Source organism: Heterodontus francisci, chromosome 9 (assembly GCF_036365525.1).
Source record: "Heterodontus francisci isolate sHetFra1 chromosome 9, sHetFra1.hap1, whole genome shotgun sequence".
NCBI lineage: Eukaryota > Metazoa > Chordata > Chondrichthyes > Heterodontiformes > Heterodontidae > Heterodontus > Heterodontus francisci.
In genome coordinates, this window is record NC_090379.1 from 122,288,654 (window position 1) to 122,358,105 (window position 69,452).

General features: G+C 45.8%; 1 long non-coding RNA gene across 1 annotated transcript; it reads left to right on the plus strand.

Annotated features, from left to right (window-relative positions):
- Positions 1 to 16,510: 16,510 nt before the first annotated feature.
- LOC137373528 (uncharacterized) lies at positions 16,511 to 42,915 on the plus strand. The gene is made up of 3 exons (XR_010975641.1): positions 16,511 to 16,647; positions 40,015 to 40,140; positions 42,476 to 42,915. It is a non-coding gene; the product is annotated as an uncharacterized lncRNA (long non-coding RNA).
- The last annotated feature ends 26,537 nt before the right edge of the window (positions 42,916 to 69,452 follow it).

Sequence of the window (69,452 nt, forward strand, 5' to 3'; positions counted from 1 at the left end):
AACTCCTTGCTCAGCATGATAGAGCCTCCCTCAAATGGCTCGGAACGCATACTGTCCTACCGACTGCTCACCACCTCTGGTCCAGTACACCTACTCAGCATCTATGCGCCAACCCTCTGCTCCCCACCTGAAGCTAAAGACCAGTTCTATGAACAACTCCATAACTTCATTAGCAGCATCCCCAACACCGAACACCTATTCCTGCTGGGGGACTTTAATGCCAGGGTTGGGGCCGACCATGAATCATGGCCCTCCTGCCTTGGGCGCGATGGCGTTGGAAGGATGAATGAGAACGGGCAGAGACTGCTTGAGTTGTGTACCTATCATAACCTCTGCATCACCAACTCGTTCTTTCACACTAAACCCTGTCACCAGGTTTCATGGAGGCACCCAAGATCGCGTTGTTGGCACCAGCTAGACCTCATTGTCACAAGGCGAGCCGCCTTAAACAGTTTTCAAATCACACGCAGCTTCCACTGTGCGGACTGCGACACCGACCACTCCCTGGTATGCAGCAAGGTTAGACTCAGACCAAAGAAGTTGCATCATTCCAAGCAGAAGGGCCACCCGCGCATCAACACGAGCAGAATTTCTCACCCACAGCTGTTACAAAAATTTCTAAATTAACTTGTAACAGCCCTTCAAAACACCCCCACAGAGGATGCTGAGACCAAGTGGGCCCACATCAGAGATGCCATCTATGAGTCAGCTTTGACCACCTACGGCAAAGGTGCGAAGAGAAATGCAGACTGGTTTCAATCTCATAATGAAGAGCTGGAACCTGTCATAGCCGCGAAGCACATTGCACTGTTGAACTACAAGAAAGCCCCCAGCGATTTAACATCCGCAGCACTTAAAGCAGCCAGAAGTACTGCACAAAGAACAGCTAGGCGTTGCGCAAACGACGACTGGCAACACCTATGCAGTCATATTCAGCTGGCCTCAGACACCGGAAACATCAGAGGAATGTATGATGGCATGAAGAGAAGTCTTGGGCCAACCATCAAGAAGATCGCCCCCCTCAAATCTAAATCGGGGGACAAAATCACAGACCAACGCAAACAGATGGACCGCTGGTTTGAGCACTACCTAGAACTGTACTCCAGGGAGAATGCTGTCACTGAGACTGCCCTCGATGCAGGCCAGCCTCTACCAGTCATGGATGAGCTGGACATACAGCCAACCAAATCGGAACTCAGTGATGCCATTGATTCTCTAGCCAGCGGAAAAGCCCCTGGGAAGGACAGCATTACCCCTGAAATAATCAAGAGTGCCAAGCCTGCTATACTCTCAGCACTACATGAACTGCTATGCCTGTGCAGGGACGAGGGAGCAGTACCCCAATACATGCGCAATGCCAATATCATCACCCTCTATAAAAATAAAGGTGACCGCGGTGACTGCAACAACAACTACCGTGGAATCTCCCTGCTCAGCATAGTGGGGAAAGTCTTTGCTCGAGTCACTCTGAACAGGCTCCAGAAGCAGGCCGAGCGCGTCTACCCTGAGGCACAGTGTGGCTTTCGTGCAGAGAGATCGACCATTGACATGCTGTTCTCCCTTCGTCAGATACAGGAGAAATGCCGTGAACAACAGATGCCCCTCTACATTGCTTTCATTGATCTCACCAAAGCCTTTGACCTCGTCAGCAGACGTGGTCTCTTCAGACTACCAGAAAAGATCGGATGTCCACCAAAGCTACTAAGTATCATCACCTCATTCCATGACAATATGAAAGGCACAATTCAACATGGTGGCTCCTCATCAGAGCCCTTTCCTATCCTGAGTGGTGTGAAACAGGGCTGTGTTCTCGCACCCACACTTTTTGGGATTTTCTTCTCCCTGCTGCTTTCACATGCATTCAAATCCTCTGAAGAAGGAATTTTCCTCTACACAAGATCAGGGACAGGTTGTTCAACCTTGCCCATCTAAGAGCGAAGTCCAAAGTACGGAAAGTCCTCATCAGAGAACTCCTCTTTGCTGACGATGCAGCTTTAACATCTCACACTGAAGAGTGCCTGCAGAGTCTCATCGACAGGTTTGCCGCTGCCTGCAATGAATTTGGCCTAACCATCAGCCTCAAGAAAACGAACATCATGGGGCAGGACGTCAGAAATGCTCCATCCATCAATATTGGAAATGGTTCAAGAGTTCACCTACCTAGGCTCAACTATCACCAGTAACCTGTCTCTAGATGCAGAAATCAACAAGCGCATGGGTAAGGCTTCCACTGCTATGTCCAGACTGGCCAAGAGAGTGTGGGAAAATGGCGCACTGACACGGAACACAAAAGTCCGAGTGTATCAGGCCTGTGTCCTCAGTACCTTGGTCTACGGCAGAGAGGCCTGGACAACGTATGCCAGCCAAGAGCGACGTCTCAATTCATTCCATCTTCGCTGCCTTCGGAGAATACTTGGCATCAGGTGGCAGGACTATATCTCCAACACAGAAGTCCTTGAAGCGGCCAACACCCCCAGCTTATACACACTACTGATTCAGCGGCGCTTGAGATGGCTTGGCCATGTGAGCCGCATGGAAGATGGCAGGATCCCCAAAGACACATTGTACAGCGAGCTCGCCACTGGTATCAGACCCACCGGCCGTCCATGTCTCCGCTATTAAGACGTCTGCAAATGCGACATGAAATCGTGTGACATTGATCAAAAGTCGTGGGAGTCAGTTGCCAGCATTCGCCAGAGCTGGCGGGCAGCCATAAAGACAGGGCTAAATTGTGGCGAGTCGAAGAGACTTAGTAGTTGGCAGGAAAAAAGACAGAGGCGCAAGGGGAGAGCCAACTGTGCAACAGCCCCGACAGACAAATTTCTCTGCAGCACCTGTGGAAGAGCCTGTCACTCCAGAATTGGCCTTTATAGCCACTCCAGGCGCTGCTTCACAAACCACTGACCACCTCCAGGCGCGTATCCATTGTCTCTCGAGATAAGGAGGCCCCAAGAAGTATAAATGGGTGGTTGATGTTCGGCACAGACTCGGTGGGCCGAAGGGCCTGTTTCATTGCTGTATCTCTAATCTAATCTAATCTAAAAGGTGTCGCTATGGGTACCCGCATGGGTCCTAGTTATGCCTGTCTTTTTGTGGGATATGTCGAGCATTCTTTGTTTCAGTCCTCCTCAGGCCCCCTCCCCCAACTCTTTTTCTGGTACATTGATGACTGTATCGGTGCCGTTTCCTGCTCCCGCCCCGAACTGGAAAACTTTATCAACTTTGCTTCCAATTTCCACCCTTCTCTCACCTTTACATGGTCTATCTCTGACACTTCCCTTCCCTTCCTTGACTTCTCTGTCTCCATCTCTGGGGATAGGTTGTCTACTAATATCCATTATAAGCCCACCGACTCCCACAGCTACCTCAACTACACTTCTTCACACCCTGCCTTCTGTAAGGACTCCATTCCATTCTCCCAGTTTCTCCGTCGCCGACGCATCTGCTCTGATGATGCTACCTTCCATGACGGTGCTTCTGATATGACCTCCTTTTTCCTCAACCGAGGATTTCCCCCCACTGTGGTTGACAGGGCCCTCAACCGTGTCCGACCCATTCCCCCGCACCTCTACCCTCACCCATTCCCCTCCCTCCCAGAACTGTGACAGGGTTGCCCTTGTCCTCACTTTTCACCCCACCAGCCTCCATATCCAAAGGATCAACCTCCACCATTTCCGCCACCTCCAGCGTGATGCCACTACCAGTCGCATCTTCCCCTCACTTCCTCTGTCAGCATTCCGAAGGGATCATTCCCTCCGCGACACCCTGGTCCACTCCTCCATTACCCCCACCACCTCGTCCCCTTCCCATGGCACCTTCCCCTGCAATCGCAGGAGGTGTAATGCCTGCCCATTTACCTCCTCTCTCCTCACTATCCCAGGCCCCAAACAGTCCTTTCAGGTGAAGCAGCGATTTACTTGTACTTCTTTCAATGTAGTATACTGTATTCGCTGCTCACAGTGTGGTCTCCTCTACATTGGGGAGACCAAGCGCAGACTGGGTGACAGCTTTGCGGAACATCTCCACTCAGTGCGCAAGCAGGACCCTGAGCTTGCGGTTGCTTGCCATTTCAACACTCCCCCCTGCTCTCATGCTCACATCTCTGTCCTGGGATTGCTGCAGTGTTCCAGTGAACATCAACGGGTGGCGCAGTGGTTAGCACCGCAGCCTCACAGCTCCAGGGACCCGGGTTCGATTCCGGGTACTGCCTGTGTGGAGTTTGCAAGTTCTCCCTGTGTCTGCGTGGGTTTTCCCCGGGTGCTCTGGTTTCCTTCCACAAGCCAAAAGACTTGCAGGTTGATAGGTAAATTGGCCATTATAAATTGTCACTAGTATAGGTAGGCGGTCGGGAAATATAGGGACAGGTGGGGATGTTTGGTAGGAATATGGGATTAGTGTCGGATTAGTATAAATGGGTGGTTGATGTTCGGCACAGACTCGGTGGGCCGAAGGGCCTGTTTCAGTGCTGTATCTCTAATCATAATCAAACGCAAGCTCAAGGAACAGCATCTCATCTACCGATTAGGCACACTACAGCCTGCTGGACTGAACATTGAGTTCAATAATTTCAGAGCATGACAGCCCCCCATTTTACTTTCATTTTTAGTGATTTTTTTTCTTTCTTTTTACATTCTTTTTTACATCTTTTACAATCTTTTTTTTGCATTTATTTCATTTCATCTTAGTTTGTTCAGTTTGCTTACTCACTGTTTTTTTCAGGTTTGCACTTGCTGCTGTTCAATATTCAGTGTATTAACACCTAATTTGTATGAATGCTTTGTCTTTCAACACACCATTTACATATTGTTTGCCTTTGCTCCGTGACCTTTTGGTCAGCTATGCGGCCTGGTCCAATCTAGACATCCTTTGTTACCTCTTGCCCCACCCCCACCTCACTTGCTTATACCCTGTGACTTTTCTAATATTTGTCAGTTCCGATGAAGGGTCACTGACCCGAAACGTTAACTCTACTTCTCTTTCCACAGATGCTGCCAGATCTGCTGAGTGGTTCCAGCATTTCTTGTTTTTATTTCAGATTTCCAGCATCTGCAGTATTTTGCTTTTATTTTTATGTAAAAATTGGAGATTCAACATTTGATTGGAGCAATGCATCTGTTTGAATGTCTGTCAGTGTTTGATGTGCTGTATTATTTTGGTGGTATGTATCAGATTGAAGGAAATTATTAGTATGAGGTGTTCTTTTAGTTTGTGGTGATGTGTCAGTTTGAAGGACTGTATTAGGTTGAGGTGCTGTATTAGTTTTTTTTGGGGGGGTCATGTATCAGCTTGAAGGTCTGTATTAGTTTCAGTTGTTGTAATAGTTTTGGGGAATGTATGAGCTTGAAGGACTGTATCAATTTGAGGTGATTTATTAGCTTTGGCGGATGTGCGAGGCAAGTTCTTTACACAGAGTGTGGTGAGTGCCTGGAACTTGCTGCCAGGGGAGGTGGTGGAAGCAGATACGATAGCGACGTTTAAGAGACATCTTGACAAATATATGAATACGAAGGGAATAGAGGGATATGGGCCCCGGAAGTGCAGAAGGTGTTAGCTTAGGCAGGCATCAAGATCAGTGCAGGCTTGGAGAAGCAAATGGCCTGTTCCTGTGCTGTACTGTTCTTTGTTCTTTGTTCTTTGATGTATCAGCTTGAAGGGCTTTATTGGTTTGAGGTTGTGTATTCGTTTGGGGCGAAGTATCAGCTCGAAGAACTGTATTAGATGGGGTGTTGTATTAGTTTTTGGGATGTATCAGATAGAAGGACTGTATTAGCTTGAGGTGTTTTATTAATTGTGAGGAATGTTTCAGCTTGACGGACTGTATTAGTTTGCGGTGGTGTATTAGCTTTGATGGGATGTATCAGCTTGAAGGACCGTTTTAGGTGGAGGTGTTTCATTTTAGTTTGGCGGCATGTATCAGCTTGGAGGAATGTCTTAGTTTGAGTTTTATTTTAAACAATTTTGGGTAATCTGTCAGCCTGAAGGAATGTATTAGTCTGAGGATCTGTATTAGTTTGGTGGCATGTATCAGCTTGAAGGACTATATCAGGTTGAGGTGCTGTTTTAGTTTAGAGGGTTGTATCAAGTTGACGAGCTGTATTAGTTTGGGGGGGGGGGGGATGGTTGCAGCTGCTTTAAGAACTGTAATAATTTGAGGTTCTGCTTTCGTTTGGAGGGATGTATCACCTTGAATGTCTGTAATAGTGTGATGTGCTGTATTAGTCTGGGGGATGCTTCAGCTGGAAGGACTGTATTAGTTTGAGGTGTTATTTTAGCTTGGGGGATGTATCAATTTGAAGTCTGTATTAGTTTGAGGTGCTGTATTAGTTTGGAGGATGTATCAGCTTGAAAGGTTATAATAATTTGAGGTGCTTTATTAATTGGTGGGATGCATTAGCTTGAAGGACTGTATAAGTTTGAGGTGTTCTTTTAATTTGCGGGGATTTTCAGCTGAAGTACTGTATTAGTTTAAGGTGCTGTATTAGTTTCGGTGATATATCATCTTGCAGGACTGTATTAGTTTGAAGGGGAGTATTAGTTTGTGGTGAGGTATCAGCTTGAAGACTGTATTACTTCGAAGTTCTGCATTAGTTGTGGCGATATATCAGCTTGAAGCATTGTACTAGTTTGGGGTGTTGCATTAGTTTTGGGGAATGTATTAGTATGAAAGACTGTATTGGTTAAAGGTGCTGTATTAGCTTGGGAGGATGTATCTGCTTGAAGGACTATAATAATTTGAGGTGCTACATTAATTGATGGGATCATCTTGAAGGACTGTATAAGTTAGAGGTGCCCTTTTGTTTTGGGGGATGCCTCAGCTTGAAGTACTGTATTGGTCTGAGGTGCTGCATTAGTTTCATTGATATATCAGCTTGCAGGACTGTATTAGTTTGAGGGGGTGTATTAGTTTGTGGTGATGTATCAGCTTGAAGGACTGTATTTGTTTGAGTTGCTGTATTATTTTGGTGGGATGTATCAGCTTGAACGGCTGCATTACTCTGAGGTGCTGTACTAGTTTGAGGGGATATCCCTACAGTTTGAAGGACTGTATTAGTTTCAGGTGTTGCATTCGTTTTTTTGGAATGTATGAGCTTGAAGGACTGTATTAATTTGAGGTGTTGTTTTAGCTTTGGTGGGGTCTATGAAAGCACTGTAGAGGGGCATCTGTTTTCGCGGCATTTCTCCTGTAGTTGGCGCAGGGAGAACTCCATGTCAATGGTTGATCTCTCTGCTCGAAAGCCGCATTGTGCCTTAGGGTCGACACACTCAACCAGCTTCTGCAGTCTGTTTAAAACGACTCGAGTGAAGACTTTCCCCGTTATGCTGAGCAGTGAGATTCCACAGTAGTTGTTGAAGTCAGCGTGCTCACCTTTGTTCTTGTAGAGGGTGATGATATTGGGATTGTGCATGTCCTGTGGTACTGCTCCCTCATCCCAGCACAGGCAAAGCAGTTCATGGAGTGCTGAGACTACAGCAGGCTTGGCGCTCTTGATTAGTTTAGGGGTAATGCCGTCCTTTCCAGGGTTTTTTTTCACTGGCTAGAGAATCAATGGCATCACTGAGTTCTGATTTTGTTGGCTGTTTGTCCAGCTCATCCATGACGGGCAGAGACTAGGCTGCACTGAGGGCGGTATCAGTGACAACATTTCCCCTGGAGTACAGTTCTAGGTAATGCTCCACCCAGCTGTCCATTTGCTTGGGTTGGTCAGTGATCATTTACCCTGATTTAGACTTGAGTGGGGGCGATCTTCTTGATGGTTGGCCCAAAAGCTCTCTTAATGTCATCATACATTCCACTGATGTTTCTGGTGTTGGAGGCCAGCTGAATACGATTGCATTCAGATACCTGTCTACGTTGTTTTCATAGATCTCATCAAAGCCTTTGATCTCGTTAGCAGAAGTGGTCTCCTCTGACGACTAGCAAAGATCAGATGTCCACCAAAGCTAGTAAGTATCATCACCTCATTCCATGACAATATGAAAGGCACAATTCAGCATAGTGGTGCCTCATCAGATCCCTTACCTATCCTGAGTGGCGTGAAACAGGGCTGTGTTCTCGCACCGCCTCTGTTTGGATCTTCTTCTCACTGCCGCTCTCACATGCGCTCAAGTCTTCAGAAGTAGGAATTTTCCTCCACAGAAAATCAGATGGAAGGTTGTTCAACCTTGCCCGTATTAGAGCGAAGACCAAAGAATGGAAAGTCCTCAAGAGGGAACAGACTTTGCTAACGATGCCTCACTAACATCCCACACAGAAGAGTTTCTGCAGAGACTCATCAACAGGATTGCGGCTGCCTGCAACGAATGTGGCCTAACCATCAGCCTCATGAAAACGAACATCATGGGACAGGCCGTCAGAAATGGTCCATCCATTAATATTGGCGACCACGCTCTGGAAGTGGTTCAAGAATTCACCTACCCAGGCTCAACTATCACCAGGAACCTATCTCTCGATGCAGAAATCAGCAGGTGCATGGGAAATGCGTCCACTGCTATGTCCAGACTGGCCAAGAGGGTGTGGGAAAATGGCGCACTGACACAGAAGACAGAAGTCCGAGTGTCTCAAGCCTGTGTCCTCAGTACCTTGCTCTATGTAGCGAGGCCAAGAGCGACGTCTGAACACATTCCATCTTCGCTGCCTCCAGAGAATCCTTGGCAACAGGTGGCAGGACCATATCTTCAACGCAGAAGTCCTCAAAGCAGCCAAAATCCCCAGTATATACACCCTACTGAGCCATACTTGGCCATATGAGCCGCATGGAAGATGGCAGGATCCTCAAGGATGCATTGTACAGCGAGATCGTCACTGGTATCAAACCTATCGGCTATCCATGTCTCCGCTTTAAAAACGTCTGCAAACGCGACATGAAGTCCTGTGACATTGACCACAAGTCATGGGAATCAGTTCCCAGCGATCGCCAGAGCTGGCGGGCAACCATAAAGGCGGGGCTAAAGAGTGGTGAGTCGAAGAGACATGCTTGTCGGCAGGGAAAAAGACAGAAGGGCAATGAGAGAGCCAACTGTGTAACAGCCCCGACAACAAATTTTACATGCAGCGCCAGTGGAAGACTCGGTAACTCTAGAATTGGCCTTTATAGCCACTCCAGGCGCTGCTCCTCAAACCACTGACCACCTCTAGGCGCTTACACATTCTCTCTGGAGATAAGGAACCCAAAGAAGAAGATGTATTGGCTTTGGCGGACATACAGCTTGAAGGTCTGTATCAGGTTGAGATGCTGTACTAGTTTTGAGGGATGTATCGGGTTGAATTGCTGCTTTAGTATTGGGGGATGTATCAGCTTGAAGGACTGAAATAATTGGAGGTTCTGCATCCATTTGGAGCGATGTATCAGCTTGAAGGTCTGTAATAGTTTGATGTGTTGTATTAGTCTGAGGGATGTATCAGCTTGAAGGACTGTATTAGCTTGAGGTGTTATTTTAATTTGGGGTGATGTATCAGTTTGATGGACTGTATTTGTTTAAGGTGCTGTATTAGGTTTGGGGAATGTATCAGCATGAAGGTCTGTAACGCCCTGCGGTGCTGTATTATTTTTAATTTTTATTTTAGAGATACAGCATTGAAACAGGCCCTTCGGCCCACCGAGTCTGTGCCGACCAACAAGCACCCATTTATACTAACCCTACAGTAATCCCATATTCCCTACCACCTACCTACACGAGGGGCAATTTACAATGGCCAATTTACCTATCACCTGCAAGTCTTTGGCAGTGGAAGGAAACTGGAGCACCCAACGAAAACCCACGTGGTCACAGGGAGAACTTGCAAACTCCACACAGGCAGTACCCAGAATTGAACTCGGGTCCCTGGAGCTGTGAGGCTGTGGTGCGAACCACTGCGCCACTGTGCATTAGCTTGAGCTGCGGTATTAGTTTTTTTGGAATGTATCAGAATGAAGGACTGTATTAATTTGAGTTGCTGCATTAGTTTGCGGGATGTATCAGCTTGAAGGGCTGTATTAGTTTGAGGTGCTGTAGTGGGTTGGGGGGAAGTATCCTCATGATGGACTGTATTAATTTGAGGTATTATTTTCGCTTTGGCGGATGTTATCAGCTTGAAAGTCTGATTTAGTTTGAGGTTATGTATTAGTTTGCGGTGATATATCAGCTTGAAGAACTGTTCTAGTTTGAGGTGGTGTATTATTTTCAGTGCGATGTGTCAGCCTGAAGGACTGTATAAGTTTGAGGTGTTTTTTTTTACTTTGGGGCGGATGTATCAGCTTGAAGGGCTGTATTAGTTTAAGGTGGTGTATTAGTTTGGGGTGATGTAAGAGCTTGAAGGACTATATTAATTTGAGATGATGTCTTAGCTTTGGCGGATGTATCAGCATGAAGGACTGTATTAGTTTGAAGTGGTTTATTAATTTTGGGGACTGTATGAGCATGAAGAACTGTATTAATTTCAGGCTTTGTATTACCTTTGGAGGATGTATCAGCTTGAAGGACTGTATTAATTTGAGGTATCGTTTTTGCTTTCGTGGATTTATCAGTTTGAAGGTCTGTTTTAGTTTGAGGTTATGTATTGGTTTGTGGTGATGTATCAGCTTCAAGAACTGCTCTAGTTTGAGGTGGTGTATTAGTTTTCGTGGGATGTGTCTGATTGAAGGACTGTATAAGTTTAAGTTTTTTTTACTTTGGAGGGTGTATCAGCTTGAAGTAAGGGCAGGAGAAGTAAGAGTGAGGGTAGGGCCGATCAGGGATAGTGGAGGGAACTTGTGCCTGGAGTCGGAGGAGGTAGGGGAGGTCCTAAATGAATACTTTGCTTCAGTATTCACTAGTGAGAGGGACCTGGTCGTTTGTGAGGACAGCGTGGAACAGGCTGATATGCTCGAACAGGTTGAGGTTAAGAGGGAGGATGTGCTGGAAATTTTGAATGATATGAGGACAGATAAGTCCCCGGGGCCAGACGGGATCTACCCAAGGATATTATGGGAAGCGAGGGAAGTGATTGCTGCGCCTTTGGCGATGTTCTTTGCGTCTTCACTGTCCACTGGAGTAGTACCGGATGTTTGGAGGGTGGCAAATGTTGTTCCCTTGTTCAAGAAAGGGAATAGGGATAACCCTGGGAATTATAGACCAGTCAGACTTACGTCGGTGGTGGGCAAATTATTGGAGAGGATTCTGAGAGACAGGATTTATGATGATTTGGAAAAGCATGGTTTGCTTAGAGACAGTCAGCATGGCTTTGTGAGGGGCAGGTCATGCCTCACAAGCCTTATTGAATTCTTTGAAGATGTGACACTTGGAATATTGTGTTCAGTTCTGGTCGCCTCATTATAGGAAGGATGTGGAAGCTTTAGAGAGGGTGCAGAGGAGATTTACCAGGATGCTGCCTGGACTGGAGGGCATGTCTTACGAACAGAGTCTGCATTATTTTCAGGGACTGTATTGGTTTGTGAGACTGTATTAGTTTGAGGTTCTGTCTTAATTTTAGGAGCATTATCAATTTGAGCAGCCATATCAGTTTGAGATTCTGTATTGGTTTGAGGATCCATAAACACATCCCTTCTTTAATTATTATTTGAATTGTAACTGTTAAAGAGAGCAGCCACACCCGAAGGCACAATACCACCGTTTTGAGAAGGCACATTATTATGAGTAATTCAATTGCCGAATGGCCACAACAGAGTGAAGGCCATCATCTAATCAATACAATCTCTGGAGATCGGCCTCAGGGCCTTTACTGGGAGAATACAGCTTCCAAATGTCACATGGCCATATGGGATCTTTGAATTCACTCCCAGTACCAAATACATTCTATCACAACAGGGACATTACTCAGATGTCATAATCTGTTTGTTCAAAATTTAAAAAGAAACATTTTGAACAATGTTGCAACCTTAATGCCCCTGTGGAGATCGCCGCAGAGTATAAGCTAAAGGATCAGGGATTGTAGTCTCAGAATGTAATTCAGAGAGGTTGTCTGCAACACAAACGGGCAGAACACTTCTACAGAAAATGAATCGACCAATCGACACGATCCAGAAAATACACTATACAATCATTGCCGTGATTGGTGCTCCTGGCAAGTAACCACAACGATTGAAATTGTGTAAAAAATTGTGTGAGCTGGTCTCTGGTTTTGCTCTGTGACTGATAATGTTATATGTTGATCTAGTGGTCGCCATTTTATAGACACCTAATCAGTGATATCATTTCCTAAAATTCAAAATTCTGTGTTATCGCTGTGGTTCAACTGCATTGTCCAATTGAAAATGCACCTTCTTGTAGCTCAAAGGCTTGCTACATTATGAAGGCTTGGCTTTTAGTGGAATATTGTGTACTGTTAAATCAGGTCTCAGTGCAGGGAACTTTCTACAGCCACTGCAGAATTTTACTAAGTGTTGGTCAAGACCTGGAGTGGAACAAACTGCTTCTACATTGAAATAATTGTTTCAGATGACTGATCACTCGACTCCATGCACCTGCAGTCATATTGTACGAATCTAATCGACGACAAAGGGGAAGACTTTTGCTGTTTGTTGAAGATGTTGGGTAATTAGCTTCAAAAGTGTTATTGTTTTTGTACTGCTCTGTTTCAACACCAAGACAAGCAGATGTCAACTATTTACTGACAGCTAAACAACAGGACAGCTCTGTCTCTGTATTTAAGTCGTCTTTCGAATGATCTAATTTTAGTGCCAGTGTAGTTCCGAGAAAAACTTTAAATAGTTCAGTGTTGATTAATCCACCCACTTCCATCAACACACAGCAGATGATCAAGAGAAACTAAGGGTCATGAGTGGATATATAGATTTTTTTTATATTGCAAGGGGTAAATACTGAACTGTGGTTATTGGTTATTCCAAGTATGTTACTGATTAAAGTATGACAAAACAGTTCTTATCAATTATTATGAATCTCTACAGATGTAACCTGTGACGATCTCTACCCTTACCTCAGTGAGGTGTGCCCTTGCCAGGACAGACACATATAACCGAAGAACAAATATTTAGGTCTTCATAATACAGAGATTAGTCCGGGTCAGTACATAATAACATTCGTAAACTTTTGAAAATGAAATACATAATGCGCTACTTTAATACAAAAATATCAATATTTACAATATTATGAAGGAACTGATGACGGTGATTAATTAAAACTCAAGTTACCATAGAACTACATAGAATTTACAGCAGATAAACTGCATATGTCACCCATCTGGGTTAAGTCTGTGTTTACGTTGTGCATGAACATTTCCCCATCCCAGTCGCTCTAACCCAATCAGCATACAAATCTAATCCTGTCTCCCGCAATTGCTTCCTATCCTCCCGTTGAAATTTATACACCTCAACTACTCCTTGTGGTCGCAAGTTCCAAATTTTCACCACTCTTTGAGTAAAGAAGTCTCTTTTGAATATTTGCTTGGATGCATCAGTGACTATCCTACATTGATGTACTCCAGATTGTGACAACACAAAAGTGGATATGTCTCATTCACGTTTCCATATCAAACTCTTTTATCATTTTGACAACATATAGTAGTTCACACTCAGCCTTCTCCCATCTAGAACAAAGAGACCGAGCCTCTGAATCTTCACCAATTGGATCATTCTGCCCCTGAAATTCAACAACAGGCGTTACTTCCTTCCTTAAGAGCTTGGGGATGCACTCCAGACTTCTATTTATATTTCCATCTGAGTCAGTCCACCCCTCTCTGTTCCGAAGTCCAGTAACCCCATACTGCATTAAACTCCATCAGATAGGTTCTTTTCTGACCTACGGCAATGTGCCATTTGCAGCCAATTTCTCTCAGCTATCTCCCATGGTTACATTAGTTTGATTCCATTTGCCCACCAATCCCACTCATCTCCTCTCTCCCTCACCAGCTCTGAGCTATTCAGGTTCCCTGTTCCTCCTTGTTTTATGGTACATTGATATCAGTATCGGTGCCATTTCCTTCTTTTGCTCTGAACTGGAAAATTTAATCAATTTTTCTTCCAATTTCTGCCCTCCCTCGCGTTCACCTGTTTCATCCCTGGCCCTTCCCTTCCATTCCTCGACTTGTCTATCTCCATTTCAGGGGAAAGGCTGTCCATCTACCTTTTCAATACTCCCAGCTTGCTTGATGACACTTACTCAGAAACCATCTTATAAACACAACCCCAGTCTCGCAGTTTTGCCTTCACCTTTGCATCTGTCCTGACGATGCCAACTTTGACAATATTGCTGTTATGCCCGGAATGGGGTCTTCTATCCCAGGGACTTCTCCTATCAGGGGGCTGGTCTGAGACGCGGGGTCTTCTATCCTGTGGAATCTTTCGAATCCAGAGTGTGACACCTATCATGAGGAGTAGTCCCATCCCTTGGATTTTAATAACCCAGGGAGTTAAACCAGGTTTTTAGGGGAATGTCTCCTAACTCAGAGCATGCCCTGAATTCAGGGCTTACTATTCTGTAGGATAGTAAACGTCTAGGGGGTTTCCTATCCTGTGGAATGGTCCGAGTCTGGGGATTCTCTTTTCCTGGGGCATGGTAATGTGTTATCTGAACGTAGACTCAATTTGTGAGACTGAACCTGGGAGATTAGATTAGATTAGATTAGAGATACAGCACTGAAACAGGCCCTTCGGCCCACCGAGTCTGTGCCGACCATCAACCACCCATTTATACTAATCCTATGCTAATCCCATATTCCTACCAAACATCCCCATCTGTCCCTATATTTCCCTACCACCTACCTATACTAGTGACAATTTATAATGGCCAATTTACCTACCAACCTGCAAGTCTTTTGGCTTGTGGGAGGAAACCGGAGCACCCGGAGAAAACCCACGCAGACACAGGGAGAACTTGCAAACTCCACACAGGCAGTGCCCAGAATCGAACCCGGGTCCCTGAAGCTGTGAGGCTGCATTGCTAACCACTGCGCCACTGTGCCGCCCTAATGCACAATAGTGTGGTGGGTCAGATTGAGAAGGTGTGCAATCTCAGACTGAGTGTATGGACTTCAATCACGAATGTTTTGATGCAGATTGTGGGTTCGATGCATGGTGAGGATGGAGGCAGTCTACATCCAGAAATGAGGGACTCACCAAACTCAAAGTCCAGAGATTATCCAATCCATCATTCTACTATCAGTTTTTAGTGCAGAGTGGTTCTCAATCACTTAACTCCTGTACTTTTGCGTCGATGGTGTGGACGAATTTGGAAATCTCGCCATCCAGAATAACAAATAAAACAGGTTAAGTTGGAGGCTGGCGCCCTCATTAAAATATTGAACATGCTGATTGGCCTCCTGGGAGCAGTCTTTGGCTCGGCCCCTGTCCTGCTTTTGCTTTTATCCTGCAAGTGAGTGTGTTGGAAGAGGGTTAAAGTCATGGTTAATAATCTTGAACCCCTGAACAGGTTCCAGCTCATCCATCTTTGGTGCGAACATCTGTGTCAGACACGGAAAATGTTTGATCAGTAATTTCCAGTCTCTTTTCCTTTTTCTTCCCTACAGTTAATTTGCTGGCCATTGTGATCCTGTCCCAGGGGAAGTGCGGCCTCTCCACCTGCACCACCCTTTACCTGTTGGCCATGGCAACGTCGAATCTACTGCTCATTATCATTGAGGTTATACTGAGGCAGATCGATTATTATTATTTCCCAGTATCTTTCCTGCACATCACCCCTGTGTGTACCATTATACTTATCTTAACTCGTGCAATCAGAGAATGTTCTGTCTGGTTCACAGTTACTTTCACCTTTGATCGATTTGTTGCTATTTGTTGCCAGAAGCTGAAAACTAAATATTGTACCAAGAGAACTGCAACTTTTGTTCTAGCTGTATTTTGCTTTGTTTAAGGAACGTTCCCTTCTACTTTATATTTGAACCTGGAGAGATAATAAACAATGTACCGTGGTTCTGTTATACAAAACGAAGTTATTTTATTGAGCCCGGGAGGGTCGGATTTAACCACTTCATTATGGTTTTAAACCCATTGTTGCCATTTGTGTTAATTCTGTTGTTCAATTCTCTGACAGTCAGACACATTTTAGTGGCCAGTCAGGTCCGTAAGGGACTAAGGGGGCAGAACAAGGGATAGAGTCGCAGTGACCGAGAGATGGAGAGCAGAAGGAAGTCTGTGATTTTACTCTTCACCATATCTGGCAGTTTTGTACTTCAGTGGTTGATGAATGTTATAGATTTTTTGTATTATATCATCACAAGATCAGATCCAAGAGATTACAATGCTTCTTTATTTCTCTTTGAACAAGTTGGATATATGCCGATGAATTTAAATTGCTGTACAAATACATTTATTTACAGAGCGACTCAGTCTAAGTTCAGAGAGCAGTTCAACTGCGGTGAAATATCCAGTTACATCAATCATTCACTTAATTAATAAACAAAACAACTGACAATAATCCAAATACGCCTCCTGGATTTTCCAATTAATTAATGTAAAATTTATCTCCAGACATCCATCAACTGAATAGCACCAGGAATCGCTGGGGGTCTGAAAATACGTGCAGCGGTGGGTGATGGGTGGGGCAGCACTCTGTTTCGGACACGCTATTATTTCTGATTGAGAGGTAAGGAGACACATGACAAATGTCTGAGAAGAGGTGACAGCCAGAGGACCAGAAGGAAATGGCTTGGAGGAGTAAAAATAAGCATCGAGAGCTGTGATCAATGGGCAACAGGTAACCGAGATTTTCATTTGGAACAAGAGTGCAAGATTGTTGCATGCTTTCTGAGATCCCCCAGAAAGAGACATTTCCATTATTTAGTGAAGCAATTAATTTGCAGTTCCTAAAGGAATAGCCTCGTCAATAGAATGGCAGGCGGAGCTGTGCTGTGGTTTAAAGTGCTGTATTAAACAATTTCTTCTTATCAGTCTATCCCTCTCATAAACTCAATCAAATCGAGTTTCTCTGCCCCAGTCTGTGTTTCTCATATATTCTCTCTCACTCTCTCACTTTCTCAAACATGGCCTCACTTTCTCACAGATGCCCACAACCACACACCCTCTCGGTTTTTTTTCTCAGAAATCCAGGGCTGTAACTATACATATAAGATACAGTGTTAATCTGCCTTTACTCTGTCCTAAAAGCATTCACAGCGCAGGTGCAGCCCGGGTTAGATCCAGAATAGAGATCCGTCTCTAATGGCTTATTCAACACTCCCAGGGCAGTAGTACAGCAAGAAGTTAGCACAGCATGAAGTTAGCACAGAGTAAAGCTCCGTCAAACACTCCAGGAGCAAGTACTGTACAGGTTAGATAAAGAACAAAACTTCACCCAAACTGTCCTGTTAAAACTGCCCGGGGATACACTGCACTGGATAGAAATTGAGTACAGTTACCTCTACCACTGCCCGTGTCAAACATTAACTGGAAAGCTACAGAATAGGTTTGACACACAATATAGCCCAATTGGCACTTTCCCATCAAACTCTCCCATGGCAGGTACAGCAATGGGTTAGATGCATAGTTAAATTCCCTCTCACCTGATTCATCAGTCACTCCCAGGACATGTAAAGTATGGTTAGATACAGAGAACAATCTTCCTCTATACTGATCATCAAACCCTTGTCAGGCAGTTTCTTCATGAGTTCGAGATAAGGTAAAACTGCTTCTACACTGTCCATATCAAGCATTACCTAGACAGGAACAGTATAGGTTAGATACAGAGTAAAGCTCCCTCTATATTGCCCCATCAAATTCTCCCAGACAGGCAAAACACGGGTTTACATACAGACTAAAACCCCCCTCTATGCTGTCTGCTTCCATCTCTGTTGTCATTGACGTGTAAGAAGGGATGGGGAAATGGTCGGAAATTGCCAGATGGCTCATTCGCTGCACCTTTCTTGACTCTCTGAACAAAAACATTGGAGTCTCTGCTCACCATCAACTCAACAACCGATCTGGCTTCACTGGCCCAGGGTTGTCATCACGCACTGAGGGAGGAGGACAGAGAGAGAGAGACAGAGAGAGAGACAACGAGTTGGATCAGTACGTGGGTGTGTGGAGTGGCTTAGCGTTCACACAGGGTGTCTCCATATGTGTCTGTGTATGGGTATGGGAACTTGAGTGTATGTGTGTGTGATTTTGAGTGTACAATATTGTGTGTGTGTGTGTGTGTGTGATATTGTGTGTGCGTGATATTGTGTGTGTGTGTGATATTGTGTGTGCGTGATATTGTGTGTGTGAGTGTGTGTGTGATATTGTGCGTGTGGTATTCTGTGTAGGTGTGTGATATTGTGTGTGTGCGTTATTGTGTGTGTGTGCTATTGTGTATGTGTGTGAATTTGTGTGGGAGATATTGCGTGTGAGATATTGGGTGGGAGATATTGGGTGGGAGTTGTGATGTGTTTGATATTGTGTGTGTGCATGTGTGATATTGTGTGTGTCTGTGTGCGTTGTGTGTGCGATATATTGTGTGTGGGTATGTGTGTGTGTGTGATATTATGTGTGTGCCTGTTGTGTCTAATATAATGTGTGTGCGTGATATCATGCGCATCTGTGATTTTGGGTGTGTGTGATATTGTGCATGATATCATGTGTGATATATTGTGTGTGTGTGTTATTGTGTGCGTGAGTGATATTGTGTGTGTGTGTGTGATATCGTGTGTGTCATATTGAGTGTATGTCGGCCAGTGATATTGCGTCTGTCGGTGTTTGATATGTATCTGTGTGTGTGATATTGTGCGTGTGTGGTGTGTGTGATATGTTATTTTATGTGCATGCGTGATACTTAATGTGTGTGATAGGGTGCCTGTGTTATTGTGTGTGTGTGATATTACGTGTGTGTGATATTGTGTGAGTGTGTGATATTATGCGTGTTTCAGTGTGTGTGTGTGAAATTGTGTATGATACTGTGTGTGATATCGTGTGTGTGTGTGATATTGTGTGTGTGGGGGTGATATTGTGTGTGTCTGCGTTACCGTGTGAGTGTGTGTGTGATATTGTGTATGCGTGTCTGTTTTATACTGTGTGTGTGTGTGTGTGATATTGTGTGGGAGAAGTTGTGTGCGAGATATATATTGTGTGTGTGTGTGTGTGCATGATATTTAATCTGTGTGTTTGTGTGTGTGATATTGTGAATGCGTGTCTGTTTTATTCAGTGTGTGTGTGTGATATTGTGTGGGAGAAGTTGTGTGCGAGATATATTGTGTGTGTGTGTGCGATATTGAATCTGTGTGTGTGTGTGTGTGTGAGAGAGAGATATTGTGTCGAAGATATTTTGTGTGTCATATTGTGAGGCAGATATTGTGTGGGAGATATTGTGTGGGAGATGTTGTGTGCGAGATATTATGGACAAGATATTGTGTGCATGTGTCTGTGATATTGAGTTTGTGTGTGTGCGATATGTGTGTGCGTGTGTGTGTGATATTGTGCATGATATCGTGTGTGATATATTGTGTGTGTGTGTTATTGTGTGCGTGAGTGATATTGTGTATGTCATATTGAGTGGATGTCGGCCAGTGATATTGCGTCTGTGTGTGTTTGATATGTTTCTGTGTGTGTGATATTGGGCGTGTGTGATGTGTGTGTGTGTGATATGTTTTTTTATGTGCGTGCATGATACTTAATGTGTGTGATAGGGTGCCTGTGTTATTGTGTGTGTGTGATATTGCGTGTGTGTGATATTGTGTGAGTGTGTGATATTATGCGTGTTTCAGATCTAGTGTGTGTGTGGGTGTGTGAAATTGTGTATGATACTGTGTGTGATAGCGTGTGTGTGTGTGATATTGTGTGGGTGGGGGTGATAGTGTGTGTGTCTGTGTTACCGTGTGAGTGTGTGTGTGATATTGTGTATGCGTGTCTGATTTATACAGTGTGTGTGTGTGTGTGAGATATTGTGTGGGAGAAGTTGTGTGCGAGATATATTGTGTGTGTGTGCATGTGTGTGTGATATTGAATCTGTGTGTGTGTGTGTGTGAGAGAGAGATATTGTGTCGAAGATATTGTGTGTGTCATATTGTGAGGCAGATATTGTGTGGGAGATGTTGTGTGCCAGATATTATGGACAAGATATTGTGTGTATGCGTCTGTGATATTGAGTTTGTGTGTGTGCGATATGTGTGTGCGTGTGTGTGTGATATTGTGTGTGATATTGTGTTTCAGACATTGTGTGTGAGATATTGAGGGAGATATTGAGAGGGAGATATTGTGTGGGAGATGTTGTGTGGGAGACACTGTGTGGGAAATATTGAGCGGGAGGTATTGTTTTTTTATTTTTTTTATTTAGAGATACAGCACTGAAACAGGCCCTTCGGCCCACAGAGTCTGTGTCGTCCAGCAATCACCCACTTATACTAACCCTACAGTAATCCCATTTTCCCTACCACCTACCTACACTAGGGGCAATTTACAAAGGCCAATTTACCTATCACCTGCAAGTCTTTGGCTGTGGGAGGAAACTGGAGCACCCGGCGAAAACCCATACGGTCACAGGGAGAGCTTGCAAACTCCGCACAGGCAGTACCCAGAATCGAACCCGGGTCCCTGGAGCTGTGAGGCTGCGGGTTTGTGTGATCTTGTGTGTGGGGGAGATAGTGTGTGTGTGTGTGTGTGTGTGTGTGTGTGTGTGTGTGTGTGTGTGTGTGTGTGTGTGTGTGTGTGTGTGTGTGTGTGTGAGAGAGAGATATTTTGTGTGTGTGTTATTTTGCATGTAGAGATATTTTATTGTGCATGTAGAGAAATTATGTTTGTGAAATTGTGTGCGTGTTATTGTATATGCTTGAAATATTGTTTTGTGTGAAATTGTGCGTGTGTGAGATTGTGTATGTGTGTGATATTGTGTGTGTGATATTATGTGCATGGGTGATATTTTGCGTTTGCAATATTGTCCATGTGTGAATATTGCCTGTGTGTGATATTGCATGTGTGTGTGTGCAATATTGTGCTTGTGCATGTGATATTATGTGTATGTGTGTGATATTATCTGTGCCTGTGTTAATGTGCATGTGAGATATTGCGTGTGTGTGACATTGTGCATGTGTGACATAATATCTGTGTGTGTTTGTGTGTATGATATTCTCCATGTGTCTGTGTGTGACACTGTGTGTCTGATATTTTATGTGCGTGCATGATATTTAATGTGCGTGATAGGGTGCCTGTGTTATTGTGTGTGTGATATTGTGTGAGTGGGGGTGTGGGGGTGTTTTTTTTTAGTTTAGAGTTACAGCACTGAAACAGGCCCTTCGGCCCACCGAGTCTGTGCCAACCGTCAACCACCCATTTTATACTAATCCTACACTAATCCCATATTCCTACCACATCCCCACCTGTCCCTTATATTTCCCTCCCACCGACCAATACCAGGGGCAATTTATAATGGCCAATTAACCTATCAACCTGCAAGTCTTGTGGGAGGAAACCGGAGCACCCGGAGGAAACCCACGCAGACACAGGGAGAACTTGCAAAATCCACACAGGCAGTACCTAGAATTGAACCCGGGTCGCTGGAGCTGTGAGGCTTCGGTGCTAACCACTGCGCCACTGTGCCGCAGTGTGTATTTGTCTGCACTATGCAAATAGTGTGTATTTGTCTGCGTTATTGTGTGTGTGTGTGTGTGATATTGTGTGTGCGTGTCAGTGATATAGAGTGTTTGTGTGTGCGCTATTGTGTGGGAGAAGTTGTGTGCGAGATATATATTGTCTGTGTGTGTGTGTGTATGTGTTTGTGATATTGACACAGTGTGTGTGTGTTTGTGTGTGTGATATTGTGTCGAATGTATTGTGTGTATCATATTGTGAGGCAGATATTGTGTGGGAGACATTGTGTGCGAGAAATTGTGTGTATGTGTGTGTGATATTGAGTTTGTGTGTGTGTATGATATTATGTGTGCGCGTGTGTGTGATATTGTGTTAGAGACCTTGTGTGTGAGCTATTATGAGGAGGATATTGTGTTGGAGACACTATGTGGGAAATATTGAGTGGGAGGTATTGTGTGGTAGATATTGTTTGTGTGATCCTGTGTATGTGTGTGGGGGAGATAGTGTGTGTGTGTGTGTATGTGTGTGTGTGTGTGTGTGTGAGAGAGAGAGAGAGAGAGAGGTATTGTGTGTGTGTGTGTTTTTGTGCATGTAGAAAAATTTTATTGTGCATGTAGAGAAATTATGTTTGTGAAATTGTGTGTGTTATTGTACATGTTTGAAATATTGTTTTGTGTGAAATTGTGTGTGTGCGTGTGATGTTGTGTGTGTGTGATGTTATTTTATGTGCATGCGTGATATTTAATGTGTGTGATATGGTGCTTGTGTTATTATGCATGTGTGTGATATTGTGTGTGTGATATTGTGTTAGAGACCTTGTGTGTGAGCTATTATGAGGAGGATATTGTGTTGGAGACACTATGTGGGAAATATTGAGCACTCCCTGGTGTGCAGCAAGGTTAGACTCAGACCAAAGAAGTTGCATCATTCCAAGCAGAAGGGCCACCCGCGCATCAACACGAGCAGAATTTCTCACCCACAGCTGTTACAAAAATTTCTAAATTCACTTGTAACAGCCCTTCAAAACACTCCCACAGGGGATGCTGAGACCAAGTGGGCCCACATCAGAGACGCCATCTATGAGTCAGCTTTGACCACCTACGGCAAAAGTGCGAAGAGAAATGCAGACTGGTTTCAATCTCATAATGAAGAGCTGGAACCTGTCATAGCCGCTAAGCGCATTGCACTTTTGAACTACAAGAAAGCCCCCAGCGATTTAACATCCGCAGCACTTAAAGCAGCCAGAAGTACTGCACAAAGAACAGCTAGGCGTTGCGCAAACGACTACTGGCAACACCTATGCAGTCATATTCAGCTGGCCTCAGACACCGGAAACATCAGAGGAATGTATGATGGCATGAAGAGAGCTCTTGGGCCAACCATCAAGAAGATCACCCCCCTCAAATCTAAATCGGGGGACATAATCACTGACCAACGCAAACAGATGGACCGCTGGGTTGAGCACTACCTCGAACTGTACTCCAGGGAGAATGCTGTCACTGAGACTGCCCTCAATGCAGCCCAGCCTCTACCAGTCATGGATGAGCTGGACATACAGCCAACCAAATCGGAACTCAGTGATGCCATTGATTCCCTAGCCAGCGGAAAAGCCCCTGGGAAGGACAGCATTACCCCTGAAATAATCAAGAGTGCCAAGCCTGCTATACTCTCAGCACTACATGAACTGCTATGCCTGTGCTGGGACGAGGGAGCAGTACCCCAGGACATGCGCGATGCCAACATCATCACCCTCTATAAAAACAAAGGTGACCGCGGTGACTGCAACAACTACCGTGGAATCTCCCTGCTCAGCATAGTGGGGAAAGTCTTTGCTCGAGTCGCTCTGAACAGGCTCCAGAAGCTGGCCGAGCGCGTCTACCCTGAGGCACAGTGTGGCTTTCGTGCAGAGAGATCGACTATTGACATGCTGTTCTCCCTTCGTCAGATACAGGAGAAATGCCGTGAACAACAGATGCCCCTCTACATTGCTTTCATTGATCTCACCAAAGCCTTTGACCTCGTCAGCAGACGTGGTCTCTTCAGACTACTAGAAAAGATCGGATGTCCACCAAAGCTACTAAGTATCATCACCTCATTCCATGACAATATGAAAGGCACAATTCAACATGGTGGCTCCTCATCAGAGCCCTTTCCTATCCTGAGTGGTGTGAAACAGGGCTGTGTTCTCGCACCCACACTTTTTGGGATTTTCTTCTCCCTGCTGCTTTCACATGCGTTCAAATCCTCTGAAGAAGGAATTTTCCTCCACACAAGATCAGGGGGCAGGTTGTTCAACCTTGCCCGTCTAAGAGCGAAGTCCAAAGTACGGAAAGTCCTCATCAGAGAACTCCTCTTTGCTGACGATGCTGCTTTAACATCTCACACTGAAGAATGCCTGCAGAGTCTCATCGACAGGTTTGCGTCTGCCTGCAATGAATTTGGCCTAACCATCAGCCTCAAGAAAACGAACATCATGGGGCAGGATGTCAGAAATGCTCCATCCATCAATATTGGCGACCACGCTCTGGAAGTGGTTCAAGAGTTCACCTACCTAGGCTCAACTATCACCAGTAACCTGTCTCTAGATGCAGAAATCAACAAGCGCATGGGTAAGGCTTCCACTGCTATGTCCAGACTGGCCAAGAGAGTGTGGGAAAATGGCGCACTGACACGGAACACAAAAGTCCGAGTGTATCAGGCCTGTGTCCTCAGTACCTTGCTCTACGGCAGCGAGGCCTGGACAACGTATGCCAGCCAAGAGCGACGTCTCAATTCATTCCATCTTCGCTGCCTTCGGAGAATACTTGGCATCAGGTGGCAGGACTATATCTCCAACACAGAAGTCCTTGAAGCGGCCAACACCCCCAGCTTATACACACTACTGAGTCAGCGGCGCTTGAGATGGCTTGGCCATGTGAGCCGCATGGAAGATGGCAGGATCCCCAAAGACACATTGTACAGCGAGCTCGCCACTGGTATCAGACCCACCGGCCGTCCATGTCTCCGTTATAAAGACGTCTGCAAACGCGACATGAAATCGTGTGACATTGATCACAAGTCGTGGGAGTCAGTTGCCAGCATTCGCCAGAGCTGGCGGGCAGCCATAAAGACAGGGCTAAATTGTGGCGAGTCGAAGAGACTTAGTAGTTGGCAGGAAAAAAGACAGAGGCGCAAGGGGAGAGCCAACTGTGCAACAGCCCCAACAAACAAATTTCTCTGCAGCACCTGTGGAAGAGCCTGTCACTCCAGAATTGGCCTTTATAGCCACTCCAGGCGCTGCTTCACAAACCACTGACCACCTCCAGGCGCATATCCATTGTCTCTCGAGATAAGGAGGCCCAAAAGATATTGTGTGAGTGTGTGATATTATGCGTGTTTCAGATCTAGTGTGTGTGTGTGTGTTTGTGTGTGTGTGAAATTGTGTATGATATTGTGTGTGTGTGCGTGTGTGATATTGTGTGTATGTGTGTGTCTGTGATATTATGTGCATGGGTGATATTTTGCATTTGCAATATTGTCCATGTGTGAATATTGCCTCTGTGTGATATTGCATGTGTTATTGTGTGATATTGCGTGTTTGTGTGCGTGTGCAATTTTGTGCTTGTGCGTGTGTGACAATATGTGTATGTGTGTGGTGTGACCGTGTGCATGTGATATTATGTGTATGTGTGTGTGTGATATTATGTGTGTGATATTATCTGTGCCTGTGTTAATGTGCATGTGAGATATTGCGTGTGTGTGACATTGTGCTTGTGTGGCATTGTGTGTGATAATATCTGTGTGTGTGAGTGATAATGTGTGTGTTTGTGTGTATGATATTCTCCATGTGTCTGTGTGTGACACTGTGTGTCTGTATGTGTGTATGTGTGTGTGTATGTGTGTGTATGTTATTTTATGTGCGTGCGTGATATTTAATGTGCGTGATAGGGTGCCTGTGTTATTGTGTGTGTGTGTGCTATTGTATCTGTGTGTGTGTATGTATGTGCGTGTGTGATATTGAATCTGTGTGTGCGTGTATGTGTGTGTGTGATATTGAATCTGTGCATGTGTGTGTGCGTGTGTGTGTGACATTGTGTCGAAGATATTGTGTGGGAGATATTGTGTGGGAGATGTGTGCGAGATATTGTGTGCGAGATATTGTGTGCGAGATAGTGTGTGTGTGATATTGAGTTTGTGTGTGTATCATATTATGTGTGTGCATGTCTGTTATTGTGTATGTGCGTGTGTGTGTGATATTGTGTGTGCTATTGTGTTACAGACATTGTGTATGAGATATTGAGAGGGAGATATTGTGTGGGAGATATTGTGTGTGTGATATTATGAAAAGGACATTGTGTGGGAGATATTGTTTGTGTGATGTTGTGTATGTGTATGGGGGAGTTATTGTGTGTGTGTGTGTGTGAGTGTATGTGTGTGATATTGAGCTTGTGTGTGAATGTGATATTACGTAGTGCGTGTGCGACATTGTGTGTGTGAATGTATGTGATATTGTGTGTGTTTGTGTGAGTGTGTGTGTGTGTGTGTGTGTGATATTGTGCGAATGTGTGATATTATGCATGTTTCAGATCTAGTGTGTGTGTGAAATTGTATGTGTGTGTGTGTGTGTGTGTGTGTGTGTGAGTGTTACTGTGTGTGGGATTGATAGTGTGTTTGCGTGTGTGCGTGTGTGAGTGTGTGTGTGCGTGTGATATTGTGTGTGCATGTGCGTGTGTGTGTGATATTATGTGCATGGGTGGTATTTTGCGTTTGCAATATTGTCCATGTGTGAATATTGCCTATGTGTGATATTGCATGAGATATTGCGTGTGACATTGCGTGTGTGTGTGTGTGCGTGCGCAATATTGTGCTTGTGCATGTGAGACAATATGTGTATGTGTGTGTGTTTGTCCATGTGCATGTGATATTATTTAGATGTGTGTGTGATATTATGTTTGTCTGATATATGTGTGTGACATTATCTGTGCCTGTGTTAACGTGCATGTGAGATATTGCGTGTGTGTGACATTGTGTGTGATAATATCTGTGTGTTTGAGCGAAACTGTGTTTGTGAGTATGATATTCTCCGTGTCTGTGTGTGACACTGTGTGTCTGTATGTGTGTGTGTGTATGTTACTTCATGTGAATGCGTGATATTTAATGTGCATGATTTAAGGTGCCTGTGTTATTGTGTGTGTGTGTGTGTGATATTGTATCTGTGTTTGTGTGTGTGTGTATGTATGTGTGTGTGTGATATGGAATGTGTGTGTGTGTGATATGGAATGTGTGTGTGTGTGTCTGTGTGTGTGTGTGTGTGTGCGTGTGTGCGTGTGATATTGTGTCAAAGATATTGTGTGGGAGATGTGTGCGAGATTTGTGGGCGAGACGTTGTAGAGCATAGAACATTACAGCGCAGTACAGGCCCTTCGGCCCTCGATGTTGCGCCGACCTGTGAAACCATCTGACCTAAACTATTCCATTTTCATCCATATGTCTATCCAATGACCACTTAAATGCCCTTAAAGTTGGCGAGTCTACTACTGTTGCAGGCAGGGTGTTCCACGCCCCTACTACTCTCTGAGTAAAGAAACTACCTCTGACATCTGTCCTATATCTATCATCCCTCAACTTAAAGCTATGTCCCCTCGTGTTTGCCATCACCATCCGAGGTCTCTATTAAGTCACCTCTCCTCCTCCTTCTCTCCAACGAAAACAACCTCAAGTCCCTCAGCCTTTCCTCGTAAGACCTTCCCTCCATACCAGGCAACATCGTAGTAAATCTCCTCTGCACCCGTTTCAAAGCTTCCACATACTTCCTATAATGCGGTGACCAGAACTGCACGCAATACTCAAGGTGCGGCCGCACCAGAGTTTTGTACAGCTGCAGCATGACCTCGTGGCTCCGAAACTCGATCCCCCTACTAATAAAAGTTAACACACCATATGCCTTCTTAACAGCCCTATTAACCTGGGTGGCAACTTTCAGGGATTTATGTACCTGGACACCAAGATCTCTCTGCTCATCTACACTACCAAGAATCTTCCCATTAGCCCAGTAATCTGCATTCCTGTTACTCCTTCCAAAGTGAATCACCTCACACTTTTCCGCATTAAACTCCATTTGCCATCTCTCAGCCCAGCTCTGCAGCCTATCTATGTCGCTCTGTAACCTACAACATCCTTCGGCACTATCCACAACTCCACCGACCTTCGTGTCATCCGCAAATTTACTAACCCACCCTTCTACACCCTCATCCAGGTCATTTATAAAAATGACAAACAGCAGTGGCCCCAAAACAGATCCTTGCGGTACACCACTAGTAACTAAACTCCAGGATGAACATTTGCCAACAACCACCACCTTCTTTCAGCTAGCCAACTTCTGATCCAAAGCACTAAATCACCTTCAATTCCATACTTCCGTATTTTCTGCAATAGCCTAGCATGGGGAACCTTATCAAACGCCTTACTGAAATCCATATACACCACAGCCACTGATTTACCCTCATCCACCTGTTTGGTCACCTTCTCGAAAAACTCAATAAGGTTTGTGAGGCACGACCTACCTGTCACAAAACCGTGCTGACTATCTGTAATGAACTTATTCTTTTCAAGATGATTATAAATCCTGTCTCTTATAACCTTTTCCAACATTTTACCCACAACCGAAGTAAGGCTCACAGGTCTACAATTACCAGGGCTGTCTCTACTCCCCTTTTTGAACAAGGGGACATCATTTGCTATCCTCCAGTCTTCCGGCACTATTCCTGTCGACAATGACGACATAAAGATCAAGGACAAAGGCTCTGCAATCTCCTCCCTAGCTTCCCAGAGAATCCTAGGATAAATCCCATCTGGCCCAGGGGACTTATCTATTTTCACACTTTCCAAAATTGCTAATACCTCCTCCTTGTGAACCTCAATCCCATCTAGCCTAGTGGCCTGAATCTCAGTATTCTCCTCGACAACATTTTCTTTCTCTACTGTAAATACTGACGCAAAATATTCATTTAACACTTCCCCTATCTCCTCTGATTCCACACACAACTTCCCACTACTATCCTTGATTGGCCCTAATCTAACTCTAGTCATTCTTTTATTCCTGATATACCTATAGAAAGCCTTAGGGTTTTCCCTGATCCTATCCGCCAATGACTTCTCGTGTCCTCTCCTTGCTCTTCTTAGCTCTCCCTGTAGATCCTTCCTGGCTAGCTTGTAACTCTCAAGCGCCCTAACTGAGCCTTCACGTCTCATCCTAACATAAGCCTTCTTCTTCCTCTTGACAAGCGCTTCAACTTCTTTAGTAAACCACGGCTCCCTCGCTCGACAACTTCCTCCCTGCCTCACAGGTACATACTTATCAAGGACACGCAGTAGCTGCTCTTTGAATAAGCTCCACATTTCGATTGTGCCCATCCCCTGCAGTTTCCTTCCCCATCCTACGCATCCTAAATCTTGCCTAATCGCATCATAATTTCCTTTCCCCCAGCTATAATTCTTGCCCTGCGGTATATACCTGTCCCTGCCCATCGCTAAGGTAAACCTAACCGAATTGTGATCACTATCACCAAAGTGCTCACCTACATCTAAATCTAACACCTGGCCGGGTTCATTACCCAGTACCAAATCCAATGTGGCATCGCCCCTGGTTGGCCTGTGTCAGAAAACCCTCCTGCACACACTGGACAAAAACTGACCCATCTAAAGTACTCAAACTATAGTATTTCCAGTCGATATTTGGAAAGTTAATGTCCCCCATAACAACTACCCTGTTACTCTCGCCCCTGTCGAGAATCATCTTCGCTATCCTTTCCTCTACATCTCTGGAACTATTTGGAGGTCTATAAAAGACTCCCAACAGGGTAACCTCTCCTCTCCTGTTTGTAACCTCGGCCCATACTACCTCAGTGGACGAGTCCTCAAATGTCCTTTCTGTCGCTGTAATACTCTCCTTGATTAACAATGCCACACCCCCCCCCCCCCCTCTTTTACCATCTTCTCTGTTCTTACTGAAACATCTAAATCCCAGAACCTGCAACATCCATTCCTGCCCCTGCTCTACCCATGCCTCCGAAATGGCCACTACATCGAGATCCCAGGTACTAACCCATGCTGCAAGCTCACCCATGTTATTCCGGATGCTCCTGGCGTTGAAGTAGACACACTTTAAACCAGGTTCTTGCTTGCCAGTGCCCTCTTGCGTCCTTGTAACCTTATCCCTGACCTCACTACTCTCAACATCCTGTACACTGGAACTACAATTTAGGTTGCCATCCCCCTGCTGAATTAGTTTAAAGCCCCCCGAAGAGCACTAGCAAACCTCCCCCCCCCCCCAGGATATTGGTACCCCTCTGGTTCAGGTGAAGACCATCCTGTTTGTAGAGGTCCCACCTACCCCAGAAAGAGCCCCAGTTATCCAGGAAAGCAAAACCCTCCCGCCTGCACCATCCCTGCAGCCACGTGTTCAACTCCTTTGCAGATTCTTACAGTGTTTCTTGCAATTTATTGGTATCCTTAACTTCTTTATTTAGCGATGAATGATACAACTTTCTCCAAGATTTTTTTCTTCTTTCTGAGATAAATCTTTACTGAGAGTTATTACATATCTCCTTTAAAGTCTGCCATTGTATCTCTACTGTTCCACCTTTCAACCTAGTTTCCCAGTTCACTTTAGCTAGCTCTGTCTTTATACTCCTATAAGTGCCTTTATTTCGCATTAAAAGACTAGTCTGAGACCCACAGTTTTTCCTTCAATGTGAACGTTGGAATCCTGTCATTTAATGATCATTGTCGCCGAGAGGCTCCTTTGCCATGCACATTATCAGTTCTAGAATAGCCTGCGCCCTGGCTGGCTCAAGAATGTACTGCTCTAAGGAACTGTCCTGAATAAACTCAATGAACTAACTTTCCCGGCTACTTTTGCCAATTAGATTTGTCCAATATCCATGCAGATTAAAGTTCCCCATGATTATGGTGGTAACTTTCTACACACCCCATTTATTTCTTTCTATACACTCTGTCCTATAGAAACCAATGTAGGTCTCTGAACACAGGGAGGTTGCGTGAATGAAATTCATTGTGAGTTAGGATATGGACAACAGAGTTTTGGATAGACTGTGGTTTATTCCGATTTGTAATCGGGAGGCTGACCAGGACAACATTGGTATAGCGAGCCAAAACACAAACACAAGAAATGCTGGAATCACTCAGCAGGTCTGGCAGCATCTGTGGAAAGAGAAGCAGAGTTAACGTTTCGGAGTTCCGAAGAAGGGTCGCAGCCCCGAAACGTTAACTCTGCTTCTCTTTCCACAGATGCTGCCAGACCTGCTGAGTGATTCCTGCATTTCTTGTTTTTGTTTCAGATTTCCAGCATCGGCAGTATTTTGCTTTTATTGTATTGGTATAGCGAGTGTGGATTTAGATAAGGCACAGATCAGGGTTATGCAGCAAATGGGCTCACAGGGAGGACGATTTCCCGGTTGTGGTGGTTGGTTATAACATTCATGCAGTTAATCATGCTTTATAGAATGAATAGATGGATAGAGAGACTTACCAGGGACACAAACAATAGCGAAGATGGAATACTTAATGTGTTGAATCATCATCAGTGCATAAATGATCCGATCTGCTAATATTATCCAATAATAATCAGCAGTAAGGTAATCAAACCAACGGGATAAGCTCCTGCCCTTTTTCTGTAACATTCCAATCTACTGTTCACAGATGCTGACCCATTGTTGTAACATTCCAATCTATTGTTCTCAGATTCTGATCAATCTTCTGCCTCTCTCTGGAGCCGCTAATCTTTGTTAGTTCTGGAGAGAATGCTTCCACTGACACTATGGCATAACACATCGCAAGGACCCCCTTATTAATAGAAGAGGCAGGGATCCATGGAGACTGACATTAATTACAGTCAGTGAACAAACAGGTTCAGATAACGCCTTTCAATCCAACACTTTTTGTGCCACAAAAAAGTAGAACATTTACCCGGTCTGCATGGATGTATGATGATTGTTGAGGGAAGAAATGGTGGAAATAGCAGAGGCACTGGCCAAAATCATTCAATCCTCCTTGGATATGGAGTGGTACCAGAAGACTAGAGGCTTGTATATTATAAATGCAGTCAAAAAAAATGAGAGATGGATAAAGGCTGTAATTCCGGTGCAGTAAGACTATCATTAATGGTAGGTGTATTTCAGCCACAAGATACAAGATTCAAGATGGCTCCTGGGCTGGAAGCTCCCTTGCTGTTCAACTCTATCCATGGCCATCTGCTCCCATCCCTAACGTTTTCTCCCCCAATCTGCCCTCTTAAACTGTTTAAATTCCCCTGGCTCTTTAAATCAGTTCATTTTAGCCCTATCTAAAAGTTAACAGTTAGTTTAGTGTTTGTTACCTGGGCCCACTGCCCTCCCCCAGCCACACCTGCTCTTTGTTTTCTCAATGAAATTGATCCGGATGAAACTGACGAGAACAGCTGCCGATACTTGAATCTCCGATCCTGCTGTCTTCACAGTCCAGAGTGTCTGCAGCCACGGCATGCGGTAAGTCCATTGAGGTGAAGAAGGAGCTGCGGGACCCGAGAGAAGTCCTGTGAAAAGGTGCCCCGAACACCCAAAACATCCACGAACGGCCCCCCCGGCCGCAACTTCAAAGCGCCCGCGGGAGATGGCTCGGAGAGCATCTGCAGCGCACTGTCGGCAATGCTGCATGCCTTTACTTAAACCACTGCAAAAAAAAAACCCTTAGCAAATGTAATCACGTCTAAGTCTGCCAAATGATGCTTCACCTCCCGAAGGACGTGGATGAGCTTTCCGGACGTCGATGGTGGGCACTGAGGAAATGGCTTATTACCTGCACCAGATTCCACCCCCCCTCCCCCCCCCTTTACCCCCCTTCCACCCCCCCTCCCCCCCCCTTTACCCCCCTTCCACCCCCCCCCCACCCCCGTCCCCTTCCCTGCTCCACCCTCTCAGCTCACCCCCTCACAACCCCGTCCCAGCCCGCCCCCCCCTCGCACCATCTTCACCCCGCACCCCTTTCCCCTGCACCCCCTCCCTCTACCCCTCCCCCTTGCATCCCCTCCTCCCACCGGCACCATCCTACACCTGTGTAGGGGCCCCAACAACCCCACTGCCTTGTGGGCGTCTCGGGAGAGACCAAGGCTAAGGGAGTAAACCCTAACAGAAAATCCGGAGCGGAACCCCGTAGGCGGTCATGTGTCACCTTTGGCATGTTTCCGGCAGTTCCTGCAGCCATACTGGTGCCAAACGTCGTGTCCTGCACTCCTTTGGACCCCACCAGAAAGGCCGAGAGGGGGGTTTTGACGACTGGGCAACTCTCAACCTCCATAAATTTGCCCAGGCATGCGCCATGGAGAGGTCACTCCATAGTTGCCTCACAGCGACTGAAACAACACGGAAGGCAGCAGTTACGGGTTATAAGTCCAGATAAATTGGCGTAGAAACTGGGCGCCACGGGTTGCCTTTGTCGGTGGGAGAGGTCATTGCACCTCACTGGACAGCTACCGCCCGCCTCAAACCGGGCAGCCCCCGGTCAATAAGGTTCTGTCCCGCCACAGTCTGCCTGCTTCAATGGGTGCTTGGAGCTCAGGGTCATTGCCCGAAAGGTGGACTGACACACCGCACCAAACAACATGAAAAAAGGAAAGAAGGTACCAGCCCTTCGCTTTGCAAGCTGGAACGTCAGAACTATGTGTCCTGGCCTGTCGGAAGACCTTACACAAATCAACAATTCTCGGAAGACCGCCATCATTAACAACGAGCTCAGTAGACTCAATGTGGACATTGCAGCACTTCAGGAGACTCGCCTCCCCGCGAGTGGCTCTCTAGCAGAGCAAGACTACACCTTCTTCTGGCAGGGCAGGGATCCTGAAGAACCAAGACAGCATGGAGTGGGCTTCGCCATCAGAAACTCCTTGCTCAGCATGATAGAGCCTCCCTCAAATGGCTCGGAACGCATACTGTCCATCCGACTGCTCACCACCTCTGGTCCAGTACACCTACTCAGCATCTATGCTCCAACACTCTGTTCCGCACCTGAAGCTAAAGACCAGTTCTATGAACAACTCCATAACATCATTAGCAGCATCCCCAACACCGAACACCTATTCCTGCTGGGGGACTTTAATGCCAGGGTTGGGGCCGACCATGACTCATGGCCCTCCTGCCTTGGGCGCTATGGCGTTGGAAGGATGAATGAGAACGGGCAGAGACTGCTTGAGTTGTGTACCTATCATAAACTCTGCATCACCAACTCGTTCTTTCACACTAAACCCTGTCACCAGGTTTCATGGAGGCACCCAAGATCACGTCGTTGGCACCAGCTAGACCTCATTGTCACAAGGCGAGCCGCCTTAAACAGTGTTCAAATCACACGCAGCTTCCACAGTGCGGACTGCGACACCGACCACTCCCTGGTGTGCAGCAAGGTTAGACTCAGACCAAAGAAGTTGCATCATTCCAAGCAGAAGGGCCACCCGCGCATCAACACGAGCAGAATTTCTCACCCACAGCTGTTACAAAAATTTCTAAATTCACTTGTAACAGCCCTTCAAAACACTCCCACAGGGGATGCTGAGACCAAGTGGGCCCACATCAGAGACGCCATCTATGAGTCAGCTTTGACCACCTACGGCAAAAGTGCGAAGAGAAATGCAGACTGGTTTCAATCTCATAATGAAGAGCTGGAACCTGTCATAGCCGCTAAGCGCATTGCACTTTTGAACTACAAGAAAGCCCCCAGCGATTTAACATCCGCAGCACTTAAAGCAGCCAGAAGTACTGCACAAAGAACAGCTAGGCGTTGCGCAAACGACTACTGGCAACACCTATGCAGTCATATTCAGCTGGCCTCAGACACCGGAAACATCAGAGGAATGTATGATGGCATGAAGAGAGCTCTTGGGCCAACCATCAAGAAGATCACCCCCCTCAAATCTAAATCGGGGGACATAATCACTGACCAACGCAAACAGATGGACCGCTGGGTTGAGCACTACCTAGAACTGTACTCCAGGGAGAATGCTGTCACTGAGACTGCCCTCAATGCAGCCCAGCCTCTACCAGTCATGGATGAGCTGGACATACAGCCAACCAAATCGGAACTCAGTGATGCCATTGATTCCCTAGCCAGCGGAAAAGCCCCTGGGAAGGACAGCATTACCCCTGAAATAATCAAGAGTGCCAAGCCTGCTATACTCTCAGCACTACATGAACTGCTATGCCTGTGCTGGGACGAGGGAGCAGTACCCCAGGACATGCGCGATGCCAACATCATCACCCTCTATAAAAACAAAGGTGACCGCGGTGACTGCAACAACTACCGTGGAATCTCCCTGCTCAGCATAGTGGGGAAAGTCTTTGCTCGAGTCGCTCTGAACAGGCTCCAGAAGCTGGCCGAGCGCGTCTACCCTGAGGCACAGTGTGGCTTTCGTGCAGAGAGATCGACTATTGACATGCTGTTCTCCCTTCGTCAGATACAGGAGAAATGCCGTGAACAACAGATGCCCCTCTACATTGCTTTCATTGATCTCACCAAAGCCTTTGACCTCGTCAGCAGACGTGGTCTCTTCAGACTACTAGAAAAGATCGGATGTCCACCAAAGCTACTAAGTATCATCACCTCATTCCATGACAATATGAAAGGCACAATTCAACATGGTGGCTCCTCATCAGAGCCCTTTCCTATCCTGAGTGGTGTGAAACAGGGCTGTGTTCTCGCACCCACACTTTTTGGGATTTTCTTCTCCCTGCTGCTTTCACATGCGTTCAAATCCTCTGAAGAAGGAATTTTCCTCCACACAAGATCAGGGGGCAGGTTGTTCAACCTTGCCCGTCTAAGAGCGAAGTCCAAAGTACGGAAAGTCCTCATCAGAGAACTCCTCTTTGCTGACGATGCTGCTTTAACATCTCACACTGAAGAATGCCTGCAGAGTCTCATCGACAGGTTTGCGTCTGCCTGCAATGAATTTGGCCTAACCATCAGCCTCAAGAAAACGAACATCATGGGGCAGGATGTCAGAAATGCTCCATCCATCAATATTGGCGACCACGCTCTGGAAGTGGTTCAAGAGTTCACCTACCTAGGCTCAACTATCACCAGTAACCTGTCTCTAGATGCAGAAATCAACAAGCGCATGGGTAAGGCTTCCACTGCTATGTTCAGACTGGCCAAGAGAGTGTGGGAAAATGGCGCACTGACACGGAACACAAAAGTCCGAGTGTATCAGGCCTGTGTCCTCAGTACCTTGCTCTACGGCAGCGAGGCCTGGACAACGTATGCCAGCCAAGAGCGACGTCTCAATTCATTCCATCTTCGCTGCCTTCGGAGAATACTTGGCATCAGGTGGCAGGACTATATCTCCAACACAGAAGTCCTTGAAGCGGCCAACATCCCCAGCTTATACACACTACTGAGTCAGCGGCGCTTGAGATGGCTTGGCCATGTGAGCCGCATGGAAGATGGCAGGATCCCCAAAGACACATTGTACAGTGAGCTCGCCACTGGTATCAGACCCACCGGCCGTCCATGTCTCCGTTATAAAGACGTCTGCAAACGCGACATGAAATCGTGTGACATTGATCACAAGTCGTGGGAGTCAGTTGCCAGCATTCGCCAGAGCTGGCGGGCAGCCATAAAGACAGGGCTAAATTGTGGCGAGTCGAAGAGACTTAGTAGTTGGCAGGAAAAAAGACAGAGGCGCAAGGGGAGAGCCAACTGTGCAACAGCCCCAACAAACAAATTTCTCTGCAGCACCTGTGGAAGAGCCTGTCACTCCAGAATTGGCCTTTATAGCCACTCCAGGCGCTGCTTCACAAACCACTGACCACCTCCAGGCGCGTATCCATTGTCTCTCGAGATAAGGAGGCCCAAAAGAATTTCAGCCATCAACCGGGACAAAGATACCTGCTGTTTTGAAAAACAAGGGTTTATAAATGCCAACTACCATTAACCTGTTAAAAGAAAATTTGCATCTCACAAACTTGAAGGATTTATTTGATGAAGTTATAGAAGGGTTTAATGAGGGTGGCACAGCTAATGTTGTGGCACAGTGGCGCAGTGGTTAGCAACGCAGCCTCACAGCTCCAGCAACCCGGGTTCAATTCCGGGTACTGCCTGTGTGGAGTTTGCAAGTTCTCCCTGTGTCTGCGTGGGTTTCCTCCGGGTGCTCCGGTTTCCTCCCAAATGCCAAAGACTTGCAGGTTGATAGGTAAATTGGCCATTATAAATTGCCCCTAGTATAGGTAGGTGGTCGGGAAATATAGGGACAGGTGGGGATGTGGTATATGGAATTAGCATAGGGTTAGTATAAATGGGTGGTTGATGGGCGGCACAGACTCGGGGGGCTGAAGGGCCTGTTTCAGTGCTGTATCTCTAAAACATGTTATGCATATAAACTTTTCAAGGAATTTGATCACGTGCCGTTTAATAGGCTTCTTAGGAAAACTGAAACCAATAGATCAAATTGTCAGTAATTGTGTGAACATTTAATTGGCTAAGGCACAGGAAATAGAGAAAGGTTGTGAGCCATTGTTTTTCAGGCAGAGGAAAAATATACATTGCTGTTCTGAAGCCACAAATAATAACAACATTTTAAATTTATATAGCACCTTCCCCTCTCTGATACTGAATGATCTGCACTTAGCAAAGCACTCAGTTTTATCCCCTTACGCCCCAACCCCAACGAATTTCACGCTCCGCATGATGTTGAGCTCTTTTTCCATTGCCATCGCATCCGCTCACTTCTGTGGCCAGGAGTCCTCCCACTGACCAGCAGAACCACTCACCCACCTCCAGTATTCTCCCTTCACCTGGACGCCTCCCTCTGGACTGTAACCACGCTTGATCTTTACATTAAGAACTGTCAGCGTGACATTGGCCGTCCTAATTTCTCCACTGCCCTCACTCACTCTAACTTGTCTCCCTCTGAACTTGTTGTACCCGTTCCCTCAGGTCTAACTCCGACATTGTGACCAAACCTGTTGACAAGGTTGGTGCTGTTGTTGTCTGACCTCTACCTTGCAGAGGCTGAGCACCAACTCCCAGACAGTTCTTCCTAACTCCCCTGGACCATGGCCCTACCACTAAACATCAAGCCACCGTCTCCAGGACACTCACTGACCTCATCTCCTCTGGAGATCTTCCCTCTACAGCGTCCAACCTCATAGTCCCTCATTCCTGGACAACCCACTTCTACCTCCTTCTCAAAATCCACAAACAGGACTGAGCTGGGAGACCCAACGTTTCTGCCTGCTCCTACCCCACTGAACTTATTTCTTCCTATCTTGACTCTATCTTTTCTCCCCATGTCCAGTCTCTTCCCACCTACATTCATGACTCTTATGATGCCCTATGTCATTTTGGCAATTGCCAGTTTCCTGGCTCTAACTTCCTTCTCCTCACTATGGACGTTCAATCACTCTACACCTCCATACCCCACCAGGACAGTTTGAGGGCTCTCCACATCTTCTTTGAATCCAGAGGCCCAGTCAGCCTCCATCCACCACCACCACCCTCCGCCTCCTCTTCCCACTGCACCTCCCATTGAACAACTTCTCCTTCAACTCCACTCACTTCTTTCAAGTAAAAGGTTTTGCTACATGGGTTCTGGTTGTGCCTGCCTTATTTTCGCATATGTTGAACACTCCTTGTTCCAGTCCTACTCAATCCCCATCCATCACCTGTTTTTCCAGTACATTGATAACTGTATCGGTGCCGTTTCCTGCTCCCCGAACTGGAAACCTTTATCAACTTTGTTTCCAATTTCCACAATTCTCTCACCTTCACATGGTCCATCTCCGACACTTCACTTCCCTTCCTACACTTCTCTGACTCCAGCTCTGGAGCTAGGCTGTCCAATAATATTCATTATAAGTCCATCAACTCTCACAGCTATCTCGACTACACTTCTTCACACCCTACCTCCTGTAAGAACTCCATCCCATTCTTCCAGTACCTCCAACTCTGATGCACCTGCTCTGATGATGCAACCTTCCTCAACAGAGCCTCAGTTTTCCTCAACCGAGGATTCCACCCCTCACCCCCGCCCACTGTAGTTGACAGGGCCCTCAACCGTGTCCGGCCCATTTCTTGCACGTCTGCCCTCCCCTTCCCCTCTCTCCCAGATCTTTGAAAGGGTTTGTTTCGTTCTAACTTTCCACCCCACCAGCATCAAGATTCAAAGGATCATCTTTCAACATTTCCACTACCTCCAGCATGATGACACCAACAATCACATCTTCCCCTCCCCTGTCAGCATTCTGAAGAGATCATTACCACCGCGACACCCTGGTCCACTCCTCCATTACCTCCAACACCTTGTCCTCTTCCCACTGCACCTTCCCATGCAATTGAAGGACGTGTAATTCCTGCCCTTTTACCTCCTCTCTTCTCACTATCCAAGGCTCCAAACACTCTTTTAGGTGAAGCAGGGCTTTACTTATACTTCTTTCAATTTAGTATACTGTATTCGCTGCTCACAATGCAGGCTGCTCTATATTAGGTATGAAAAATAAAATACTGTCCTAACCTGCGACGCCCACATCCCCTGAATGAACAAAAAATTAAAAAAAACCTTGGAGAGGTCACATACAGATTGGGTGACCGCTTTGTGGAACCTGTCCACTCAGTCCACAAGCATGACCCCGAGTTTCCAGTTGCTTGCCATTTTAATTCACAACCCAGCTCTCATGCCCACATTTTTGAGCTCCACTGACTGTAGTGTTCCAGTGAAGCTCAAAGCAAGCTTGAGCAACAGCATCTATTCTTCAAATTAGACACTTTAGAGCCTCTGGACCAACACTGAGATGAACAATTTCAGACCGTCACCTGGTCTTAAACTTGTTTTTCATGCTTTGGCTTTCGGACAGAGCAGTTCATTATTCAGCCATTAACACTCTCTGTGGACAAATGCATTGTCTCTTACAACAAATGTTACCACTCGCTTTGCCTTGCTCAATGACATATTTGTCGTTTAATCTCTCTGCCCTCAGCCCTATCACAGACCTTCCCTTTTGTTGTTCTTCCCCACCTTTCACTTGTTCAAAATCTGTAACATTTCTAACCATTGCCAGTCCTGATGAAAGGTCATCAACATGAAACGTTAACTCTGCTTCTCTCTCCACCGATGCTGCCAGACAAGCTGGGTATTTCCAGCATTTTCTGTTATTTTAGATATGAACGGAACGTAGCCAAACAGAATTCAATGGGCGAGATCTCTGCTGGGTCGAGTCATACCGAGCACTGAGGAAGATGGTTGTGGCTTTGGAGGCCAATCATCTCAGCCCAAGGACATCACTGCAGGTGTTCCTGAGAGTAGTGTCCTAGGCCCAATCATCTTTGGCTTCTTCATCAATGACCTTCCTTCAATCATAAGGTCAGAAGTGGGGATTTTATTCTTCAGCACCATTTGCGACTCCTCAGATATTGAAGAAAGACATATGCAGCTAAACCTGGACAACATTCAGGCTTAAGATGATAAGTGGCAAGTAACATTCATGCCACAAAAGTGCCAGACAATGACCATTTCTAATATCAGAGAATCTAACCATCTCCCCTTATCATTCAGTGGCATTACCATCGCTGAATCCGACACAATCAACATCCTGAGGCTTATCATTCACAAAAAGTTGAATTGGACCAGCCACATAAATGCTGTGGCTACAAGAGGAGGAAAGAGGCTGGGAATTCTGCGGTGAGTAACTCACCTCCTCATTCCCCAAAGCCTGTCCACGATCTACAAGGCACAAATCAGGAGTGTGGTTGAATACGCTCCACTTGCCTGGATGAGTGCAGCGGCAACAATACTTAAGAAGCTTGACAACATCCAGGACAAAGCAGCCCACTTGATTGGCATCTGTTCCACCATCTTAGTCATTTAATCCCTCCATCACCGACGCACAGTGGCAGCAGTGTGCACCATCGAAAGATGCACTGCAGCAACGCACCAAGGTTCCTTTGACAGCACCTTCCAAATCCATGACTTCTACCAACTAGAAGGACAAGGACAGCAGATGCATGGGAACATCCCCACCTGCAAGTTCCCCTCCAAGTCACACACTATCCTGACTTGGAACTATATCACTGCTCCTTCACTGTCAGTGGGTCAAAATCCTGGAGCTCCCTCCCTAACAGCACTGTGGGTGTAGCTGCCCGCACCAGGTGGACTGCAGCGCTTCAAGAGGGCAGCTCACTGCCACCTTCTCAAGGGCAATTAGCGATGGGCAATAAATGCTGGCTTTGCAATAAGCACCCACATCCCATGAAACAATAAAAAAGGTAACAGCAATTCCTTCCAGCTGGATGACAGTGGAGAAGTGTTGAAGGAAAATGGTGTCACAAGTATAGTCATAGGCTGCGGTAAATGTGTGAAGGACATGGGTGCATGGATGTCTTTGCCACAGTCACACAGAATGTCCTTTTTAACAATCTTATCAACATGTCCTGCCATAGAATTTTGCACCTGCATCCACTCTGTTGCTGCACCCCCCACTAAAAGTGCAGCCTTTATTTTCTATTGCCTCTCCTCTCTGTCGTATGAAATTGTATCAATTTGTGCTTATGTTAAAGTTCATGTGCCCTGTGTCCGTCCATTCCACCAGTCTTAATATATCCACTCGAAGTCTATCACTATCATCCTCACTGTGCAATACACTTCCGAGTTTTCTGTCAACTGCAAATTCTGAAATTGTGCCATTTGCACTCAAGTCCAAGTTGCTAATATATATCACGAAAAGTAATAGTCCGGGTAGTGACCTCTGGGGAAACTTCCTTCAGTTCCAAAAAGAACGCTTCACCACCTCTCCTTGCTTCCTGTCTTACAGACAACATTGTTCCTTTTATGCCCTGGGATTCAACTTTGCTCACAAGCCTGTTAAGTGGCACTTCATCAAGTGTTGTTTGGAAGTCTCTCTGTGTGCAAGTTCTCCCTGTGTCTGCGTGGGTTTTCTCCAGGTGCTCTGGTTTCCTCCCACAAGCCAAAAAGACTTGCAGGTTGACAGGTAAATTGGCCATTATAAATTGTCACTAGTATAGGTAGGTGGTAGGGAAATATAGGGACAGGTGGGGATGTTTGGTAGGAATATGGGATTAGTGGAGGATTAGTATAAATGGGTGGTTGATGGTCGGCACAGACTCGGTGGGCCGAAGGGCCTGTTTCAGTGCTGTATCTCTAATCTAAGTCCAAGTCCAACAAATCAACTACATGACCCTGATCAACCCTGTTACTTCACTGAAAATAATCAAATTAGTTAAACGCAATTTGACTTTGACAAATACGTTCTGGATTTCCTTAATTCATCCACATTTTCCCCAAAGAGTTAATTTTGTCCCGAATTATTGTTTTAAAAGCTTTCCCAGCTGCGAGATTTAACTGGCTGTCCTGCATTTGCTGGGCTTGGCCTTACACCCTTTATCGGACAATGATGTAACATTTGCAATTCTCCAGTCCTTTGGCACCATTCCTGTGTGTAACGAAAATTATAGCCATTGCCTCCACAATTTTCATCCTTACTTCCCTCAGCAACTCAGGTGCTTTTTGCCTTAACATCTTTAAGTACAGCCAGCCTTTCTAATACCTCCTGTCGAGAAAACATGCTTTGCTGAATAAGGATTTTTGATTCATCGGTTAAAAACCTACGTTAATCTTAAAAAAGGAAAGCTGGAATCCTACATTTAACTTTTGAAAAGCTCGTAGCCAAGATGGTCACCACAATTTGCATTGAAATACCTCACATTCCTACACATCAAAGTGGAGACGCATGTGTTCAAAGCTCTCACCCAGGACAATGGCTTGAACAGTTGAGTAGATTATCTAGGATCACCCTGAGTAGCAGGACATTCGAAGCCATCTTGGAGCATTCACTTATGGAGACGTACCTGCAGGGGAAACTTGGACAAAGTATAATTTGAGAGAGATTTGGGGTTATTAGACTTTGGATCCTATTAAAGGAAGAAATGTACTGAGAGACCATGTGACAGCCCTCCAACATCCCAGTCTATGTTAACTTGGAGCTTTGTTTTACACACAGGAGACAAGCTTTGGGAGCTAACCCTTGCAAGACAATGGTTGGGCTGTCTCTCTCGCTCTCTCTCTCTCCAGGTAACATTGCAAGTTTTGTAATCTGCCTGTGACTGCAGAACATCCAAGTCCACCATTGCTACAGACAGAGACATGGGGAGAAAGCGACCAACCATTACGGTCTCCAAGAAAGCCCTGAACCAGGTGGTTCAGCTGCACGTCCACTTCTCCCATCCAGTGACTTTGGAACCACGGATTCATCCAGAAAAAAAAAAACTGAATTACCTGCCCCACAGACTGTATCTTCGTTTTACTCGTTCTGAACTCTAATCCAACCCAAACTATTCTTCATCACTCTGTAACCTATTTATGTGTGCGTGTGATTCTCGTGTGCGTGTGATTCTCGTGTGCGTGTGTGTGTGCGTGTGTGAATGTTGGAGCATACATCGATTGGGATTTCATTTTCAGTACAATAAACTGACCTTTTTCTTGTTTATACTAAATAAAACCTTTCTGATTGGTTCTTCTATGATCATAACACATGTAGGGTTAAAAACTCACTGAATTGGTAAACACATCCATTGTTTAAAAATGAATAAAGTCTGTCACATCAAAGAAGGTGAGGGTCAAGAAGGGATACTTTCGACACCTGCTGATCTGAAACATAACATAACAGGTCGGCGCAACATCGAGGGCCGAAGGGCCTGTACTGCGCTGTAATGTTCTAAATTCTAAATTCTAAATTCTAAATAAATTTGAGGGATCGCATCTGGGGTCAAAAGCAAAAGACAAAGGATATAACGGCAGTAGGAAACCTAATGGATCGCTAGCAAAACTCTAAAAACTTCAATATAGGTTTTCTGAGGTTTTTCACTGTTAGAGTACTAAAATGTCCACATTCGATACCAGTACCTTCTGAAACCAGAGTGACATAACTTGAGACAGATTAAATGCCCTATCTGTTGAAGAGTTAAGGATTGTAGTCGGGCAGTTAGGGGTTATTAGCCGTCCAAAAGCCAGGAAACATGAAATACGAAAACATGTACCAACCACTTTGCACTTGAACCTGAAAACTCAGTAACAGGTTTAGTGTTGGAAGCAGACAAAGTAACATTTGCTGAGGTACATCTGGAACAGAAGAGACCAGAATTATAAATCCAGAAGGAGAAAGAGCAGAGAGAGTTTCAGGAGAGAGAGAGAGAGAGACTTTCCCGAAAGAGAAATTGAGTGCAGCAGGAAAGGGCAAAAGGAAGAGCTTTCCAGCAGAAGGAGGAAAGTGGGTTAAGACGGTTCGAACTAACTAGGGCAAGAATCAATGCAACCAGTGAAGGCACCGTTAGTGATGGAAGTGGGCCTATCTCAGGACAGAGTGCTGAGCTCTTAAGGTTCTCTCAACTGACACCAAAGTTCAATGAGGGGGATGTGGAGGCAATTCTCAACTCTTTTGACAAGCTTGCCTAACAGCCAAAGTGGCTGGCAGAGAGCTAGAACCTGCTATTGCAAAGCAAACTAACAGGAAAATATCATGAGATCCATTCACTGTTGCCTGATAAGAGTTCGTCAGATGATGAGATGACGAAAAATGCTATCCTGGGTGCATATGAGCTTGTACTGGAGTTGTACCACCAAAAGTTCTGAACTCTCCGAAAGCAGCCTGAACAAACGTACCTCGAGTTTGAAAGGGTTAAGCAACTCACTTCTGACCAATGGATACGGACACTCAAGACACACCCCATATACGAAAACCTCAAAGAGGTGATCCTTCAGGTGGAGATCAAAAACTCGATTTCCCATTCCATTATCATCCATGTGGAGGAACAAAATGTTCCAAAAGCCAAACAGGCAGCAATCCTGGCTAATGATTATACACTTGTTCACAAGTCCTCACCCCAAGGGAAACCTTTCCTTAGACACCTCCAAAAAAACAGAAAAGGATAGAAGATGAGAGGGTGTTAGGAGGATGGACAAAAAAAATGAACTCAAGAGTTGAAGTGAGAGTGACTGCCCTTGACATCAAGGCAGCGTTTGATCCATCAAGGAGCCCTAGGAAAACTGGAAGCAAGGGGAATCAGGGGGGAAACTCCCTGCTAGTTGGTGGCGTACCTAGTTCAAAGGAAGATTGATGTTGGAGGTCAATCATCTGAGCTCCAGGACATCACTGCCAAAGTTTCTCAGGGTAATTTCCTAGGCCCAACCACCTTCAGCTGCTTCAGCAATGACCTTCCTTCAATCATAAGGTCAGAAGTGTGTGTGTCCACTGATGATTGCACAATGTTCAACACCATTCATGACTCCTCCGATAATGAAGCAGTCCGTATAGAATTGTAACAAAACGTGGACTGCACCCAGGCTTTGGCTGATATGTAGCAAGTAACATTTACACTGCACAAATACGAGGCAATGACTATATCCAATAAGAGGGAATCTAACCATTTCCCCTTGACATTCAATGGCATTACGATCATTGAATCCCCAACTATCGACATCCTAGGGGTTACCATTGATCAGAAACTGAACTGGAGTAGCCATATAAATGCTGTGGCTACAGGATCAGGTCAGAGGCTAGGATTCCTGAGGCAAGTAACACACCTCCTTACTCCCCAAAGTCTGACAATCATCTACAAGGCACAAATCAGGAGTGTGATGGAATATTCTCCACTTGCCTGGATGGGTACAGCTCGAACAACACTCAAGAAGCTCGACACAATCCAAAACAAAGCAGCCTGCTTGATTGTCACCCCATCCACAAGCATTCACTCCCTCCACCACCGATGCACAGTTGCAGTCGTGTATGCCATCTACAAGATGCACTGCAGCAACGCACCAAGCTTCCTTAGACAGCACCTTCCAAACCTGCAACCTCTACCACTTAGAATAGCAAGGGCAGCATATGCATGAGAACACCAACTGCAAGTTCCCCTCCATGCCACATACCATCCTGCCTTGGAAATATGTCGCTGTTCCTTCACTGTCGCTGGGTCAAAATCCTGGAACCCCCTCCCTAACAGCACTGTGGGTGTACATACTCGATGTGGGCTGCAGTAGTTCAAGAAGGCAGCTCACCACCACCTTCTCAGTGGCAATTTGGGACGGGCAATAAATACTGGCTTAGCCAGCGACACCCACATCCCACAAATGAATAAAAATAAAAGCCATGAGCAAGAAGGAAGAGCGGGAGAAACAGGAGGCCCTTCTCAGGCCAGAACGGACAGTGGTGAGGACAGGAGTGACGCTCAAAAGCCTGTTTCCATTGTAACAAGGCACATCACCTCTGAGTTGACTGCTGGACATTACAGTGCAAGCTGTAGGATTAGCCAGGGTACACCAGGGTACAGTCTAGTGCAGGAAAAAGGGCCCTGATGGGAATCACAGAAGACCAGGCTGTGGCTTTAAATGTGGCAGTAAGACCAGTATGCCCACCTCTGAGAGTGTGGAAAAATTTAACAAAATCCCTGAGAACTAACAGGATTTTGTATCCCAAGGAAAAGTGACCCATACCCCTCGAATGAGGCAAGTAAGCACAACGCCATATTTCGGATACAGGTGCCACACAGTCCCTACTGCTGGGAAAAGGCATGAACTTTCACCAGAGAGTGTATCGAATGTTCAAACATTAGTAAACAGTATCAGGGGAAGGTAAATGCCCATAGCTCTACATTGGGTGCGCCTAGAGTGCGACTTTGTTTCAGAACTGGTAACCGTGGGGATAGTCCCTAGTTTACCCGTGGACAGGGTCGACCTGTTCCTGGGTAATGATATGGTTGGGGCGAAATTGGTAGCTTCCCCAGTGGTTCTAGAGAGATTGAAAGAGGTCAGGGAGTCAGAGCAGTTACAGGGGAAGGCCCCTGGCATTTTTGCTGCCTTTGTGGTGTGCTGGTCCATGGCCAAACAAGCTCCGTCAGAGAAGGCTGAACTGGCACTGCAGAGGGAAGACCCTCCCATCTAGTTATCATAAACATTCTTTGGTAAGTTGTAGGACCCAAAGGATGGGTTAAGCAGATCCTGCTTGGTCCACGCTCAACAAGCTGACCCAGTGTTAAAAAAGTAGCACAGCCGACCTAAACTGAAACTGAAGCAGGGGATTTCCAGGGTGCTACTACTTAAAGAATTAGGTACCGACGAGGAAGTGGACACCAGCTCACAGACATGCAGATGAAGAGTGGACAGTAGTTCACCAGATAGTGGTGCTGCCGAGGTACCGTATGGAAATATTGAGAATATCGCAGGAATTCCAATGGCTGGACATGTTGCTTGAAGAAAAGCCCAAGCCCGCATAAGACAGCATTTTGTCTGGCCTAAATGCAACAAGGTTGTGGTGGACTTCTGTAAAACTTATCACATATGCCAGGTTGTGGGCAAGCCCCAACCTGCAATAGAAGCTGCACCCCTAATTCCCATACCAACTTTTGGGCAACCCTTTAGCAGAATGCTGGTGGATTGTGTGGGACACCTGCGGAAAACAAAAGGGGACTATCAATATCTTTTCATCATTATGGATGTGATGACCCGATTCCCAGCGGCCATTTCCTGAAGAACCATCTCTCCCAAAGCAGTGGTGGAGGGTCTAACCCAATTCTTTACCAAATCATGGCTGCCTACTAAGATCCTTTCGGATTAGGTCACAAATTTCATTGTATTCGGGATGACCGTCAAACTTAAAAATTAACCCGAATATTATACACTGTGTATTAGGCATGGCATTTAATTTAGAAAATAATTCTTCTTCTTTGGCCTCCTTGTCTCGAGAGACAATGGGTAAGTGCCTAGAGGTGGTCAGTAGTTTGTGGAGCAGCGCTTGGAGTGGCTCAAAAGGCCAATTCTAGAATGACAGACTCTTACACAGTCACTGCAGATAAAATTGGTTGTCAGGGTTGTTACACGGTTAGCTCTCTCCTAACACTTCTTTCTCTTTTCCTGACAACTGCTAAGTCTCTTCGACCCGCCTGTCTGTAGCCCCACCTTTATAGCTGAACACTAGCTCTGTGTTCCAACACAGAGATCGCTAGATCGCTGGCAAATGACTCCCTCGACTTGTGGTCGATGTTGTGGGACTTCATGTCACGTTTGCAGACGTCTTTAAAGTGGAAACATGGACGGCCAGTGGTCTGATACCAGTGACGAGCTCACTGTACAATGCGTCCTTGGGCATCCTACCATCTTCCATGTGACTCACATGACCAAGCCATCTCAAGCACCGCTGGCTCAGTAGGGCGTATATGCTGGGGGGTATTGGCCACCTGGAGGACTTCTGCATTGGAGATACGGTCCTGCCACATGATGCCAAGGATTCTCTGAAGACAGCAAAGATGGAATGCATTGAGACGTCGCTCTTGGCTGACATACGTTGTCCAGGCCTCGCTGCCGGAGAGCAAGGCACTGAGGACACAGGTTTGAAACACTCGGACTTTTGTGTTCCGTGTCAGTGCGCCGTTTTCCCACAGGCTCTTGGCCAATATGGACATAGCAGTGGGAGCCTTTCCCATGCACCTGTTGATTCCTATATCGAGAGACAGGTTACTGGTGATAGTTGACCCTAGGTAGGTGAACCCTTGAACCACTTCCAGAGGCGTGGTCGCCAATATTAATGGATGGAGAATTTCTGACGTCCTGTCCCATGTTGTTCGTTTTCTTGAGGCTGATGGTTGGACCAAATTCATTGCAGGCAGCCGCAATCCTGTCGATGAGTCTCTGCAGACACTTCCATGTGGAATGTTAATGCAGCATCGTCAGTAAAGAGGAGTTCCCTGATGAGGACTTCCTGTAATTTGGTCTTCACTCTAAGATGGGAAAGGTTGAACAACCTGCCATCTGATCTTGTGTGAAGGAAAATTCCTTCTTCTTAAGCCTTAAACGTATGTGAGAGCAGCACAGAGAAGAAGATCCCAAACAGTGTAGGTGCGAGTACACAGCCCTGTTTCACGCCACTCAGGATAGGAAAGGGGTCTGATGAGGCACTGCTATGCTGAATTGTGCCTTTCATAGCTTTAGTGGACATCCAATCTTTGCTGGTAGTCTGTTTTTTTACTTTTTTAGTTTTAGAGATGCAGCACTGAAACAGGCTCTTCGACCAACCGAGTCTGTGCCGACCATCAAGCACCCATCTGTACTAATCCCATATTTCTACCACATCCCCACCTGTCCCTATATTTTCATTACCACCTACCTATACTAGGGGCAATTTATAATGGCCAATTTACCTACCAACCTGCAAGTCTTTTGGAGAAAACTCACGCAGACACAGGGAGAACTTGCAAATTCCACACAGGCAGTACCCAGAATTGAACCCGGGTCGCTGGAGCTGTGAGGCTGCGGTGCGAACCATTGCACCACTGTGCCACCCTGAAGAGACCACGTCTGCTGACAAGGTCAAAGGCTTTGGTGAGATCTATGAAGGCAACGTAGAGGGGCGTCCATTGTTCGCAGCATTTCTCCTGTGGCTGGCAAAGGGAGACCAGCATGACAATGGCGAATCTTTGTGCTCGAAAGCCGCACTGTGCCTCAGGGTAGACATGCTCAGCCAGCTTCTGGAGTCTATTTAAAACGACTCTGTACTAGTATGACATCCAATTTTACAAATAATTGAAAACTGTCATACTCTATATTAGTTATCATGACTATCATAGCCTATGTATTAGGGATGTCATCTAATTTAAAAATTAACTGGAACGTTTTACACTCTATATTAGTTGTCATGTCTAATTTAACAATTAACCTGAATAGTTCACCCTGTGTATTAGTGATGACATCTAATTTAACAATTAACTGGAACGTTGTAAACTCTATATTAGTTGTCAAGTTTAATTTAACAATTAACCTGAATAGTACACCCTGTGTATTAGTGATGACATCTAATTTAACAATTACCTGGAATGTTTTACACCCTATAATAGTTATCATGTCTAATTTAACAAATATCCCCTCTGTATTAGGGATGACATCAAATTTAACAATTTACTGAAACGTTTTACACTCTTTGGGCTGAATGTGACCAGAACCTAAACATCGAGGGTCACGGTGTGGGGGCCGGTTAAATGCTGTAAGGGAGAGGCGAGCCTCGGCCACGATTAGCATATGGTAAACTGTACTTACCTTTGCTGATTATGCAGCCTACCGCCTCTCCTTTGGCAGTTCCTGATTTTTCGATAAACGTGCGGCCATCACGTGCTATCCCGTTCATGCTTGGAAAAGCAGGCGGGTCCGCAGAGGCAGAATGTTTCACGGCAGATGGTAAGTTTCTTTTCGGGGGTCTGTGAACCATCCCTCCATTAACAGCATACGTTCTGCATTTGTTTGTTTGTGAAGGAGCAATGGCACACTAGGTGCCCTGTGTGTGGGGAGGGTGCCAGAAAGGACAGGAGAATTAAAGTTGTTTGGATATTGGGGACAATCGAGTTAGCTGGTAGGATCCTGATGTGGTCATGCTGTGCCACTCTGAGTGTTGGCCAAGATGGACAATGCCATGGACACGCCACATATTTAATCCATTAAAGCAGCGGATGTACCCGTCAACACCAATCCCTGCCCTGTTGGCAACTTTGGAATACATGAAGGGTTCAACTTTATTTCTCACATGGAAATAGGTATGGCTTAACTTACATTGTGTGATCATCCGCTCGTGTGGGCATGTATGCGGCAAAGGCAAAATCAACAGGCAGTTTCGATCCACGTAGAGGCCCCCAGTCGTGAGCAGCAGCCCCCAAGGGGATCTCGCCATTATGGTTGCCATGTATCTACAGGCCACACATCACATGCCATCGGATGTCAGAGCACCAGTGTCAGAGGCGATTGTGCATGCAGAGAGGGTGGTGACACGTCTCTGTGCCCTGCTCCAGCATGACCTGCAGCCCATGGGCTCCAGTGGACATCCTATGCCTTTGTTCCTCATAGTGGCAGCTGTTCTCAAACCTGATGCCTCTGCAACTTTTTAGAGGCCCACCGGAGAACTTTGGGGTCACACAGTCAACAGTGCACAGCTGCACCAGGAAGGTCACCGATGCCCTGCACCTGAGGAACAGTGAGTATGGTTGCTTCAGGATGGACTCTCATAACCAGGCCCAGAGGGCCATTGGTACTGGCACCATTGCCAAAGAACCATCAGTTGTAATGTTCAGAGAATGCGCTCATGTGGCCATTAGGCCTCCCGCCAGGCTGCCACCTGCAGATGACACCATTAAAGGAATCCTCTCAATCTAGGTGAAGCTGGTATGTGATCACTGCAGATGCTAGCTGCGAATGTGTGACTGCTTCTCAGGCAGCTGCCATGACGCCTCGGTCTTGTGCCACTCCCAGCTGCCACCGTTGTTCACTGAAATGGTCAGATGGAGTGGTGGCCTCTTGCAAACATGGTTCTGACACCAGTGAGAGACCCCACCAATGCTGAAGAGGAGAGATATAACGGCAGCCACTGAGCTACAAGAGCCACCATTGAGCAAGGAGATCGGTATGCTGAAAGAGTGCTTCCAATGCCTGTATAGATAGGGTGATCCCCTGTACTATGGGCCGAAAAGGCCAGCTCCTTTCTGTGCTGCTCTGCACAACTACGCACCCAATAGGGTCCAGGCCTGGTATGATGAGGAGAGACGTCAACAGAATTCCTCTTCTGACTATGTGGACTCTGAGGACCTCCAGCAAGAAAGGCGCATGGGAGGGCATATGGCATCAAGCTCTGTAACAGCGCTAGCAGTGAGCTAGGGACGTGCAGCAGTGGCTTATCCAACAAAGGCTGTCTGTTCCATAGGAACCGACATGGGCTCTGCAAGCCATTCATCACCCTTGCTCACCTGCTATGCACCAGTCCACATGTGCAGCATCTCTGCGTAAGCAGTTAGAGGCAGCAGCTGACTGAGGCAATGTCCATGGAGATGCTCATGAGTAATGGTGGCATGGCAATGGTGACATTGTATATGTTGGTTCTCCTGAAGGGCCAACGGTGCAAGGGTCGCGACATCGGTGATACATGCTGGCACACATCTTTCACACAGAGAAAACTACACACCTGTTGTTGAGTAACATTTAGTGAAAGACGTATTTACATTGCTGTGACTCCCGTGCATTCCCATCTGCTTCAGTATGTTCTCTGTAAACCTCTGTAATACCTTTTATGGTCTGTTTGAATCTCATATCCTGAAATGTGCAAATGTACGATTATTCACGTAGGTGTGGCATGTCTGCAAGCAGGAATGTTACGATTGAGTGGAAGAAGAGGATTACAACTTCACAGGACACTGGCACACAGTAGCGTAAGTGTATGGCAGCAAAGCAGAACGCGATGTATCACTCAGCAGGTCAGGTAGCATCTGTGGAGAGAAAAGCAAAGTTAATTTTAATGTCTGTGAACTTGGACAAATTAACTCGGCTTCTCTCTCCAGTTGCTGCCTGATCTGCTGGATTTCTGTAGCACTTACTGCTTTGCTTCCAGATGGACAGCATCCCCACTCTTCAACAGTGAGGTAGATATTATATGAGAGCTGCCAGGAAGCAGGCACTGGAGCCCTTAAAATAGGGCTGAACTAATGTCAACAACGCTCTGGCTGCGCCGAATGTCCGTTCGCTCCCTAGGTAATATGGGGAGGGGGACTCCGTGCCTTGATTCAAAGGAGACCCCGCGCGAAATATGGCGGGGGCTCTGCGACGGCCGCTAAATATGGGCACCCCACTGAGTTCAAATAAAATTCAGTCCGCTCTGTTCACAGGGAGGGGTGGGGGGATTAGAAAGGGTCTCTTTACAGGGAAGGGGAATTAAACAAAGTATGTTCGCTGGAGGTGGAAATTAAACAAGGCCCATTTACGGGGTGGGGGGCGGGGGATGGGGTGGTGTGGGGGGTGGAATTAGGGTCTTTGGGAAGGATGTGAGAAGGAGGTGTGAGGGTGGTTTTCTACGCAGGCTGGGAGAGAGGCAGTCGCTAAATAATGGAGTACCCCAGAACCTGTCGCTGTCCCCTGTGTTTAACCTGTCGTTTCAATCTCTTCCTCTCATTTATTTCTCTCTGTGTCTCACCATCTGTTTATGTCTCATTGTAAGAACCCAAATGCTGGTGATCCCCCATCCCTCTCCTGTTCACTACCCCTGTCCCCACTCAGCCCAGGATTGGTGTTTGGTGCATTCAATATTACAGTGGGAAGAAGCTGCTGATTCCTTCAGGAGACCTCTTAAATCACCGTCCCAGGATATGTTTTTGCACATCAGACCTTCTGGAAAGGTGTGACTGGGGGTTTTACTTCAGAGGCTGGCAGCTGGGCAGCGACAAAACACTGGAGATCCCAGATCTTATGTCTCTTCATCTACTGACCCGATGTTTTGCTGTCTATCCCACTGTTGCCCTCACTCTCTCCTCTCTCTGTCTCTCCCCCTCCCTTTCTCTCTCTCCCATTTCTCTCATTCAGAGAGAAAGATAGAGGAGAGAGAAATAGACAGCCACAGATAAAAATACGCAATCAGAAACTCAGTAAAATGAGTAGTGCTGAAAATAGAGACATGTTGTCGAAGATTTTCATCTTGCACACATCAGGATAATCCACTGGAACACAAATGAAAGAGAAAGCAACACTTTGTGTTCTATAAGAAGAGAGCGCTGATTGGTTGGCAAGTGAACTTTGATTGGTGGAGGTGTTGCCACGCAGATGGCATCAATTTATGAAGACTGAAAGTTAATTGTCAAGCATTGTTTGAAATTTAAACCAGGCAGCTTGACTCTGATTGGTCAAGGCATTGCATTGAAGAATGAGCCAGCGATTGATTGTCACTGATTTTGTTCAACTGAAACAGGCGCTATTTGTGTGCATGTTCTTTCTGTCTGCAAAGAACAGGCCCTTGTTTATTAATATATGTAGCTTCCAGTACGCATAAACATGCCACACTGTGAGTCATAATAACAATCTTAAATTGGTTGTCAGTGTAATTCTTAGCACACTGAGGATTATTTCATAAATGTTGCCCAATCGTGGAATCACGTCAAATGTTGGACACTGTATTTAGTGTTTTGCAAGCACGAATTTGTTGGGTACAGCCCATTCTTTGTCCACTACAAACAGTGGAAGAGAAATGTTGTTAGATACGATCCGCCAGTCTTTGGTACATATGGCCGATATTCTTTATCCATTCATGGGATGTAGGCGTCTCTGGCTAGGCCAGCATTTATTCCCCATCCCTAATTGCCCTTGAGAAGGTGGTGGTGAGATGCCTTCTTGAAGTGCTGCAGTCCATGTAGAGTAGGGGCAGCCACAGTGCTTTTAGGAAGTGGGTTCCCGTATTTTGACCCAGCGACAGGGATGGAACGGCGATATAGTTCCAAGTCAGGATGGTCTGTGACTTGGAGGGGAACATGCAGGTGGCGATGTTCCCAGGCATTTGCTGCCGTTGTCCTTCTAGTGGGCAGAGGTCGCGGGTTTTGAAGGTGCCGTTGAAGGAACCTTGGTGCATTGCTTCAGTGCATCTTGTAGATGGTACACACTGCTGCCACTGTGTGTGGTGGTGGAGGGAGTGAATGTTTGTAGATGTGGTGCTAATCAAGCGGGCTGTTTAGTCCTGGATGGTGTCGAGCTTCTTGAATGGGTCGTTCCTGCTCTGTGTGTTTGGTTCAGTACCATACTCTGTGGTATTAACACAGACCAACGGTAGAATTCGCCCTTTCCTGCTCTGTGTGTGTGGGTCTGCACCACACTATGTGGGAGTAACACAGATCAGGGATAGAATTTGCTATTTCCTGCTTTGTGTATGTGGATCAGTACCACAATCAGAGGTAGTCACACAGATCAGGGATGGAATTGGACTTTTGTTGTTCTCTGTATTTGGTTTGGAACCACGTTGTGTGGGATTAACACAGACCAGGGATAGAATTAGTCCTTTCCTGCTATATGTGTTTTGGGCTGTACCACACTTTGTCGGAATAACACGGATCATGGATAGAATTAGTCCTTTCCTGCTCTTCGTGTTTGAGTCAGTACCACACTGTGTGGGTGTAACACAGATCAGGGATAGAATTATTCCTTTTCTACACTGTGTATTTGTGTCAGTACCACACTGTGTGGGAGTAAAGCAGATCAGGGATTGAATTAGTCCTTGCCTGCTGTGTGTGCTGGTCAGTAGCACTATGTGGGATTATCACTGATCATGGATAGATTTGGGCCTTTGCTGCTCTGTGTACTTGGGTCACTACCACGCTTTGTGTGATTGACAAAGATCAGCTAGTAAATTGGGTCGTTCCTGCTCTGTGCGTTTGTTTCAGTGTCACACTGTGAGGGATTTACACAGATCAAGGATAGAATAAGTTCTTTCCTGGACTCTGTGAGTGGGTCAGAACCACACTGTGTGGGATAACACAGATCAGGAATATAATTCTTTCTTTCCAGCTCTGTGCGTTTGGGACAGTACCACAGTGTGTGGGAGTAACACAGATCAGGGATAGAATTAAGCCTTTCCTGCTCTGTGTGGGGGAGGACAATGCAAGATGTCTGGCTCTGAGGACCCGGCAGCAGCGCCAGAAGCAGCTTGATGAACTCACACGGGTGGTCAATGTCAGTAAATTCATCTCCACATGGCATCTCCTACACCCAACACAATTAACCTCTCACACTGTTCAATGTACCACACTCCCATCACTCAGCCATCAGCAGTCACTCAGGACTCATACCTAACATTTACATACTCCACCTCACCTTCAAACACCTTCCACTGATACCAGCCTCACACTCACCTTTCACTGCCTCCACATACCTCCAGCTTTTCAGCTATGGCAGACACATTACCCAAACACAGTGCAACACAATCACTGACATTCTGCCCTCTCTCTTGAAGGACAAGGTGCCCATAATCACAGGGAGCAGCGATGAACCAGCGGGGACTAGGCACATATTCATTCCTTGAGCCTGAGGGAGGAGATCGTTCCCCACATCATAGGACAAGCTGTGACAGAACCCGTAGCATCCGGCATCACCGAGAACATTCAGGATGATGCTATGTTCCTGCCTTATGTCCCTTCTTAAATCTTGCATCCCCCTATCCTGCTGTCTGTGATGATGTACAAGCTGCACACTCTGGGACCATGGATGTCACTGCGGTGCATACGTGATGTTGAGTGATATGTGGATAGCACGTTTATAGATGTGGCCACACCACAGCTTGAGACTATGCAGAGAGAGAGAATATCGGTGCTCACCCGACAGTCAAGAAGAATCAGTCAGGTAGCACAGGAGATCCCTGAGTGCATCTTACTCTTTAACCAGTACTCAATATTGAGCAAAGTGATGGGTCATATGTGGATTGCAGCCAGAGATAAGGCTATGGTACTTCAGCTCAACAGGGGGGGTGGGGGGGTACAGGGCAGACTGGAATGTTGATACTGATAGGAGATTCAATAGTCCCGGGAACAGCCAGGCGTTTCTGAGGCCGAAGACAAGTATCTAGTATGGTGTGTTGCCTCCCTGGTGTCAGGGTCAAGGATCACAGTGAGCTGCTGCAGAGCATCCTGAAGGTGAAGGCTGAACAGCCAGAAGCCGTGCTGCACATCTGTACAAACGAGAAAGGCAGAAAGAGGGAGGTGGTCCTGTAGTCAGAATTCAGGGAACTGGGAAAGAAGTTAGCAAGCAGGACCTCAAAATAATAATCACCAGGTTACTCTCAGTAACACATGTGAGTGAATATAGAAATAGGAGGGTAGTGCAGATGAATGTGTGGCTGTAAAAATGCTGCAGAAGCGGGGACATTTAGATTCCTGGACACTTGGAGCAATTACGGAGAATGTGAGACCTGTACAGGCCGCCGGAACAGAGCTAGGACTAATTTCCTTGCTTTGTTAGTGTTCATTTGTTAGTCTTATTGGGGAGGGTATAACCTAAACTGACAGGGGTTTGGGACCCAGGAGTAAACATCAGAGAGGAATTCCAAGGTGCACAGAATACTGGGAGAGATAGATAGTACTGTAGTCGGGTTTAGACAGTTATTAGGTGGTGTCTGACTAAGGGATAAAGTAATACATTTTACGTCAGGGTTAATGTGTATGTATGTGAATACATGGAGTGTGGTCAATAAGATTGGTGAGGTACAGTGCAGATTGCCATAAGGAATTATGATGTTTTGGCTATAACAGAGACCTGGCTCAAAGAAGGGCAGAACTGCGTGTTAAATATTGCTGGATGCAAGGTTTTCAGGAAAGATAGGAGCAGAAGAAAAGGGGTAGGGGTGGTGGTATTGATCAAGGAGAACATTATAGTGCTGGAGAAAGAGAAGGTCCGGGTACCAGGGAGGGGCGGTGGTGGGGTGGGTGGGTCAAGGACAGAATCTATTTGGCTGGAGCTAAGGAACAAAAAAGGTGTGGCTACATTGCTCGGTGTTGTCTACAGGCTTCCAGCTAGTGGGAAGGACGTGGAGGGACAAATTTGAATGGAAATTATACAGTAGTTATAATGGGGGAACATTCATTATCGAAATATGGAGTGGCATAGTAGTAATGTAAAGGGAAGAGGGGGGCAAGAGTTTCTAGAGTGTGTTCAGGAAAATTTTCAACAACAGTATGTTGCTAGTCCAACGAGAAAGGATGCACTGCTGGTTCTGGTTCTTGGGATTGAGCTGGGCCAATTGGATCAAATATCAGTAGGAGAACATTCAGGGGACAGTGATCATTGCATTATAAGGTTTAGGTTCGTAATGGAAAGGAACAAAGAACAATCCAGAGTAAGAATAATTAAATGGGGGAAAACCAACTTCAGTGGCGTATAAATGGAGCTGGGACGAATAAATGGGAGTCAAAGTCTGACGGGAAAAACAGCAGCTGAACAATGGGCTGCTATCAAAGAAGATGATGCCCATAGATCGCTCAAAGTTTCCACCCAAGTTGATAGGGTTGTTAAGTAAGCGTATGGTGTGTTGGCTTTCATTAACAGGGGGATTGAGTTTAAGAGCCGTGAGGTTATGCTGCAGCTCCATAAAGCCCTAGTTAGACCACACTTGGAATATTGTGTTCAGTTCTGGTCGCCTCATTATAGGAAGGATGTGGAAGCTTTAGAGAGGGTGCAGAGGAGATTTACCAGGATGCTGCCTGGACTGGAGGGCATGTCTTACGAAGAAAGGTTGAGGGAGCTAGGGCTTTTCTCATTGGAGTGAAGAAGGATGAGAGGTGACTTGATAGAGGGGTACAAGATGATGAGAGGCATAGATAGAGTGGATAGCCAGAATCTTTTTCCCAGGGTGGAAAGGGCTATCACCAGGGGGCATAATTTTAAGTTGATTCGAGGAAGGTTTCGGGGAGATGTCAGAGGTAGGTTCTTTACACAGAGAGTGGTGGGTGCATGGAATGCACTGCCAGCGGTGGTAGTAGAAGCAAATACATTAGGGACATTTAAGCGACTCTTGGATAGGTACATGGATGATAGTAGTATGAAGGGTATGTAGGTAGTTTGATCCGAGAGTAGGTTAAAGGTTTGGCACAACATCGTGGGCCGAAGGGCCTGTACTGTGCTGTACTGTTCTATGTTCGATGTTCTATTTTAAGAGATAGTTCAGGCACAGTCAAGGTATATTCCCTCGAAGGGGAAAGTTAGGGCAAACAAACCCATAGCTCAATGGATGACAAAAGTGATAGAGCTGAAGATGAGGAAGAAAAAGTTTGCTTATGACTGATGTCAAGTACATAATACAATGGAGAGCAAGGCTGAATATGGAAGGTTCAGAGAGGAAGTGAAAAAGCAAATAAGAGAAACAAAGAGAGAGTACGAAAAGAGACTGAAAGCTAACATTAAAGAGAATCCTAAAGTCTTGCTGCAGTCTCCCCCAGTCAGCAGCCTTCCATCAGTCATGCTGTAGCCACGGGGAAACACTGTGTATGAATACTAGGCAAGTCAAGGGAACCCACAAGACAGGCACGAAGGGAATACACAAGGGTGAATAGTTGAGCTTTGTTTGTATAACTGGATGTGTTGTTGGATAAATATGCTAATGAAAAGGTTTTTGTTAGTGGTTTTTATTGCAGGATGGTGACCAAGGTGACTCTGTAATAGGACGTCTCAGATGAGTGTAATGGTGGAGAACGGGGGAAACCATGGTGAGAAAGGGAAGCTGTCGTATGGGAACTGGAATCTTAGCAGACACTCTCCGAGAGCCTGTCCGGGTTGAAGGCATCCGGGAAATATGCTCTCTGCCTCCTCCTTCTCCTGAGCTGGCCTCCGGATTCCTGGTGCGAATGCCTGTGTCCTCATGATGGTGATGTTATGAAGGGTGCAGCAGCACACCATGAACTTGGACACCTGCTCCAGTCTGTACTGGAGGGCTCCCCCCGAGCGGTTCAGACATCGGAAGCATTGCTTCATCACGCCGATGGTCAGTTCCACGATTTTCCTGGTGACTTTATACACATGTTATTTACATTTGGTTGGCTGGCGGTGGGAGGTGTCTTGGGATGCAGAAAAGTCTGATGTGTCTAGTTGGGGGTGTTTTCCTTTGTCTGTGAGGAGCCACATTCTAGTTCTGTGTGGAGGCCCGAAGTGTTGGGATCGGCTGATTGATTCAGAATGAAGGTATCGTGGCTGCTGCCAGGATAGTGTAGTTTCACCAACATGATGTACTGGGCATGCTCACACACCAACTGTATCTTAATGGAGTGACAGTTTTTTCAGTTCCTGTACCTCTCCCCACTGACATAGGGGCCCCGCAGAGCCACCTAATCCATCATGAATCCCACTATACTGAAAAACCACGGGATCTCTCATCCTGATTCTCCTTGCTGAGGGAGAATGTGATGACATAGATGGCCCCCCTCAACTCCCAGACTTAACAATGGGAAACAAACAAGCTGAGCAACTACTGGCCAGTTCGTTTAATATCAATGGTGAGTAAGGTTTTTGACAATAATCAGGAAAAAAATCAATACACAGTTGACACACTAAGAGAGGTTTGTGTTAATTAAGGATTGTCAGCATGGACGTTTAAAATGCAGATCATGCTTGACTAAACTAATTGAATTTTTCTCATGATGTAACAGAGAGGGTTGATGAAGGGAATGGGGTGGATGTTGTCTACATGGATTTTTAGAAAGCGTTTGATGAAGTATCACACAAAAGCTTGCTTAGCGATATTGAAGCCCATGGAAAAGTATCTAATTGGATCAAATATCGTCTAAAGGACAGAAAAGAGCGAGACGTGGTAAATGGTTGCTTTTCAGACTGGAGGATGGTAGACAGTGATGCTTCCCAAGGATCAATGTTGGGACCACTGTTGCTGTTTTTTTTTTGCTATATATAAATCAATTGGATCTTGGAATTGCAAACTTGACTTGTATTCTGATAAGTCCTTCTTAGTCTACTTCTAGATAATAGGGTACTTCTCCATTCTGTGGTACTGCATACAAACTTATGAGCATATAGAGTACGAGAAGGAGTTGGCTATTCGACCCCTCACGCCTGCTTCGGTATTCTATGAGATCATGGCCCGTCTGCTTCTGAACTCAACTGCACTTTTCTGCCAGCCCCCGATGCCCTTTGACGCTGTTTTTTGTCACCAAAATCTGCCTACCTCTGCCTTAAAACATTCAAGGACCCTGCCTCCACGTCTCCGGAGATGCTAAGATGATCCAGAAAATGTAAGCAGCTAGAGGAATTTCGAATCAGACTTATTGATCTGGTAGTGGAACCGCTAACACTGCACAACATAAGGGAGGGGGATAAATACCGAGACATTTTATTCCAGAAGACAGTCACACCTTTTAGAACTGGGTAATCTGCTTTGGGCAGCAGTGAGGAACAGAGGATGTGACCGTGAGTGAGGCAAGTAAAGGGTCCGAGCAGACAGCAGTGGAAGAGCTATGAACTTTTCAATTGTTAAACAGATTTGAGGTGCTGTCAACCTGTGTGGACGAAAGCGAGGTCTGCAACATGGATGAACAAACTGACCATGGCATTGTGGTACAGAAAGCCATTCAAGTGGGGGGAGAAAAAAGGAATGTAGTAGCAGTAGCAGGGGATAGTATAGTGAGGGGAATTGACACTGTTCTGTGCAGGTGAGAGCTTGAGACCAGAAGGCTGTGTTGCCTACCCGATGACATGGCTCGGGACAACTGCTCAGGGCTCGACAGGAACTTCGGGTGGGAGGGGGAGGATCCAGTTGTCGTGATCCATGCAGGTACCAACGACTTTGGTAGGCCCAGGAAAGAGGTAATGCTCAGACAGCATAAGAACTAGGCACCAAATAGAAGAACAGAAGCTCAAGAGTAATAATCTCTGGATTATTTCCTGAGCCACGTGCCAGTTGGCAGAGGGTACATAAGATTAGTAAAATAAATACGTTGCTCGAAGACTGGTATGGGAGAAGTAAGTTTTGGTTCATGGGACACTGGTACCAGTTCTGGGGAAAGTGGGGGCTGTACCATTGGGATTGTCTGCACCTGAACCGTGCTGGGACCAGTGATCTAGCAAACCATATACCTCGGGAAGTAGAGAGTGCTTTAAACTAAACAAGGGGGTGAAAGATCTCGCCTGGGTCGACGGTGCAAACCAAGGGGTAGAGTCAAGGTAGGAGGGTAGAATAGCAATATGCAAAATGGAGGTCGGAGAATGGAAGGAAGCAACAAAGAGGAAAGAAAAAAAATAACAACACACCAAAATTCCAAGACTCGATGTTACAAAGATAACAAAAAGACAAAATTAAGGGCTTTGTACCTGAATGTCCGTAGCATTCATAACAAAGTGGAGTAAATGATGGCACACATAGCATAAATAAATATGACCTGATAGCCATCACGGAGACGTGGCTGCAGGATAAAAAGGATTGGGTCCTGAATATAGAGGATTATATGACGTTCAAGAAGGGTAGGAAGCGAGGTAAAGATGGAGGGGTAGGACTCTTAATCAAGGAAGGCATTGGTACAATAGTTAGAGTAATCCTTGGTTCAGGGGCGGCACAGCGGCACAATGGTTAGCACCGTGGCCTCACAGCTTCAGCGACCTGGGTTTAGTTCTGGGTACTGCCTGTGTGGAGTTTGCAAGTTCTCCTTGTGGCTGCGTGGGTTTCCACCGGGTGCACCGGTTTCCTCCCACAGCCAAAGACTTGCAGGTTGATAGGTAAACTGGCCATTGTAAATTGCCCCTAGTGTGGGTAGGTGGTGGGAATGTGATAGGGAATTTGGAATTAATGTAGGATTAGTATAAATGGGTAGTTGTTGGTCGATTTAGACTCGGTGGTCTGAAGGGCCTTTTTCAGTGCTGTATCTCTAAATAAATAAAAGAAGGTCGGGATGTATAATCGGTTTGGGTGGAGATGAGGAATCGTAGAGGAAAGGAGTCACTAATGGGAGTGGTCCACAAGCTGCCAAACAGTAACCACAACGTAGGACGAAGTATACAAGACGAAATGTTGGGCGCTTGTGATGAAGGGATGGCAGTAATCTTGCGTTAATCTTCACATAAACTGGCAAAAATCAGATTGGCAATGTTAGCCTGAATGAAGAGTTCGTAGAATGCTTTCCAGATAGTTTCTTAGAGCAGCACGTTCTGGAACCAACCGGAGAGCAGGTTATAGTAGACTTGGCATTGTGTAATGTGACAGGATTAATGAATGACCTTAGAGTAGATGCACCTCCAGGTCGCAGCGACCACAATAAGATCGAATTTTGCATCCAGTTTGAAAGAGAAAGAAGTGAGTTTTAAAATCGTATTTTAAACTTAAATGAAGGCAACTGTGTGGGCATGAAAGCTGAGCGAGCTGAATCGAAATGGGTTACTAGGTTAGGAGAAAGATCAATGGAGAAGCAGTGTCAGACATTCAAGGGAATATTTCAGAATACTCAGGATAAGCATGTTCTTACTGTGAAGTAAAATTCTAAGGGGAGGACCCACAATCCAGAGTTAACTAAGGAAGTTCAGGAAAGCATCAAACTTACGGAAAAGGCACATTTTTGCGCAAAGATGATTGGCAGGGCATTTGAGAGTGACTAAATGGTTAATCAAGAGGAAGAAATTTGAGTCTGAGAGGAAGCCAGCTTGAAATGTAAAAATGGAGAGCAAGAGTTTCTGTAGTTATTTAGAAAGGAAAAGAGTAAATAAAGTGATTGTTGGTTCTGCAGAAATTGATAATGGTGAGTTAATAGTAGATAATAAGGAAATGGCATATGGAATGAACATGTATGTTGCTTTTTTCTTCACTTTAGAGGATATAAAAACATTCCAGTAATAGCTGTAAATCAAGAGGTGGAAGGAAGGGAACTTGGTGAAGGAACTTGGTGAAATTACAATCACCAGGGAAGCGGTACTGACCAATCTGATGGAGCTGCGGGACGACAAGTCCCCGGGCCTTGGTGGGCTTCATCCTAGGCTCTAAATAAAGGTGGCCAAAGAGGTAGTAGATGCATTGGTATTATTTATTTTTTAAATTCGCTCGATTCTGGAAAGGTTCCATCAGACTGGAAAATAGCAAATATCACTCCAAAAATCAAGAAGGGGGTGGGGTAAGGCAGAAAACAAATAACTATAGGCCAGTTAGCTTGACGTCTGTCGTGGGGAAGTTGCTCGAATTGATAATTAAGGACGCTAGTGAGGGGCAATTAGAAAAACTCCGGATAATCGGGAATTGTCATTATGGCTTTGTGAAAGGGAGATAATGTTTAACCAATTTATTGGAGTTCTTTGTAAGGAGTAACGTGTGCTATGGATAAAGGGGAGCCCACTGACGAACTGTACTTGGATTTCCAGAAGGCATTTGACAAGGTGCCACATAAAAGTTTATTGTGCAAAGTAGGAGCTCATGGCGCAAGGGGTGACATATTAGCATGGATAGAAGATTGGCTGGCTGGTAGAAAACAGAGTTTACTGATGGCAGGATGTGACGAGTGGAGTCCCGCAGGGGTCTGTGTTGGGGCCTCAAATTGTTACAGTTTATATCAATGACTTAGATGAGGGGAGCGATGGTTTGGTAGCTAATTTTGCAGATGACATAAAGGTAGGTAGGAAAGTATGTTGTGAATAGACATAAGGATCTTTCACAACAATACAGATAGGTTGAGTGAGTGGTCAAAAATCTGGCAGATGGAGTATAATGTGGGAAAATGTGAAGTTGTTCACTTCAGCCAGAAGAATTTAAAAGCAGAGCAGAACTCCGAGGTGCTGAGGGATCTAGGTTTTCGAGTGCATGAGTTACAAAAAGTTAATATGCAGATAAAGCAAGCAATCAAGAAGGCTAATGGAATGCTATCCTTTATTATGAGAGGAATTAAAAATCAAAGTAAGAATGTTATGCTTCAGTTATACAGAGCATTAGTGAGACAACATCTCGAATACTGAGTGTAGCTTTGGTCTCCTTCAGAATTTCTACAGCACAGAAGGAGGCCATTCCGTCCATCATGTCTGCACCAGCTCTCTTAGAGAGCAACTCCCTCAGTTCCATTCCCCTGCCTTCTCCCCGTAACCCTGATAATTCTTCCTTTTCATACATCTGTCGAATTCCCTTTTGAATTCTTCAACTGAAACTGCCTCCACCACGTTCTCAGGCAGCGTATTCCAGAATTTAACCACTCGTTGCGTCAAAAAATTTTTTCCTCATGTCACCTTTGCTTCTCTTCCCAAATGCTTTAAATCTGTGCAGTCTCGTTCTCGATCATTTCACGAGTGGGAAAAGTTTCTCTCTATCTACGCTGTCCAAACCCCTCATGATTTTGAATACCTCGATCAAATCACCTCTCAGCCGTCTCTTCTCCAAGGAAAACAGTCCTAAATTCTCCAATCTATCTTCGTAACAGCAATTCCTCATCCCTGGCACCGTTCTCATGAATCTTTTCTGTACTCTGTCCAATACTCTCACATATTTCCTCAAGTGTGGCATCCAGAATTGGATGCAATGCTCTAGCAGAGGCCGAAACAGTGTCCCATACACGTTCAATATTATTTCCTTGCTCTTGTACTCTATGCCTCTATTAATAAAGAACAAAAGAACAAAGAAAATTACAGCACAGGAACAGGCCCTTCGGCCCTCCAAGCCGATGCCGATCCAAATCCTCTATCTAAACCTGTCGCCTATTTTCTAAGGGTCTGTATCTCTTTACTTCCTGCCCATTCATGTATCTGTCTAGATACATCTTAAAAGACGCTATCGTGCCTGCGTCTACCACCTCCGCTGGTAATGCGTTCCATGCACCCACCACCCTCTGCGTAAAGAACTTTCCACGCATATCCCCCCTAAACTTTTCCCCTTTCACTTTGAACTCGTGTCCCCTTGTAATTGAATCCCCCACTCTGGGAAAAAGCTTCTTGCTATCCACCCTGTCTATACCTCTCATGATTTTGTACACCTCAATCAGGTCCAACCTCAACCTCCGTCTTTCTAATGAAAATAATCCTAATCTACTCAACCTCTCTTCTTAGCTAGCGCCCTCCATACCAGGCAACATCCTGGTGAACCTCCTCTGCACCCTCTCCAAAGCATCTACATCTTTTTGGTAATGTGGCGACCAGAACTGCACGCAGTATTCCAAAGGTGGCCAAACCAAAGTCCTATACAACTGTAACATGACCTGCCAACTCTTGTACTCAATACCCCGTCCGATGAAGAAAAGCATGCCGTATGCCTTCTTGAGCACTCTATTGACCTGCGTTGCCACCTTCAGGGAACAATGGACCTGAACACCCAAATCTCTCTGTCCATCAATTTTCCCCAGGACTTTTCCATTTACTGTATAGTTCACTCTTGAATTGGATCTTCCAAAATGCATCACCTCGCATTTGCCCTGATTGAACTCCATCTGCCATTTCTCTGCCCAACTCTCCAGTCTATCTATATTCTGCTGTATTCTCTGACAGTCCCCTTCACTATCTGCTACTCCACCAATCTTAGTGTCGTCTGCAAACTTGCTAATCAGACCACCTATACTTTCCTCCAAATCATTAATGTATATCACAAACAACAGTGGTCCCAGCACGGATCCCTGTGGAACACCACTGGTCACACGTCTCCATTTTGAGAAACTCCCTTCCACTGCTACTCTCTGTCTCCTGTTGCCCAGCCAGTTCTTTATCCATCTAGCTAGTACACCTTGGACCACATGCACCATCACTTTCTCCATCAGCCTACTATGGGGAACCTTATCAAACGCCTTGCTGAAGTCCATGTATATGACATCTACAGCCCTTCCCTCATCAATCAACTTTGTCACTTCCTCAAAGAATTCTATTAAGTTGGTAAGACATGACCTTCCCTGCACAAAACCATGTTGCCTATCACTGATAAGCCCATTTTCTTCCAGATGGGAATAGATCCTATCCCTCAGTATCTTCTCCAGCAGCTTCCCTACCACTGACGTCAGGCTCACCGGTCTATAATTACCTGGATTTTCCCTGCTACCCTTCTTAAGCAAGGGGACCACATTAGCAATTCTCCAGTCCTCTGGGACCTCACCCGTGTTTAAGGATGTTGCAAAGATATGTGTTAAGTCCCCAACTATTTCCTCTCTTGCTTCCCACAGTAACCTGGGATAGATCCCATCCGGACCTGGGGACTTGTCCACCTTAATGCCTTTTAGAATACCCAACACTTCCTCCCTCCTTATGCCGACTTGACCTAGAGTAATCAAACATCTGTCCCTAACCTCAACATCGGTCATGTCCCTCTCCTCGGTGAATACCGATGCAAAGTACTCGTTTAGAATCTCACCCATTTTCTCTGACTCCACGCATAACATTCCTCCTTTGTCCTTGAGTGGGCCAATCCTTTCTCTAGTTACCCTATTGCTCCTTATATATGAATAAAAGGCTTTGGGATTTTCCTTAACCCTCTTTGCTAATGATATTTCATGACCCCTTTCAGCCCTCTTAATTCCTCGTTTCAGATTGCGCCTCCAATCCCGATATTCTTTCAAAGCTTCGTCTTTCTTCAGCCGCCTAGACCTTATGTGTGCTTCCTTTCTCCTCTTAGCTAGTCTCACAATTTCACCTGTCATCCATGGTTCCCTAATCTTGCCATTTCTACCCCTCATTTTCACAGGAATATGTCTCTCCTGCACGCCAATCAACCTCTCTTTAAAAGCCTCCCACATATCAAAAGTGGATTTACCTTCAAACAGCTGCTCCCAATCTACATTCCCCAGCTCCTGCCGAATTTTGGTATAGTTGGCCTTCCCCCAATTTTGCACTCTTCCTTTAGGACCACTCTCGTCTTTGTCCATGAGTATTCTAAAACTTACGGAATTGTGATCACTTTTCCCAAAGTAGTCCCCTACTGAAACGTCAACCACCTGGCCCGGCTCATTTCCCAACACCAGGTCCAGTATGGCCCCTTCCCGAGTTGGACTATTTACATACTGCTCTAGAAAACCCTCCTGGATGCTCCTTACAAATTCTGCTCCATCTAGACCTCTAACACTAAGTGAATCCCAGTCAATGTTGGGAAAATTAAAATCTCCTATCACCACCACCCTGTTGCTCCTACAGCTTTCCATAATCTGTTTACATATTTGTACCTCTATCTCACGCTCGCTGTTGGGACGCCTGTAGTACAGCCCCAACATTGTTACCGCACCCTTCCTATTTCTGAGTTCTGCCCATATTGCCTCACAGCTCGAGTCCTCCATTGTGCCTTCCTTCAGCACAGCTGTGATATCCTCTTTGACCAGTAATGCAACTCCTCCACCCCTTTTACCTCCCTCTCTATCCCGCCTGAAGCATCGGTATCCTGGGATATTTAGTTGCCAATCATGCCCTTCCCTTAACCAAGTCTCAGTAATAGCAATAACATCATACTCCCAGGTACTAATCCAACCCCTAAGTTCATCTGCCTTACCTACTACACTTCTTGCATTAAAACAAATACACCTCAGACCACCAGTCCCTTTGCTTTCATCATCTGCTCCCTGCCTACTCTTTCCCTTAGTCACGCTGACTTCAATATCTAGTTCCTTACAGGCTTTAGTTACTACATCCTTACTCTCCACTGACAACATTTGGTTCCCATCCCCCTGCCACATTAGTTTAAACCCTCCCCAACAGCGTTAGCAAAAGCACCCCCAAGGACATTGGTTCCAGTCTGGCCCAGGTGTAGACCGTCCAATTTGTAATAGTCCCACCTCCCCCAGAACCGGTCCCAATGTCCCAAAAAATCTGAACCCCTCCCTCCTGCACCATCTCTCAAGCCACGCATTCATCCTGACTATTCTTTCATTTCTACTCTGACTATCACGTGGCACTGGTATCAATCCTGAGATTACTACCTCTGAGGTCCTACTTTTTAACTTGGCTCCGAACTCCCTAAATTCTGCTTGTAGGACCTCATCCCGTTTTTTACCTATATCATTGGTGCCTATGTGCACAACGACAACTGGCTGTTCACCCTCCCCCTTCAGAATGTTCTGCAGCCGATCTGAGACATCCCTGACCCGTGCACCTGGGAGACAGCATACCATTCGGGAGTCTCGTTTTCGACCACAGAACCGCCTATCTACTCCCCTTACAATCGAATCCCCTATGACTATAGCCCTTCCACTCTTTTTCCCGCCCTTCTGAACAGCAGAGCCAGCCACGGTGCCATGAACCTGGCTACTGCTGCCTTCCCCTGGTGAGCCATCTCCCTCAACAGTATCCAAAACGGTATACCTGTTGTGGAGTGAGATGACCGCAGGGGACACCTGCGCTGCCTTCCTGCTCTTTCTCTGCCTTTTGGTCTCCCATCGCCTTTCTCCCTCAGCAATCCTGATCTGCGGTGTGACCAATTCACTAAACGTGCTATCCAGGACCTCCTCAGCATCGCGGATGCTCCAAAGTGAGTCCATTCGCAGCTCCAGAGCCGTCATGCGGTCTAACAAGAGCTGCAGCTGGACACACTTCCTGCACGTGAAGGAGTCAGGGACATCAGCCATGTCCCTGAGCTCCCACATTGAGCAAGAGGAGCATGTCACGGGTCTGAGATCTCCTGCCATTTTTAATCTTAAGCTTAAACTGAGTTAAATGAAAAAGGAATGAAAAGTTTTTTTTACCAATCACACGATAAAAAAAAAGAGAAATAGAAAAAGCCTTACCTTATCTACACAGCACCGGTCCTTAAAGCCCGGGATGCAATATGTTTCATTAATTGCTCTCTCAACCTACCTTCAATGACTTTTGCACAAATACATCTAGTTCTGTCTGCTCCTGCACCCCCTTTAGAATTGTGCACTTTATTCTATATTCTGCCTCCAAATTCTTCCTACCAAGATGAATCACTTCACATTTCTCTGCATTGAACATCATCTGTCACCTGTCTGCCCATTCCACCAACTTGTCTATGTCATTTTGAAGTTCTACACTATCCTCCTCACAGTTCACAATGCTTCCAAGGTTCGTATCATCTGCAAACTTTGAAATTGTGCCTGCACACCAAGGTCTAGGTCATTACTAGATATCAGGAAAAGCAGTGGTCCCAACCCTGATCCCTGGGGAACTCCACTGCAAACCTTCCTCCAGCCTGTAAAACATCCATTAACCACTCCTCTGTGTTTCCTATCACTCAGCAAATTTCATATCCATGTTGCTACCGCCCCTTTCATTCCATGCTTAAGGAAGGATTAAATGCTTTGGAGACGATTCAGAGGAGGTTTACTAGATTGATACCTGGAATGAACGGATTGTCTTATGAAGAATGGTTGGACAGACTGGACTTGTTTTCACTGGAGTTTAGAAGAGTGAGGGGAGACTTGATGGAAGTATATAAGATCCTGAATGGTCTCAGCAAGGTGAATGTAGAAAGAATGTTTCCTCTGGTGCAGGAGTCAAGAACGAGTGGACACTTTTTTTAAATTAGGGAGCGTCCTTTTAGGATAATAAATGAGCAGATTTATTTTTCTTTTGGAGGTTTGTGCGATTTTGGAACTCTGCCTCAGAAGGTGGTGGTGACGGGGCCATTGAATAATTTTGAAGTGGGGATAGATAGATTCTTGTTTGGCAAGGGAATCAAAGATTATCGGGGTGGATGGGAGTGTGGAATTCGAGATGCACCGATCAGCCATGATCTTATTGAATGGCAGAGCAGGCTAGTGGGTTCGAATGGCCTA